Raw genomic sequence first — 72,089 nt, 5'->3', positions numbered from 1 at the left:
TCGTGACTTGGAGGAGACACTGAGTTCATACATGGGCAGCAGAATGAAAGTCCCTGCGCCTTTTTCACGCTCTGCCTAATTGATTCTTGCCCCGGTAATTAAGGAGCTTCTTTGACATCATGTTGGATTCACGAGAGAACAATTCAAAATCACTTAGTAAAAACAATAGCAAACACAGCAGTTTCCAAGACACACAAGGCTCTTTCTAGCATCGATATAGACATAGATGATATAGATTATAGATAGATAGAGATAGAGATACAGATATGGATAGAGAGATATGGGTAGAGATAGAGATAGAGATAGAGATGATAGAGATAGATAGAGGTAGAGATAGATAGATAGATAGATAGATAGATAGATAGATAGATAGATATAGAGGTAGATAGATAGATAGGTAGAGATAGAGATAGAGATGATAGAGATAGAGATAGAGATAGAGATAGAGATAGAGATATGGATAGAGAGAGATATGGGTAGAGATAGAGATATGGATAGAGATAGAGATAGAGGTACAGATAGAGATAGAGATAGAGATAAAGATATGGGTAGAAATAGAGATATGGAAAGAGATAGAGATAGAGAGCTAGAGATAGAGATAGAGAGGTAGAGATATGGATAGAGATAGAGATAGATAGAGGTAGAGATAGAGAGATGATAGAGATAGAGATAGATAGAGATAGAGATATGGATAGAGATAGAGATGATAGAGATAGATAGAGGTAGAGATAGATAGATAGAGATAGAGATAGATAGAGGTAGAGATAGATAGGTAGAGATAGAGATAGATAGAGGTAGAGATAGATAGGTAGAGATAGAGATAGATAGAGGTAGAGATAGATAGGTAGAGATAGAGATAGAGATATGGATAGAGAGAGATATGGATAGAGATAGATAGAGGTAGAGATAGAGATAGAGATAAAGATATGGATAGAAATAGAGATATGGATAGAGAGAGATAGAGAGCTAGAGATATAGAGAGATAGAGATAGAGATATGGATAGAGATAGAGATAGATAGAGGTAGAGATAGAGAGATGATAGAGATAGATAGAGATAGAGATAGAGATAGAGATATGGATAGAGATAGAGAGCTAGAGATAGAGATAGAGAGATAGAGGTAGAGATAGAGAGATAGAGAGATAGAGAGAGAGAGAGAGAGAGAGATGATAGAGTTATCCTCTGATTCTATGTATTTCATTCCAGGAACTAACAACACACGCACATCTTCTGACTGCTGGTTCTCTTAGGACGAGTCTTCTGGGAGCATTTGGACTCCTCCCCGAGGAAGGCTCCGCATGTTGGCCAGTCTCATCTCTAATGAAGAGTGTGACCGCCCTGGCATGCACCCCCTCGAGGCTCCCTCACCAAGATTGTTTGGCTTGGCTGATGTTCACCAGTGGCTTAGCAACTGCAAATCCCCCACCGTTCATGTCAGCACTGGGCTGGGCTAATTGTTTTACATGATGAGTCATCCGGAGCAGCCAACTGGTTGTCGGTCATCTCTCCTACCTTCCATGGGCATCTTGAGGCAGCGCTCCCACATCTGGTTCTTTTTTTCTTTTTTTAATAAATTTCTTTTTTATTGGTGTTCAACTTGCCAACATATAGAATAACACCCAGTGCTCATCCCATCAAGTGCCCCCCTCAGTGCCCGTCACCCAGTCACCCCCACCCCCCGCCCACCTCCCCTTCCACCACATCTGGTTCTTCTTCCTGGCTGACGCTAAGGGTGCTGTGTGATTTTCACCAACCTAGAACCTCCCTGAGCTTCTGCATTATCACCAATTAAAGGGTAATAATCATCCCCTTTTGCGAATATCAGGGTCTAACATTTACTTAGTGATAAGATTATAATTTGACTAAGGACTTTAGAATCAGTGACCAAGATCTCTATTACTAGGTAATCTTCCAACTGCCTAGCAGACTGTTCTCAGACGTGTTACCCACCTGGTCCACTGGCTTCAGGGTTCCTATCAGTTAGACGGTTCCTGTACCTTTCAAGCACCAGCCCTAAATCATGGGCATGACTGCGGTGTTGGGCTTTTGTGTTACAGTTCCCCGTGGATTTGTTGCCATCAGTTTTTTCCTTTTGCATATTTCTTTGCATGTGTCTTAGTTAAAAATGCCTTTTAATGGGGGCACCTGGGTAGCTCAGCCAGTTAAGCATCTGCCTTCGGCTCAGGTCATGTTCCCAGGGTCCTGGGATCAAGCCCTACATTGGGCTCCCTGCTTAGAGGAGAGTCTGTTTCTGCTCATGCTCACTCTCTCTCTCCCTCTATCTCTCAAATAAACAAAATATTTTCTTTTTTAAAAAAAAATGCCTTTTAATGCTTGTTTATACTATGTAAGAGGGTTAGAAATACGTCAGGTCAGTATTTCATTGTTTTGGGTCAAGTGACTGAAAAAGGTTCAGAACAAAGCCTGGGAAGAAAGCAATCACCAGAGAGGATCACAGAGTCAAGACAGAACCACTTTTGTGCACATATTTCTGAATTTGAAATCAAGCTCATCTTTATGCAAGTTTAACTTTTGGACTTAAAATCACTTGAACTAGACAATGTAAAAAGAGAGATACTAGTAGTCTCTTTGTCCAGTCTTTTCTGGAATGGTTCCTTCCATGAATTCCCAAGAACCTTGCTATGTGTTTTTACAAATGAAGAGCATGTACTCCGTTGAAGAAGAGTCCAATGGCATCTGCTTCCCATCAATACAACAGGAAGTAGATGGCCAGAGCTTTATTGGAGACAATTCTGTTGGGGGTCCAGTAACCCCCCAAATGACAGTGATTGTCTGGCCTGCCTCTTTCTCCAGCTTCATCTCACACCACTAGCCCACATATCCTTTTTGTTCCAGCCACACTGCACGGTTTCCAATTCCATTAATCTGCTGTTTTTTAATATCCCTGGACCCTTGTATCAGTACCACTGTCCAAATGCCTTCCCCATAGTCCCCTTCTCTGCCAGGTTAAGTCCCACTTGTCTTTCATCTGTAAAATGAAGATAGTCTTCACACATACTTCAGAGAATTGTGAGAACCAAAAAAGATCATCTATGCTACATTCTGAGAATGGTATCTGGCCTGTTCTACATACTCAGTACCCTTTAGCTGTTATCATTACTCTTGTTTCCAGACTCAATTCAAACATCATCACTTATAGGAAACCTTCCACAAAATCCTTTCCTGCCTATTAGGTACCTACCCTATATGCATTCCTTGCACACTGAACATGTCTCCATCACAATGAAACAATAACAAGGAGTGGTGGGATGACTGGGTGGTTCAGTGGTTGAATGTCTGCCTTCGGCTCAGGTCGTGATCCCAGGGACCTGGGATCAAGTCCCCCATCGAGCTCCCCCGCAGGGAGCCCACTTCTCCGTCTGCCTATGTCTCTGCCTCTATGTGTCTCTCATGAATAAATAAAGAAAATCTTAAAAAAAAAAAAAGGAGTGCTATGTGCAGACATTGCTCAAAGTTCTTACAATATGAATCCTCACAATAACACTATGAGGTAGACGTATTATTATTCTCATTTTAGAAAAGAGCAAACAGGTTAACCTATTTTTCCGACAACTGACAGCTAGAAAATGACCAAATCAAAATCTTGAATTCTGGGGTACCAGGGTGGCTATAATCAGTTGAGCATCTGACTCCTGGTTTTGGCTCAGGTCATGATCTCAGGGTGGTGACATCAAGCCCCACACTGGGCTCCACAATGGGCTCCACACTGGGCTCCGCACTCAGCGGGGAGTCTGCTTGAGATTCTCTCTCCCTCTCCCTCTGCCCTTCCTCTCCATTCTCTCTCTCTCTCTCTCTCTCTCCCTCTCTCTCCCTAAAAATAAATAAATAAATCTTTTTTATTTTAATTTTATTTATCTATTTGAGTGATTGATCAAGAGAGCACAAGCAGGGGAGAGGCAGAGGGAGAGAGAGAGAAGCAGGCTCCCCACTGAGCCGGAAGCCCGATGTGGGACTCGATCCCAGGACTCTGACATCATGACCCGAGACAATGGCAGACGCTTCACTGACGACCCACCCAGGTACCCCAATAAATAAATCTTAACAAAACAAAACAAAACCTTGAATTCTCTGCTTTGAGCATAAATTTCTTATGCTTTATCACATTGAATTTTATTTGCTATTTTTTGTTTTGTTGTTATTTCTCCCCATTAGACGGCAAGTTCTTCAAGGATAGAGATGTGTTTATTGTGACTATCATTGTTTTTGCCAGAACCCTGCTTTCTGCCTGGCACAAAGTGCTTGTTCAATAAATGTTTGACAAATTAACATATATTCCAATTCCCACCACATAAAGAGGAAATGAAGACTAGAGAGTCCTAGCAAAATAAGTCAATCCGGGAAAGGCAGGAACTTGTAGTTCCCATTTCCTGCCTCCATTTTATGGTTAAGATGAGGCTCTAAGTTCTGCCTGACTAGAATTCAGCTGCATCCACAGCCTTATATTCCCATAAACAAAGACACGGGGTGGTCCAGTGCTGCATAAATCCAACAGGGGAAAGTAGTTGGATGAGAGACAGCTCTTCCCTGTGAAAAATCTATTTAGCAAGGAAACCAACCAGAGCATGACACTTGCCTGGATTGCCTTACCTCTCCCTCCTGCCAATCCATCCACATGGCTCCCCTGAACTCCAAGCGGCCCTCCAGGTGCCCCCCACCTCCCCACACCCACAGGAGAACACAGTATGTGCTGTCTCTGTGTTCCCGCAATTCTTGGATAGAGTATTTGAACCACCTTAGTGGGTCTTCTTCATGTGTTAGTCACAATTTGTCCTCTCTGTGGCATGGTTGTGGTTTTTCTCCTGGATTAGATTTAAAGCAACAAAAACTCAGTTGCCTAGCCTGGCACATGAGAGACCCTCAGCAAATACTGGATGATTGGTGGACTGGGTGAGTGGATGACTGGATGAGAACCAAAGAATAGAACTAATTCAACCTTCTGTTTCCATCCTACCCAGATGCTGGCTCATCAAAACCCACTGACAAATACTGCGACCTACATCCATCCCTCCCCTGTAATTTTTCAGTATCTTATAATATAAATATAATTATGCCTCAGTCTTCTTTTTGTCTACCACAGCTAACATAGAGCTGGGTACATAACAGATTCTGAATGAAAGGGAAGTGAAATCATTCATTCATTCAACAAATATTTATTGTTCCAAGCTTTGTGCTAGTATATTGCAAGACCTACATTGACATTTTTGACATCTCTGAGCCTCTCACGGCTCCCAAAGTCTTAGCTATAAGTTCTCCTTCTCTCACCAAATATGACCCCCCAACATAGGAGGGAAGGCTCACCACCACCACCACCCCTCCAAGTCCTCTATCAGCCAGACCAGCTGCATTCCACCCAGCCCTCAACCCTAATGGATTCCCCTCTCTAGTAGCCCACAAAGTATTCAAGGGAGCCAATCTCATGCTACTGACGGAAACAAGAGTCATCTCACCTGCTTGTCTCTACAAAGCCTGCCTCCCATAGCCCCTGCTGGTTCCCTATTCCTGCGGCCAGCCCCCATGTGGCCCTGCATGGCAGGAGGTGTCTTGTGCCCCAGAATGTGAATATATGTAACTAATAAACTCCTGTCAATCTTACTTGTCCAGTGTCAAGAGTTGAGTGTATGACCATCTCATACTATTTTATAACAGGCAATCACTCCTTTACTAATTGAAGTGAATGAGATGTGATTAGAATAATTTCAGCCATGATCAAGATAAACAAGTCTCCTTGCTGAAAACTGGGATTCTTATTCCAACCAGATGCCAAATGTACTGGCTCCCTCCCCTGAGATGAAACCTGACTTCCTAAGAGAGAAGCTATTACCATGAGAGAGGAAGGTAATAAGCCTTTGAAGAAAGTTCCTGGGATTGGGCGAGTCCTGCTGGGGGAAGCTCTAGCCTGAGCAGGAGTTAGCCAGACAGAGTTCTAGTAACCAAGGATGGAGTTCCTGCTCTCAGGTGTCCTGTGTCCCAACAGGGGAAAACAAAGCACAAAAAACAAATGAACAAATAAGACAATGTTCAGCGACATGAAAAATGAAGGAGGGAGATACACTAGAACTTCAGTTAGTAAGTTACAGCCTTTGGGTCAAGGCCTACTTGGGTACAGCCTACAAACTAACTTTTTAAATGATTGCAAAAAAAATCAAAAGAAGATTAATAATTCATGACATGTAAAAACTGTACACAATTCAAATTTCGATGTCCATAAATAAAGCTTTATTGGAACAGAGCCACACACAATTCACGTACGAATTGTCTATGGCTGCTTCACCACAAGAGCAGACATTGCAGGGATTACAAAGCTGTAAATAGTTACTATCTGATACTGTGCAGAGGTCTGCCCACCTCCGAATTAGGGTCACAGGGGTGGAGACAGGGAGCAGAAGGCCGGCAGGAACAGGCTGCTCTGAGGAAGTGGGTTGAATTAAAACCTGAAGAATGACAAAGGGCTGCCAAGTGGCAGTCTGGAGGAAAAGCATTCCAAACAGAAGAGAAGCAAACATGGAGATTTTGACATGGTAACCAGGTTGATGAGCTCATGCATTGGACAAAGCATCTCTGAGACCAACTCTATGCCCAGCACTGTTCTAACTATTGAAGACAGAGACTAACAAGCAAATAATCCTTGCCCTTGTCGCTTAAATTCTGAAGGAATGAATCATAAAAGACTATGAAATAGAAATAAATGAATGTATAATTCATTTCACATAGTAAGATGAGCTCATAAGAAAAATAAGACAGCAGGTTACAAACTAGGGAGCCAGGTGGCTGTTTCCTGTTTATTGACAAAGGTCTGTTTAAAGCAGTGTCACTCGAGATGAGGTGGAAATGAGGAGGAAAGACATGTCCTGGGCCACCCAGGTGCTCCAGGCAGTGGAAACAACAAAGTGCAAGGGTCCAGAGACGGGGATGGGTTTGGCGAGCTCGAGGAACAGCGAGATCATGGGACCCACGTGACAACAGCAGTGGGGAAAGGGGCAAAAGCCAGACCTGGATGGTTTTGTACATCACTATCACGTAATCTGATTTACATGTTTGAAAGAACCCTAGACATTGGTAAGTGAGCCATGGGAGGATAAGAGTGGCAACAGGGAGATGAGAGAGAACACTGGCAAAGCTGTGAAGAAATGACACCATCAAGTAGATGAGATCATGGTGGCAGTGCTGAGCAGGGGCTGGATCCTGATGGTTTCAACGTAGAACCAACAGAATCTAATAAGAGACTGAGGTGCAGGAGCCACACAGGGAAGGACCAGGGTCAATCAGAAGACAGAAAAAGAAAGAAAAGGCAAGAGCTTTTTCTATGGCTTCTATGCAAAAGAATGGGCAAGGCAAGGTAAGTCAGTTTAGGATTGGCTAGTTTGAATAAACTCAGCAGGCTCTGAGGTATAGGCGCTGTCCCTAGTTGTCTGGTACATGGCCCTGGGGGATTATGTCAGAGGAATATTGCCCTGGAGTATAAGAGCTGTGTGAGTAAAGAAGGTGGTTGGGGATATGGGATTGAGATCAGGTGGTTTGCATTTGAAAGGCACACTCAGGGCTGAGTTGACTATTACCTAACCCTGGGAGGAAGAGTCCCTTCATTCTCAGCAAGACCCTGAAGGTCACAGCACCAATATGAAAAGACCTAGTTAATACAAAGGATCATCCAAGGAGATGAGAAGTCACCAATAATGTGGGAGAAAGAGGGGAAGTGTGTGGTGGTGCCCTCAGAGGACTAGAGAAAGTAGACAATCACACTATAAGCTAGTGATACACAAAGTGAAGTCAAAACAGAAAATCAACTACTAGATTTAGCCAGATGGAGTCACTTGTGACTTTGCCCAGTATCGTGCATGGTGGGAGATAGAGTCTATTTAGAATGGGTTGAGGGGCAAATAGGCAGATGACAAGTATAGACAGTGGTTTCAAGAGGTGCTCTTAAGAGCATCAGACATGAGGCAATAGTAAGTGGAGGGTGTTGGGAAATAGGAGGGCTTTTAAAAGATGGACCTTAGGGATCCCTGGGTGGCGCAGCGGTTTGGCGCCTGCCTTTGGCCCAGGGCGGGACCCTGGAGACCCAGGATCGAATCCCACGTCAGGCTCCCGGTGCATGGAGCCTGCTTCTCCCTCTGCCTATGTCTCTGCCTCTCTCTCTCTCTCTCTCTCTCTCTCTGTGACTATCATAAATAAATTAAAAAAAAAAAAAAAAGATGGACCTTATTAAGACCAGCTTATGTGCTGATTGGAATGACACAGGAGAAAGGGACAACTGGTGGTGGAGACAAGGAAGGGGTAAATGACGAGCCAAGTCCTTTAGAAGGCAAGAAGCAATGGGATCCAGAAGGGAAATGGAGGGAATATTACCTGTGGTAAGAGACCCATTGTCACACGATGGTCTGCATCACTGTATAGATATAGATGCAGGGGCACGGGTAGAATTGAAGAAATTCTCACCTGGCTCCCACTGTATTGTCTGTGAAGTGTAGGATGGGATAACTGCAGGATGAGAATGGGAAAGTGAAGTCTGGTAGGATGATCAAGCAGAGAGAAGGGCCCTTTGGAGATGTGTCATCATCATAGATACATAATTATCTCCAATAACATTCAGGGGCTCAGATGCAGGTGCGGCACCATCAGACAGTTGTGACTCTGAGCTCTAGATCCCACACTATAGGCTTGAAATCCAAAAGAAGCCAAAATGCTCATCCCTACCTTTGGGGAGCTTCGAAGGAGCTTGAGAAAGCAAAATTAACCAACACCTTGAAAACAAACACAGCAATGTATAAAACAGGAGGTGTTGTTCGGGTCCCTTCACTCATGATTGCCTTTATTAGTCATCAAATATGAAAAATGCACTGCAGACAAATAACAAAAAGGACAGAATCAACTAAATTATACTTGACTTTGTGCTTTATACTTGTATTCTTTTCACAGTAATTTCTGTTAATTGAAATTAGCTTGGAATCCAATCGAATGCCAATAAAGAGGTGAGGCTAGAGGTATGATTGGTAGAAAATTTAAAAGGAGTCTTAGCTTTTAACTTTTATAGCAAATAATCTTAACAATGAACAGACAACACATTCTTCTGGATTCTAAAGAATCCATGAACTTTTTCTGTAAAGGGCCAGATAGTAAATATTTTAGGCTTTGCAGGTCAGACAGTCTCTGTTGCAAGTGCTCATCTCTGCCATTGTGATGTGAAAGCAGGGTTGAGGGGTGCGTAAGAGAGTGAGCGTGACAATCTCCTGATAAAACTTTGTGTGTGCGCGCTGAAATTTCACCTTCATATAATTTTCACATGTCATGAAATGTTAGTCTTCTTTTGATTTTTATTCAACAATTTAGAAAATGTACAAAAACATTCTCAGCCTGCAGGCCATAGAAAAAGCTGGTGGTAAGCTGGATTTCGTCCATGGCCGGTAATTTGCCAACCCCTATTTTAGACCACAATTAGGCACTCAAAGCTGGAGGGGAACCATCTAGCTAAATGAAAGCAAGCATGTTCAGTTCACATCAGCTCAGCAATTATTGAGCACCTGATATGTACAGGCAGTATGCCCAAGGATTCTAAGTTATTTGGAGATCATGTGAACTTACTGAACAAAAGCTAAAAAGACAACTCAACTGGATTCCCATGTGACTTATAAAATGATCTCACATTTGCATCAGTTAAGTATACGCTATTAAATTCTCCCACCCATGAAAGTTACCGGCTTTACAATATAGAGCATGTTTCAAAGGCAAAGGAAAATAACACACAGTGTCTGCTCAGTGCAGTATTTTTAAACATCCATAACTTTGTTATTTCAAAACCAAATTTCTTCAAACAAGGCAAAGCACACATTCCTTACTCAGGGTTATGTACCAGGGATGCCAAGTTTGAAATTTCCAAACAAAGCTGCTTTTGAGTAATCCAAAGACAAAAAACTATTTGAAAAATCTCTGAACTGCTGAAAAAATAGCATTTTTTTTTCACCTTTAGATAACTCTGAAATGGGTAAATGGACTTTCATTTACCTTCCAAAGTAAATCCATTTGGGAATGAAACTGAGAAAGAGAAGCCAGAGAAATCTTCCATAGATTCCATTAATTGCTATTGATGCTCAGGGGCTTGGGCGGGGCGGGGGGGGGTGGGTGGGCGGGGGGAAGCACTAGGAATCAGAAGATTTAGATTTCTAACTACTTTTAGTTGTCTGCAATCCTCTCTCAATATCACATATTCCGTTTAAGAGTGGGCCCCAAACAGATTCCAGTAGGATATAGGAATATCACCATGCAAACTTCTTGAATAATGCACTGTCCCCGTTAACCCAGGGTGGGAAGTCAGGGCTTAAGTCAGAGTTTAAGCAGTGAGGAAGATGGCTTGGCATGGTGTGGAGGCCAACCAGAGTGAGGAGAGTACCCACACGGGAAGTGGGGGGACAGGATTGATGAACTAAGTAAATAAATATAGTAGGATGAGAGCCAATGCTCTCAATGTAGGAGAAAAGATAGAAAGAGAAAAGAGCATAATATACTCCATGGTGTTGAACTGGAATTGGAGAGATTAAAGTAAATTCGTGGTGTTCGGTGTACATGGTAGATACAGATACAAGTATAGATATGAGTGTGTGTACGCACATGTACGTGTGTGTCTGTATGTGTGTATACATGTGCCCTGTCGCTCTGTCCACTGAGGGGGCCTGGGAGCAGCAACACCCCCAAAGCAAACAGCACACCAAACGTTCTAATCTTCTGAATACTATTCTCCACTAAAAACAATCAAGGCTCCTTGGAGAAGTGACTGACTCCATGGCTAGAATAGGAGCGAGGAAAAGTAGAAGATGAGCCTGGAGCCAGAAGCAAGGAAATACTCAAAGAAGGCCAGGAACACGCTACACAGACATGGAAGCCAGATTGAAGGGGTTCCCACCGGCCAAATCTGGGATGATTTGAGTATGCAAATAAATATAGTAATGAATGATAACCCATTGAATAAATAGAAAACCATGTGAGTCCCTTCAGATCTTAATTAGCTAAAAGTTTACATAGCTTCAAAGCAACTCCCTACAATATATTTATTAATTACAAAAGGGAAAAAATGTTTACAGTGGAGAAGTCTGGCAGATACCAACTTCATCAAGTCATCAAGACAACGGGCATCAGTAAAGGACGAAATGGAATCGTGCCCCACATGACAGGACACAATAAAAAGAGGAAATAGTCTTTTTCCTCCCTTCCCAGCACATGGTACGATTGTCCTTCCTCTGTTTCTTGAAGCTAGGCATTAGGATGACTTGGCCAATGAAATGGGAGCACAAGTGACACAAATCATTTCCAGACAGAAGATTTAAGAGCCAGATTCATTATTTCTCTCTCTTTTTCTTTTTTTAACTCTGTCTTAGTGGGTAGAAGTATGTGTCGAGATGAAACCTCTGTTGGTCTCAGTCCACTGATTACAAGAAGAGCTCCATGCTTCCTCCAATCGGCCCCACCCTGTCTGCTTTGGACATGTAACATGACAGAAAAATAAATCTTTGCTGTATTAAAACATTATTGTGGTGGTTGTTAGCACCACATAATTCACTGACGCATACACTGGTTGATAAAGTGGTTTTATTTGCATGTTTGTCTCCTCCATCAAACATAAATTTCATCAAAGGCAGGAATGACACCAATTTAATTCCCCCCTGCCAAGAAAATCTGTTCTTTCTTGTGTCTTGTGCCCCCCCCCAATTTTTTTTTCTTTTTTTAAATTTTTTTATTGGAGTTCAATTTACCAGCATATAGCATAACACCCAGTGCTCATCCCATCAAGTGCCCGTCACCCAGTCACCCGCACCCCCCGCCCACCTCCCTTTCCACCACCCCTTGTTCGTTTCCCAGAGTTAGGAGTCTTTCATGTCCTGTCTCCCTTTCTGATATTTCCCACTCATTTTTTCTCCTTTCCCCTTTATTCCCTTTCACTATTTTTTATATTCCCCAAATGAATGAGACCTTTGTCCTTCTCCAATTGACTTATTTCACTCAGCATAATACCCTCCAGTTCCATCCACGTCGAAGCAAATGCTGGGTATTTGTCGTTTCTAATTTGCCCCCCAAAATTAATGCCAACAACATCCACCTAATTCTTGAAGCCAGAAAACTGACCACACGTCTGTGTCCTTCTAGATCTTTCACCTGTCCACCTGATCCTGTCCATCATACCTTCTTAATACCTCTGAAATCTCTCCTTTTTTCCCCCCAAGCTACTGCACTATCTAAAACAGAATAACACCTTCTTTTCTTGCACCCATCTCTCTAGTCTCCTGGCTTCTAGACTGCCCTGCCCCAACCATTCTCCACACTGCTCTCAGAGCTGGGATATCTAAAATGCAAATCCAACTATGTCACTCCCCAGCTTTGACCACTTCAAAGGCTCCCCACGGTCTTTACACTAAAGCCCAAACCCTTTATTATGACAAAGGAGGCATATTATGACCAGGTCCACTCTAAAGCATATGCTCCCTGGGGGCAGAGGCTTTTATCTGTCCTGTTCACTGCTGTATCCCTGGCATCGCTCAGAGTCTGGTCCATGGAAGGCTTGCATGAATTGTTGTTAAGCAAATGGTCTTTGCTTATGTCCAGCCTCACTCAAACTATTCCCTCTTTCCCTCTCTACCTCCCAGGCCCCAGTCACACAGTCTTCTCTAAGATGCATTCCAGTTCCCTCTTGCTGGGAGGTACTTCCTCTGGTAGCACCAAGGACTCGCAGGGCAAGTTTCAAGTCTTGGCTCAAATATCACTTCCTACGAAGGTAGGATAAGATCTATTCCTTATCCATCTTATCTCAAGTAGCCCCCACCCCACCAAGTTCCTCACTTATCAGGTCTTCCCTTTATATCCTTCTTAGCACATTTCATAATATATTATTACCTATTTATGTTTATTTTTATGTACCATTTCTCCTCCCCCCAGAAGGTAACCTCTTGAGGACTGTCTTGCTTTTGCCTGACATGTAAGAGGCACTCAGTAGACAAATAAATGAATGCCTATTTGGCCCCCATGCCCTCTTTTTTCCTATCTAATTTGGGGTTGCACTTCCTTTTCTACTAAGTGATCCATGTGCAACTTCAGATTTTAAGATTATTGTTGGCTTTTCTCCCCTTACTACCAATTACCAAGCAAATAGGTGTGAATGAGATTTCATTTATTAAATGTCACTTGCAGTTACCTAGAATTTTCTGACACTGATTTTTCCCTTTACCAAGCCCTTCTTCCGACACACAAAACAAAGCTTTTACTATAAACACCACATACTGTAATGGAATTCAAATGTCCCCAACATAAAAAAAAAGAAGCAGTATTTTTAATGAACCATAAAATTTTCTGACAAAATTTTGAACTGGATAGCCGTTGACAAATCCAAAAATCAACTTAGAAGTGTGCTAAGCAGCACAGGCTGCCCACGCCTAATGCCTGAGGCAGTCAGATGTCCCCCCCTTATTCCCTGAGGGCTCACCCCACCCTGCCATGTTTGCATTTGACTCTTGATCACAAGGAAAGAGATCTGCTCTAGTTGCCTTGGGACATGAAAGTTTATTGTAAGGATGTACACAGTAATAAAGAAAATGGGAATGTCAGCCAGACATTCTTTCTTCCAGAAAATGGAAGCTAGCCCTTCAGTACAATTCAGGAAAAGATGAACCACCAGGATCCTGGGGAAAAGTAGAAGTGGAGACACTAACTAAAGGATTGTTCTAGATACAAAGCAATTCTACAGATCTTGGCAGAACGATTTCTGGACGATCCCTCTGCCCTCAACCCCACTCAGCTCCTTGGCTTTTTCTGTTTCCTGTGCATTAGCCTGCCTCTCTCCCCATAACAAGTGATTTATTTATTCACTCTCTTCTCTCTCATAGCGGCTCTTCCTATTCATTGACTCAGCTTCCTCAGACCCTCATTTGCTCTGGACATCTCATGATGACATCAAGGTCCGCTTTTTGCTTTGCTTCACCTTCAGTTCCCAGCCATATCTGAAATCAGTCCTGCTTCCCAACTGTACGTTCCTAAAAATGATCCACTGACTGGGACAGTAGTTTTGGTCAAAGCATCTCAGTTGTTTGAGATGGAACAGCAGCCTCTAGATCAGTGCTTCTGTATCTTGACTCAGCTGTGCCTGGATGGACCAAGACATGTGGTTCAAAGCATGGCTGGCTTAAACCTCCCCCACACCCCCAAACAGCAGCTGAGAAATGACACAGGGTCCCTGAGGAGGAGCCGTGGATAGACATGGACCATGGTTACATGTTCAATACTTTGCACTGAGCATGGATGTATTTGTTTAATATTTTGATGACTGTACTGTATTATAACTGGTTTCCTTTGTATGTGCTCATTTTATACATCTAAAAATGTTACTCTAAGAAGGCTTCCATAGATTTCGCGAAACTGCCAAGGGAGTCCATGGCACAAAGGTTAAGATCCCCTGCCCTCAACCCAGATCACCCTGAGAGCCATGTCTCAAACTCTGCTGTGCCCTTAGGGTCCACTATAATGCCAGCATGGAATAGGCATTGAGACATGAAACAATGAATACTTACATCCCCACCACCCCCAGTATCAAAAACTATGCCCAGCCCATGGAAGACACTCAAAGGAAGTTTATAAATGAATAACTCAACATCTGAAGCCCCAACTTGTGAGCCCTTTGCCTCCCTGCTCCAGTCTCACCCAGCTGACTCTGCATTCTGGCATGCTGAAGCAAGGAATCATTTATCAAGTAGGCTGGTACACTATCAACAATCAATTTTTACAACAATGCAAAATCCTCAGTCACTCATAAATTACTTCAAGATAAACTCCAGGCCTTGAAGTTAAGTGCTGCCAGATTAATGAACAATTCCAGAATGTAATGAGAGGTTTCTAACGTCTGGAAGGCCTCTTCCAGGGAGAAGTCTCTAGATCTAAGGATAGGCCTGTTATTTAGCCACCCATGTTCCCGGGCCCCACAGAGCACAGTTTTTCAAGCCAGCTGGTGAGAGTCAGTAAGGCCATCCGAGGACTTGGACGGATTTCTTTGTCTGCAGAGTTAATTGGCTCATATGGAGACTGAACCCATGACCTTGATTTCCTTAGCCCCATAGCCTAACCAGCTGAGCTCATCATCTTGACCACCTGAATGGCTTCAGAGCCGTGCAGAGTAGGAGCATAGCACAGAAGAGATACACAGGAAGTCAGAGTGAAACAGAATTAAGCAGAGAGAGAATTCTTGAATAACATCCTTGATATTTCACTTCCTGCTCACAGTAATGGGCAAAGGGCTTCAAAGCTACTACCTCCTTCCTACACCACCCAAACCCTGACCCTTGAGTGCATGACCATAAAGGGCAATGAAGGTCATGTCCTCAAATATCTTGCATGATTGTTGGCAGTGATACCAAGAACTAATCCGGATTTTTTGCTACGATATATTTTGAGTTTTCTTTTGCCAACTTTTTATGAGCTTCGCTTTTGATCCACCCAGAAGAATATAGGAAGACCAGGGTTCACATCCTTCCCACCCCCTCCCCAGGAAAGCCCTTCCTGACTGTGTACAGGGACTTCCCAAGGCTATGATGTGCTCCATGGGATAAGAACTTATCAATGGCTTTGGATGTACCAGAAATAATACTGGGCATTTTATAGCCATTATTTAATTTAATTCAGAGGGATGGATGTTTAAAAACTATTTTAAACACCATCCTTCTAAACTGCCGTCAGAATTAGTCCTTAAAATAAGTTAAAGAATATATGAGTTGGATACATTCATTAAGTGAGGAGAATGAAAAAGTTAATAGAATAACTCATCTGCCAGGTAATTCTTACTAGGGATTGATTTATCCGATTACCCATTGTCATTCCTGCCATGCAGGAAAAACTGTCAATGGAATACTGGTATTTTAGGGTTTTCTTTATGGAGATATTTCTTCCAGGAATGTAGTTAATAGTATTAGAAGCATAATAAATTTTGAAGTTGACAGGAGTAGATGAGAGTTCTGGGAACCATGCCACCAGTGGGATGTCATCACGTGGGGTGATGAGAAGGCACATGATAGGATGACTGTACATCCCCAAACAACCCTGGTTTGTGCTAGCAATCCTAGCATCCTCTTTCACTCTCAGATGTATCCCAGTTTATATGATCATGGACCAGACTCAATATTGTTAAGATGTCAATTCTCCTGAAATTGATGTATAAGATCAACAAAATTTCAATCAAAATCTCAGCAGGATTTTTTGTAGAAACTGTCAGACCAACTGTAAAACTTATATAGCCATTCAAAAGACCTAGAAGAGCCAAAATGACTTGGAAAATGAAGAACAAAATTGGAAAACTAACAGTACCTTAGTTCAAGGCTTATAATCCAGAGCACTGTGTGGTATTGATGTAAATATAAACAAAACAACAACAAAACAATGAAAATAATGGAAAGTCCAGGAGACCCACACACGTGGACAACTGATTTTTCACAAAAGTGCAAAAGCAATCTAGCAGAGAAAAAAAAAGTCTTCAACAACAGGTGCTAGAACAGTCAGCTATGTATATGCTAAAGAACCGAACTTTGATTCACACCTCACATCCCTTCATATATAAAAATTCACTCAAAATGGATCATGGGCTTAAAGATAAACCTAAAACTATAGAACTTCTAGAAGAAAAAATAAGAGAAAAGCTGACTTTGGATTAAGTATAAAAGAACAAATTGATAAATTGGATTTCATCAAAATTAAAAACATTTGCTCTGGGAAAGATACTGCCAAAGAATGAAGAGGCAAGCCACAGAAATGGAGAAAATATTTACAACTTTGCATCTAATAAGGGAGTTGTTCTCTAGCACATATAAAGAACTCTCAAAACATAAGAAAAAAAAAACATTTCTTTTTACTGGGCAAAAGATTTTAATAGATACATGATGGCCAACATGCATATGAAAAGATGCTAATCATCGTTCATCATGAGGAAAAAAAACTAATCAAAACCACAATGAAATACTAGTATACACCTATTTAAAATAATGATCATACCAAAAATAAGATAATATAATGACCATACCAAGTGTTGAAGGGGATGTGGGAGGGAATTAAAATTCTTGTACTGTACACTAATAGTGGGAATGTAAATTTTACTTTAGAATTTAGAATGTAAAAATACGGGATCCCTGGGTGGCGCAGCGGTTTGGCGCCTGCCTTTGGCCCAGGGCGCGATCCCGGAGACCCGGGATCGAATCCCACGTCGGGCTCCCGGTGCATGGAGCCTGCTTCTCCCTCTGCCTATGTCTCTGCCTCTCTCTCTCTGTATGACTATCATAAATAAATTTAAAAAATAAATTAAAAAAATAAAAGATTTAAAAAAAAAAGAATGTAAAAATACTTCAGAAAATAATTTAACAGTTTCTTAAAGTATATCTATATATATATCATGTGAGCCTACCATTCTACTCCCAGATATTTACCCGAGAGAAAAGAAAATATATATCCATGCAAAGAATTCCGTATAGATGTTCATGGAGCTTCATTTCATTTGTAACATCCAAAAAAGTCCCAAACAACCTAAATGTCCAGCAACAGGTGAATGAATAAACAAGCTGCAATTTATCCATGCAGTAGAACGGTAGTCGGCAATAGCAAGGAATGAACTAATGATATGACACAGAATAAATTTCAAAATAAAGATGCAGGGTGAAAGAGGTCAAGCCAAAAAGAGCATCTATTGCATAAGGTCATTCATGTAAGTCTTTAGAAAATGCAAACTAACCTATAGCTACAGAGAGATCAGTGGTTGCTTGTGGCGTGAGGAGTGGGGCTGGGTGGGGAGAAGATCCTATCAGGAAAGGGACAGCAGAAACTTTGGTGGAAGGATGTAGAGGTACATTATCTTGTTTGTAGTCATAGTTTCATGGCTTCATGGGCATATTCACATATCAAAACCTAAAAATTGTACTTGCTAAGTAGGTATGGTTTATTATATGGCATTTGTACTATGATTATACTGTTAAGAAACCTGACGAGTAACTTGGCCCAGATCTCACGTTAGTAAGTGGCAGAGTTGCAATTTGAACCCGAGTTTACAGCTTCAGAGTCCATGCTGTTATGTCTCAGCCACTAAATATACAAAAGTGTAGTTGCTACTATTATCATTATTATTTACCCAATCCTAGGCCTGTCCTTTATGGAAACCAACACTAGCCCCAAAGAAACAATAAGACTTGCCAAATTTCCCCCTAGGAGTGAGCAACAAACCCAAGACTGTGCCTGTATGTCCTGACTCCCACCTCGGAGCCCAAGCCCTATTTCTCTGCCATGAAGCTCCTCACCGGTCACTATGGGACACCAGGTGATACATTAAGGAAGTACCCATCCCCTTACAACCTGACCCCACCACTGGCTGAGTGAGTATGGATTCTTCATGTGACATCTTAGTTTTCTATTGGTATATGAGATCATAAGACCAAAAATGCCCTGGTTTGGATGACAAATTATAGGGTCACTTTAGTATTATTTGATCCTGCGGCCCTAGGAGATCACTAAAAGGAGTAAAAAACATTAAAAGCAGAGGGGAACACCCAAAGACCAGTGTCACCACTTGAGGACTTCACCCAGCCTGGACTCTGAGAATGGTGTCACACATAGGAGGGGTCACAGCAGTGTGTTGGCCTATCCAAGGACACTTCTGGAATCCCTCCCAAGACATGCTGAGAAACCTAGCACTCCAGCCACCCCAGCTCTCGTGTTGATGGGCCAGGAAGTGCCCACCTTAGAAAGCCTTTGAGAAAGTTCTCCCCAGGACTTCAGGGAGCAGTACGGTAATAACAGGATCCAGGCTTTCTTGTTTTAACAACAGTTATAGGAGAAAGTCTCTCTGGCATCTTAGGTATTCTCCTTCCCCTCCTCTGTATTTCTTTCATTTTATTCCAACTACCTAAGTAGACCGTGAGGAGGCCTCCCTTAGGTCCTTCCCAAATCTATATGACATTGTCCCTCTCTCTCTCTCTTCCTCTCTCTCACACACCCATACACACACAGAATGCGAACTATTTAGGCAACTTTCTATTTTAGTTTGGAGCTCCTCCTTAAGAAGATCCTAAAACACAAAATCAAGTGTAAACAGTTTATTTGAGAGGAAATCTCGAGAAACACCATCAGGGGAGTTTTCAAGGAAGTGAGAGGGCAAAGGGAAGACAGCCAATGACAGGTTTGTTATCAAGCGAGTCATCGCTGCAGACAATTAGAGCTTAATCCTGCTGCCATCACTGGGAGCCAGTGTAGAAAATGCACCTCGGGCTCGTGCCACCTGAGCGGTGACGGAGCAGAGCTATTAATACACTCCTTCCCATCAGTTATCGATCAAGTCGATGCTGCCTTTAACAAGCTGAACCTAGGGAGGGAGACAGAAATTTCAACAGTATAAACTCCTCGATGGCTGCTATGTGTCTTATTCAACCTGAATCTCAGCCTGATGTAGAGCGGTTCCCTGACACTGGGAGCCTCCGATGCTAAAGGCAAAGCAGGAGGCCAAAGCAAGCTCCAGCTCCCCGAGACAGACTTCAGGCAAAGAAATGCAGCTGCTGGCATTGGGAAGGTGGCAGGCACACACTGGAGGGGCCACAGTGAGGGTGGGACACCAACACTTGCTTTCCTAGGGCATTACAGCATCCCTCTGCAAGCCTGACTAACATATTTAGCGCAGCATGCTCACCGGATACTCATGGGCTCACCCATATTTCCCAGCCCTGTAACCAAAAGGCTGTGAGCAGGAGGGCCATGCATCATTTCCAGGCAAAAGCATTTATGAGTCAGTACGCAACCCTTCCACCCTCCCTTCCTCTATAAGAGCAACCCAAAAGCTATATGTTCCAGGTCAGCTATAGGATACAGCCATCCCGGATCCCAGTGTTAACTGGAAAAGGAGCTGATCTGGAAGGCTGCAAGACCCACAGCCAACTTTGCGGAAAAGAAAAACAAACCTCTGTGCTCAGGCCCTGAGATTTCCAGATTTACTTGTTACTGCCGCATAGCTTCACCGAACCTGTCTAATATGTTAAGGTGTTTCGTCCTGCTTTCAATTTTTTGCATTTATTCAACAAATAATCATGAATAAATCAACATGTAATTACTATGTCCCAGACGGTATTGTTGGCGCTGGGGAGAAATAACAATGAACAAAAGGACAAAAACAGATCTGCCTTTACGGGGGCACCGTAAAGTGGGACTAGTGGGAAGTCACCCTTGCCATAAAGGGAAAAAGTTTGTTTCTCCGCACAGTCATTGTAAGAGGCGCGACAGGAAATATGCCTCTGGAGAGAGAGCTGTTCTGGTATTTTGATGGGATGAAGTCCATCGGCTGACATGTGTAAGGCAAGGATGTTAGAGAACAAGAAAGGAGGATATCGTGGCAAACTGCTCTTTGCACGTCATTGTTTCAACATGTGGACCAGGCTCTGTGCTAGATGGCAGAGATCAGAAGGTAACTAAGAATAAGGCCTTGCTTCACAAGCCAAATCTAGCGAAAGGAGAGAAATATACACCAAATATAAATTCTTTTTTTTTTTTTTTTCAAATATAAATTCTTTGATGGCTGCTCTGTGTATTATTAAACTTGGAATCTCAGCCTGACACACGGTAGATGCCCAACAAATGTTTATAAAACCTACTAATAATTACATGATATTGTTTCACTTGATCTGAAAAGAAAGACTGCATTAAAGCAACAAATCAACCCGTATCTCTGCAGATCCTCGCCCTCAGCTTTTGAGCATCGGTGCCTAAGGAGACCAAGGCTATGACTTCCTACATCACTCCAGGAGTGTGTGGCACATGGCTCTGCAACAGGCAGTCAACTGAAAGATTGGGCTCTGGGGATATGAGCATCAAAGACCTAACAGCTGTTCAGAGCTCAACTTGAACTTGAAAGCTGGATAGAGTAATCCGTAAGATGGAATGTTAGCCCTCGGGACTGACACTCAGTCAGCAACCTCCCATCTGAGGCATGTCCCGTCTACATACCTCAGTGCAAATCGCAGCAATCCATTGCAAGGACTTGCAAACATTTCAAGAAATGAATACCTCTAGCAATGCCCCAGGTTTAGAGAGAGGTAAAGGTACCATGTGCATCCAGAGAAGAATTCAAATTGGTGCATTTGTTACGTTTTGGGATCTCTTGTTGCCAGATTCTCACCTCCAGGGATGTTCTCTGCCATCCACATGCCTCCATCCTCCTGCGACTCTCTTGGTGTCGATTATAGGTAATATGGTACCTATAGCATAAGTACCACAATCAAAATAAATCCAAAAAAAACCCAAAAAAACAGAAAATAAATAAATAAATCAATCAAAGTTGTAGAAATGCATGAACATTTACCATTTAGCAACACAACTTACAGCGAGGTGTTCTTCCCCTGAAAACAGAGCCCCCTCAACCTCTTCTCTTTTCCAGGAAATATTAAAGGTTTGAGAAATCTCAAAAAAAAAAAAAAAAGAGAGAAATCTCTGTCCTAGGAGTCACCACACATCCAGGGGTCCTTAGAGAAGAGAGAGTACTAATTTCCCCTGTTGGACACCATCCCACTACCCAAATGGTCTCCAGTGTGTCGCCTTTGCCCATCTTTGTACTCACTGGGCCCTGTTTCTTAATGACTGTTCAATTGCTTGTGGATTAGCACTATTTAAAATATAGGATATCTGCAGTGACTGCCACAAGTTACCAGCCCCTTCTTCCTCCCCTTCCCCCCCCCACCCCCCCCCCCCCCGGGAAATTCCTCTTACTTGGCAACAGCTTTGTCGAGGCAGTAAAGAGCTCCGTGAAATCTGATCCAATGCACTGTGAAGTTTAGCAATCTCTTTCTGTTAGGTACACAGCCTACCCTGTATCTTACCCCAACAGTTGGAAATAATATTAACTGACCCCCTTATAAGCATCAGAAACCAGTTGCTTCTCACCACTAATCATCTATTTTTGGAAATAACTGCAAAACAAGCATATGGTCAGTCACGGCTCTAACTCTAAAACAACGCCTCTTGATCTTTCATCTCCCCCCCCCCCATTACTTGGTTCTCTTTTCTACCAACCCACCCCCTCCCATGACTTTAGCCCTAAGGATTGTTTTTCCTCTCTTCATTCCCTCCCCACCCCCAATCCTTACCCTTGTACCACAGCAAACCACATCTTACCTATGTGGAATGCAGAAGAAATGTTTTCCTTTTGATATTAAAAAGTCCTCCCACCAATTAAGTAAACATTGGCCACACCGCAGAGCTGGTATGTTATTGCAAAGCACAGGAGAGCACAAAGCCAGAGTTTTCGCAGAGCTGTGTCAAAAGGAACCTCAGGCTTTGGCCTCACCTCCAGGGAAGAGATGAAAACACGCTATGCACGTGTCAGAATGCCAAGTGCAACCATGTGCGTGCCTTGCTACAGTGTTAGAGGACGTGACTGAACAACAGGCCTGTGGGATTCCCTCTCCTCTTCCCAAACAGGATCCAGGCTGAGATCAAATGCCATGCTCTAGGAGGTTCCTCTCTGGCGACAACAGGCGACACTGGAACCGTGTGGTCCATGGGGCGCCTTCACGGTGCTCGAGGAATTGCAGCACAAAAGGCCGAGAGCCAGACTGTGCCACGGACATCAGCCAAGTACACATCTTTCCCAAATTTCTTAGGGTTGTGACGTTCCGAACCACAACCGTAAAACAGGAAGATGGGACCAGGAACCATTTAAAGGATTCTTTTCAGTGCACCTGCGTTTCGGTATGGGCAATTTGCAATTGTCTAAGATGAAGTTTCAACATTTAGTCGTGCATCATTGAGCTAAGGCCGTCCACTCTGAGGCTTCACAGAGGGAATATGGCATGCTGCTCCTGATCTGTGTTTGATGTGCCTAATGGTAACAGGAGGGCCGTTTCAACTCCCCTTCTCCATTTCCGCATCCCTTAAAAGAGATAATTCCAATTCTTCAGTAGAGCATCAAAGAGCACCAAGAAATCATAAGGCTTCCACGTGAAAAGTCTCCCACTGGGATGCCTGCATGGCTCAGTGGTTGACCATCTGTCTTTGGCTCAGGTCACGATCTGGGTTCCTGGGATTGAGTCCTGCATCAGGCTCCCCTCAGGGAGGGCTCTCCCTCGGCCTATGACTCTGCCCCTCCTGTGTGTCTCTCATGAATAAATAAATAAAATCTTTTAAAAAGATTTTAAAAAGTCCCCCATTGTACCCATAGGGATTCAGTCAGTTATTAATAAAAACACCCCACTGAAGGTTTCCATTTTTGCCTGGGATCTGAGTATGTGGTTACTTTTGTCCACGGCATCCAAGGGCGAGTTAATTTTATTAAGAACATTTTGAGCAAACTAGCATGTCAGAAGTTGACACTACTCTCTCTCCAGTCCCTCTATTCTTGGTAACATGGTTAAATATCGCCTGGCCCCAAAAGCCAGTTGCGCCTTTTTTCAATCTAACAGCCATTCTGTGGATAGCATTTGTTTTCCATTGCTGCCAAGGAGACAATCTGGCTCTCATTTCCTTTGAAGAAGAGCCCGTTCTGATGAGTCAGGTCTACATTGGGAATAATTAGGTCAAATAAATGAGCCCTTCCAGCTGCCTGTGGCATCACTCAACACCCCCATGTTGCAGATAAAGGAGACAGCACTGGAGCAAAAGCAGAGGTTATCTGTTGTGAGTTATACCTACCTCTTGCCCAAGGGATGTTATCAAAACGTACGCAAGGTAATTACGGCTCCTCTCTTTGCATCTGGAAAAGTGAAAACTGATCCATAAAATCGTATGGTGGTCCCACTGCCTTCCCAGCCTGCAGGAGAAGGCTCCTATCCCATGAGGAAATGCAAACCAGCTGGAAGGTCTCAAGACAGCCTTCTGCCTTGTGTCACATTTGCTCCCGTGGTCTCCCAGTCACCTTATCCTGAGCTGTCATGTCCACTGGCAGGAGAGAGAGGAAACTCGGTGAGGTTGGAGGCCTACGCCAGCTCTTGCTAATGTTCTGCTCAAGCTGATACGTGCAGCTCATCATTCAGGCAAGACTCTCAGGTTAATTTACCAGTTTGCTCAACAACGCGTATGCACGGCAGGAGATCCATCTGGGCTCGGATTAGAAATGCGGAGCTGCTACCCCATTTGGGAGCTCCCCCGTCCAGATCTGGGCAGCGGGAAGTGGAGAATGGAGAGAAAAACCTTTACAAGGTAGTCTTTCATCCAAGAGGCTCATTACTCAGGGAAGGTGGGGAGGACTCTTTGTTTCTCCCTCACCTCTCTCTTTTTTTTAACTTTATTAAACCATTTGGAGCTCTCAAAAGTTGCACCACCAAATCCCACCAACCTGGGATTTTGTACCTAACATTGACAAGGGTCATGGACTTCACACGAGGGTTAATGATGCATCTCACCCTACATCAGGCTGACCAGACCAGGTGCTCTTTCCCAGCAGCATGTTCTCACAATTATCCCACCACTACTTGTTAAATCAAAACCACCATCCGAAGCCTCTCGTGCAAGTGGATTATCTTGAGTTGTGGTTGCTTTGTTTCCCCACGGACTTCACTATTTGAGTTATGCCAGTTCTACAAAAAAAAATGCAAAACTTGCTCCCTTAAAAAATAAGAAGTGAGAGAAATTCAGCTTATGTTGAAGTAATAGGTAGGAACCAAAACACTGCTCCCCAGGCTTTCCTGCCTACAGTGATTGACACATCTCACGCCTACCAGGTGGTATGTGATGCCCGAGGAGAAGCCTGGGAAGGACAGAACGGGACAGCTCTGAGCTTCAAAAATGAGCCCATTTTCAACTGTTCTGGGGCAACAGACTGTCAAAGTCAGTGTATCATAAAATATCTTTCATTCAGTCACTCAATAATCAATCACTGAAGACTGGTGGGTACAAGGCACTTACTTTTGTGTCCCTGCGCCCCTACCCCAGGTGTAAACACCAGCCCTGCTGGCCCTCCATTGTACAGCAGACCCTAAATCCAGGCGGCCTCCCAGATGCCAGAGCGATTTGCAGTGATGGAAGGTGAGGAGGGCTTGTACCAGGACACTCAGTTGAAAGGCAGCAGGGCTGACTCATAATTCAGGTCCTCCGTAGAGTCCCATCATCCTAATTTCCTCCTATATGAAATCTCCAGGTTGAGGCCAGGAGCCCTAACCCCATGCTGCCTGTGGATTCACCCAGGAGAGAGGATCTCATATCCCTAAATGAGGAGGAATTACCTTTTTTTTTAATCTCCTTGTAGCCTTGAAACAATCTCACTCACTTGTCTTGCTCTAGTCTAACTTCCTCTCCTGGGATGTGTCTGCAAGGCTCATTACTAAGAAATGCTGGCATCAGCCACATCATAGGCTTGAGACTCCAGCACCTCTGCTTCCATGAGCAAACCTCAGCTGTTGCAGAGTGAAGCTGTATTTCACCTCCCCCAAGAGGCTCGATCTAAGCCATCCACAGACCCCAGAAGCACAGGCAAAGGTGGGGTAAGAAGGGAGGTTCCCTCGCTGGGGCAGGGGAGCGACCGCAGGTCCTTTGCCAACCCAAGGAACACACAGTCGGCTTTGTACTGCCATCCCGGGCCGCAGGTGCAGCACGGTTCATGCATGCACCAAGTGCAGGATGTGCTTTGGGTCAAGGGCGAGAGTGGTGTGCTCACACCTGCAGCCACTGAAGCCTGGGGCTGTGCTCAGTGAGGCGAGGCGAGGGAGTCGGAGTCTAGCAGGGTCCGTTAATCCATCCGAGTGTTGTCTGAGCTGGCTGGACTGGAAACGAATTCACAGCAGGGCGGCCTCATGGTCCCACTGCCTTAACTGGGGTGGAGACCACAAAGACTTTTAATTGCTGGTAATACAAATGGAACAAAACTTTAAAATGTAATTTCCTCCTGTTTCTCCCCTACCCTGTGTCATCTTTAATCTGTGTTGGGGACGATATTGGGTGTATCAAGAGTACAGAGGAGAAGGAAAATCCTGTGATGTGAAATATCCTTCAGCAAGAAAAGCAATCGGAGAAGTGACTGTAAATCCACTTCAGCTGTTTGCTCTCTTCTCTTTCTCTCAGATTCCCCCTAGTAAGTAGTAAAAAAGACGATGGCTTTGGAATGCATGTTTTACTGGAATTGGAAGGAGTTTTACCAAAAGAAGTCCAGAACACTCCTTTTGCACCTGAAGAAGGACAAGACCCCCGCCATTGCAGCACCAGATTGGGGGGCGTGGAGCCCTGCTGATGAGATCTTCGCTATTTCCCTATTTGCAGACTCTGAAGCGCCTTGACTTGAAAACTGATGAATAAGTTTTCTTTTGTGGCATAAGAATAGGTGACCTCTTCCCCCTGAATTCCCATCCTGGGGGCCAGGGAAGAGAGCCCGGGATCCCTTCTCTTGGCCTTCACACCGTGGGAAAGAGTATCTAGAGTTTAAAAGCCTGATAAATGCCCTCCAACAGCTTTGAAAATCACTCAGCGTGAGCACTTGCCCCCTGAACAAACATCCACGTTGTATCGCGACAGGCATGCCTGGGGTCTTTGACCCAGTCACAGGCGCAGAGCTGATTCCCTTTGTCAATAGATTCAAGCCACTTGTCTCGCTTCTGAAAACAGTTTCTAAAGAATGATCTGGGGACGTCAGTTTCCTAGGAGAATCCATCACATCTCCCGAACAGATATTTCCAACTCTTGCAAACCATTAGATAAACTTAAAGAACAAATTAGTCCTCACGGCCGGCCTCCTCAGCCTGCCCAGTTCACCACTTAAATCACGCTGCTTTCTCAGTGGATTTGAAGCAAGCTTTCAGATCAGAGCCCTCCAACCAAGAGCCCGAGTACATAACTCATAAGAACAATTGCCCAACAACTGTTTCTTCAATTTCTCACATCTGGTATCTGCTCCCTTGTGAATGGGACACCCACCAACCTGAAGGGTTAGGGTGGGGGTGAGTTAAGTCTCGAAAAGAAAGAGGTGATGGAAGAGCAGTGAGATCAGAACTGTCCCAGGAGGCAAATGTCAGTCAAGGGTTCTGAGACCCTGCACATAGCTATTTCGACTCTGTCTTGATCTTGTCCACATCTCCAGATATATATCCCTGCCACCATAGACACTATAAGCTATGCCGAGCCACGTACAATCAACTGCAAGTAACTTTACAAAAGAGTCTGTTCCTCGACAGAATCAGAACAAAACTTACTTGGATTCAGTTAATATCCCTAAACTGAATTAAGCATCATAACGGCCCAGTATGGTGTGGAAAGCAGACTTCGATGTTAGGTAGGATAGAGTTGCTGTACTTTGCCTCTGCTGCTCATCTGGTAGTGTGGTCAAGGCAGGCTACTCGCTGAGTCTCTGCTTTCTGCTCTGCAAAACTGAAATGATGACACTTAACCTTATATGAGGCAAACAAGAACAAAATGAGAAAAAAAAAGAAATGACAATAGGTCTTTCACACACTTGATACAGCATCATAAATAGCATCTAGTTCCCACTATCTTTTATGTACATACAACCATAACTGGGACCCCATTACTAAACTGGTTCTGACATTTTGACTTGTCTTGGTTTCCTTTATAAGAATTAATGAACAATGCCAGTATCCAGGCCGGTTACCATAATCGTTGTAATATTGATGCACCAAACTAATCACATGGTAAATTATAAGGGCAAGTTATTTCACACAAAAGGGAGAAAGGAATGGCTGGAAAGAGATGAGAAGTAAATTCACAACTTTAGCTACACATTCTCCCAAAGAAAGTTTTACTATATTTTTATGTCATTTTAATGTAGAGTATAATATTATAGAAGAACATTTTATTAAATTATAGAATTTCAGAGTCATTCAGCCCAAATCCTTCACTGATACCTGAATACCATGTGAAATACTTTTTATTTTTAACTTACTCTTCAGAGTACTTTTTTTTAAAGGCTATTAGAGGATTCCCTGAGTAAGCAAGATTGTGGCAACCTAAGAATAAGAGGTTCCAAGTCATGAGGGCAGGTAACTTTAGAGAATCCTCTCAGTTGACATGTTCTGAGCTGTAACTGGATATATGTCCTATAATTTCTCTTGGAAGAGATGAGAGAGAAGAAACTTAAAAATCTAAATGTCATGGCTGCTCCCACATGGGCACAGCCACTGCAGACTGACCATGCAGTCAAAGGCCAAGTCAAAGGCCCATAATCCAATGTGTCTAAGTCTCTTAGGGAAGATGGGCTATTGGTGGTAGATATTGAAAATTGGGCCCCAGGGGCACCTGGGTGGCTCAGTGGTTGAGTATTTGCCTTCCGCTCAGGTCATGATCCTGGAGTCCCGGGATCCCAGTCCCTGACTGTCTCTGCCTCTCTCTGTATGTCTCTTATGAATGAATACATAAATAAATAAATATTTTTTAAAAAGAAAGAACAAGAAAATGGGGCCCCAGCCCTAAACTCCTGAACAGAATCTTTGAAGATGATTCTGAAATTCACATTTTTCATAAATTCTAAATGTCTAACCCTTTGTAATGCAAAAAAAACTGATGAGACAAAGCATTATACTCATCACTGAAATCGGCAAAGTAGTTTATGTATTAATGGAGAGAAAGAGGAAAAACAGAAAGCCAGTCATCTTCTTAATGTGCAGATGTGTCATACTGTGTCATTTAAAAAGTGCCCATGTAACTCATCCCCCAATTAGAAATATTACCCTATGCTTCTAAAATGATCTCAAAGTTTAGTCACATTTAAAATAAAAGGGTAGAAGCAGAAAATATTTGCCTCAATATAGCACTCAACACTCAATACTACATTTTTTGTAAGGGTCCAAATATGACGTTTTTTGGAGAAAGAAAAGCCTACTGGGAAAATAATATGGTTTTGTTGGGTCTGAATGCATCTTTCCAGAAAACCAACTATGCTGCATTCAGCCACAGGAGTATAAATTCTTCAGAAAGTTTCTCAGGAGATAATAATGGTGAATAGACTAACTTAAAATCGCAAGCAGAAAAATTTTTTCAGTTTCCAAAAAGAAAAATCAGCACCCTCTTCTAGTTCACTGAGAGATGTAGAAAGTGTGTCATATTTACCAAAGGCTAAGTGATTCCTATTCGTTCTAATGAGAGCTCCTGAGAGCCTAATTTTTAACTTTATCACAAGTTAAAATAAAAAGAATAAAGATATGATAGAAATACAAATTCACACTACCCATGAAATGAAGTTTCCACCGTGGTCCACCATGCCCATTAGACTACATAACCTTATACCTATCAACAGTCCCTTCTACCTTCCTCATTCCTATGTCTTCATCACACCCTTAACAACATGCCATCTGCCTAAAACTGGACTGAGGGGATTGTCATCCTAAAATAATGAGACAAAAGTTAATATATACAAAGTACTACAGAATCTTTAGAAATTAGAGGTAATATCTACCTGGGACAATCAAAAAAGAGTTCATAAAAATAACATTTTTATCAACAGAGATGACCAAGAAAGGATGTTATGGAAAGAGAGAGAGTATGAGTCAAAACATGAAGATCAAAGATGAGGGACACAATTAAAGGGAGGCCTTGCCTCTCTTGCCACTTTCCCTCCACATATTTTATCAACCCTCATATCTTCTATTAGACTCCTTCAATATCTCTCCAATCTTTGCTTGACATTCAATTCTCTTTATCGTTATTCTAATTTATACACTCAGTATTTTTTCTCCACTTAGACTCCAACCATTTGTTCATCTTTAGATTAATCTATTTACTCCTTAGTTTAAAAGCAGGATTGGCTCCTTCAATGCCTATTGTATAGCCCCCTAAACCCTTACTCTAGCATTTAATGTCCCCAGTCTATCATTCTAGTTTTTGGTCTCAAAGTTTCCCTTAACACAGATACACAGAGGTCAGTGAACAAGTGAAGAAGTCAGGTGACAAGAGAACTGAATCTCAATTAAACAGCCACTTTAACCTTTGAGAGCCCAGTCTCAACAGAATGGTGGGCTATGGATATAGTGATGAGCCAGTGATGAGCCAGTGATGAGCCAGTGATGAGCCACAGTGGATATGGGGGAGGGGGGAAAGAGGCATAAAGGTGAGCGAAAGAGGTAAAAATAACTAGTATAGATAATTCTTTGGGAGCAGTTAGACAATAAAAGTAATATGAATAATAGGATGCTATGCTTGGAGAATCAGGAATGCCAAGGAATGGCTTCTTGGTGGAAGTGGGAGTGGTAGGTGATAATAGTAATAGTAGATGGAGGTGGTGGTGTTACTGTTTGTGGTGGCTGGGATCAGGAGAGAAGAGACTGCATCCCCAGGTTTCCTACCCAAAATCACAGCAAAAATGAGAGGTGCTCACCCGCAACCAGAGAAAAGTGAGGAACAAGTCAAAAGCCCTTACCAAGCCAACAATCTACAAAGAAATCTTAAAAACATTTGTAAGAACCACAGCTTTGAGTAGAAAAATTATTTCAGCATATTTTGGGAGAGGAGGAGGCAATATCAATTAAATATAAACTTATTTATGTATTTGTTTATTCCCCAAACTTGTTCCAGAAAGAATCTAAGGCAGCCGCAAAGTGCTAGGTGCTGGATAAAAGCCACCACATCCTGGAATATGAGCTAAACTCCCTTGGCCACCAGTGCTATAAGACCCGAGCAAATCGTAAACAAAGAGCTCAAAGCACCAAGCTCTTAAACAGAAGGAATAAAACTGAAGGACCATGATGAGAAGGGGCAGGTCCCCCAGGTGTACCTGAGTGCTGAACTGGTTCCCACCACATCAAAAGCAATGGCACAGCCCCTAATTCCAATTGCTGAAACATTTTAACAGCTGGGAATTAAAATAAGCTGTCAGCCAGCTCAAAAAGATTTTTTAATTCAAAATAAATCAGGCTAACAACCTGCAGATGTTTGGAAAGAAAATGTTTGGGTGACTCATTTTCAAAACCCAATTCCCTAACTTTGCCATTTCAGGGTTTCTGAATGACTGCTACCTGCCCTTCGTGTCTAATCATGAGACAAACTGTTATGCTGGCGTTGTCAGATTTAACATTGGTCTAACATGTTGACGATCGTGGATTCCATCTGGTAAACTAGGCTAAAATCAGAACTCAAGAGCAGAGTTGGTCAGATTACTGAACGTGTTACCAAGTCTCTGGATCTCCAGAAATCCTTCCATCTTTAACAGTAGATAGAGATACTCAAAAGTTCTACCCAAAAGTCTTTGTACTTAGGTTTATGCCACATTTGTGCATACATTTCTTACAATGTATTAATTTCTGGGAGGTATTTCTTTGTGCCACATTTCTTAGAAAAAATCGGGATCATCTCAGGATGGGTCGAACGACAGAATAGAAACAAGGAGGGAAAACAAGAAGAAGAGGCTGCAGGAGCAATCAAAAATATCACAGACTCAAGATCAATGGCCAAAGAGAAATCAGCACCTCAGAGTCCCATCTAAGGACAACATGAGAAGTGCACGTGTCAGTGAGCTGCCCATGGAGGAAGAAGAGGAGAGCATCAGCTTTTCCACCTGAGAACCATCTAGGTCAATTCCATTCGGCCTCTTTTAACTGGTAGATATAAAACAAACCACAATAATACAGTACTAAATCTGGTTCTAAAATCTGGGAGCTGTTGGTCATCAAAGCGATGAGATGAAGGTATTAGATTGCTGCCAGTGGGAGGGGAAACTCTTCACCCATTCATACTCAGCAGGTGATTTTGCCCCCCCTCCCAAGGCCTTCCCTTCTCCTTTACCTTCCCAGAAGTTCAGGCTGCTCTAATGTAATGCCATAGATTGGGTGGCTGATAAATAACAGAAATTTATTTCTTACAGTTCTGGAGGCAGGGAAGTCTAAGATCAGGGTGCTAGCATGATCAAGTTCTGGTGAGGATCCTCTTCTGGGTTGTAGATTGCCGACTTCCCAGGTATCCTCATGTGGGGGAAGGGGCAAGAGAGCCCTCTGGGGTCTCTTCTATAAGGGTACTAATCCCATTCACGGGGGCTCTGCCCTTATCATAACCTAGTCGCCTTACCAAAGTTCCCACTTCCTTATTCTATGACATTAGACATTAGGATTTCAACAAATGAACTCCGGGGACAAATTCAGTCTACAGTACTCTCCTGGCTTCAAGTCGCCAGTGATGGGAACTATCTCTGGCCTCAGTTTCCAACTCTTCTGTACACCCACAGGCATTTGCATGTTCCCCACTGAGGGTCTCACACCCAGCAAGGACAAAATGATCTGCCTCCAAGTCCATCTCCCACTTCATCCTTGAAAGCAAGAGCTATGTCTTGTCATCTTTGTATCCCCAGCACCCAACATGGGGCCTAGCATTTAGTAAGCAGTCAATAGCTATTTGCTGAATTAATCAAGTTCATTAAGGAGAAGATTATTACTTTTAAAGAGAATAAACTGAAAAGTCTCAAACAATGTCTAATAGGTACATTTTCCCAAACTGTTGATCAATCTGCCTTTTAAGACCAGAAGCTGAAAAAATAACAGAATGTCTTTAGAGGTTGTTTGATCAAACAAAAAATGAGAAGGAAGATTTCTTAGAAACACACACTTATTTCAACATTTGGAGCTTCCTCATATCTCACTGCCCGAGCCAATATCAGTCTCCCTGAATCCCTTTGAGCCAGAATTCAATACAAATAAAACGTAGAAGGTCCTAGATCCTTAGCTCTAAGAGAAGGAAAAGTGAACAGAAACGATGTTTCATTCCCATTTCATCCTATTTCCTTTTCTCATCACACCGATCTCATTGAGAAAGGGGTAGAGTCCCTACTCTGCCATCTTATGCATAGTTCAAGACCATCTCACCAAAGAGTCAACATCCTTGATAAATGAAAACCACATGACTATCAAGAGTGTATTCCTTTTCAGCAAGGATCTATGGCCAAAAAGACATAAACTGAGCTTGATTTGCTTCCACATTACAGAAATTAGACTTTCTCTAGCCATGATTATATCCAATCTAAATTGTCAAAATCAAGTACCTTTGTACTTGACTCCACTACTTACTAGTTATACCAACCTGGACAACTCAGTTCATTTAGTTAGCAAATGTCACTTAAATTCCTGCTATGTGCCAGGCGCCATGCCAGAGGCTAGCGATAGAATGGGTAGATGAATAGAAATGGTCTTTGACCTCCCAGAAATTAATCCGGTTCTCCCCACCTTAGCACCCCCTAATGGCAAACCTCTGTTCTTGATACAAAGGGTTCCAATTAGGAATAAATGAAGTAACCTATGTCAGGTGCCAGATGCAGCACCTGGTAAATAATATGGGCTCATCAAGCGCAAGAAACTCTTATTATGATTAACGAATAAGTTAATGTTGAAATTTCATAAGTTATAAAATATAATACAGTTGTTACTGTTATCATTTCTCTAATAGGGAATTTTTAGACCAAGTTGTTAAAATAAAGCCAGTATTATATTTCCATTGATCAAAGATGAAGCATTTTATATAAATTTAAACTTCAAATGTGGCTGTTCTGATAGCCTAGGCACACTCCAGACCTAGAAGATATTTTTAGGTAGCCCCATCTCCTACCATTCTCTGTAAACCTTCTATGCACCAGCTACACAAATGGCTTGCAATTACCCAATATAACAGGGACGTCCACCCTATACTCCAATGGGGCCCCATGCAGACTCCAGTTTTGTGCCCCTGTCACCGTCTGTCTCCTCACCCAGAGCTCAGGTATTTGAGGACATGGAATCATGTTTTATCTTAACTTTCTATCCCTCGTGGCTTCTTGTTCAGTTCTTGGCATGCAGTAAGGATTTGGTCCAAAAATGCTCATTATTTTAAAAGTAATGATTAAATGAGGGCTACCTGGGTGGCTCAGTCAGTCAGATCTGCCTCTGGCTCGGGTCATGATCCCGGAGTCCTACAATCGAGTCCCACATCGGGCTCTCTCCTCATCGGGGAGTCTGCTTCTCTCTCTCCCTCTGCTGCTCCCCCTGCTTGTGCTCTCTTGTTCTTTCTTTCTCTCAAATATTAATAAATAAATAAAATCTTTAAAAGTAATGATTAAATGAATCAACCAGAGGGAAAAAATAGAATATGTTATTTATGCCTTAATCATCTTCTTAAATGTAAAATAAATTACATTAAAAGTATATTTTCTATTCAGTTAGAATTCAAAAAGCATTTCATAAATGCACAATTAACTATTGTATGCCCAACCATGTGGGAGACCTTATGAGTGATGTAAAAATGCTATAAACACTGCACACACGGTATACAAATTTTCCAACTTTGGAGGCTACAAAAAACTTTGGAAGTCATACCATTCAAAACTGTCATTTTATGGGTCATGAAACTGAAGTTCACAGCGTTTGACTGGCCCAATATAAAAAACAAAAAAAAAAAAAAACAATGACAACTAACATACCCTGTACTCTTACCAGATGCCAAACACTTCACTGGTATTATTTCCTTTAATTCTCAAAACCACACAATGAAACAAGTACTATTATTAACCCCATTTCACTGATGAGGAAACTTAGCATTAAGGAGATTCAATGACTCGCCCAAGACGAAGCCAGGTCAGAGAAGAAGGCTGTGTGACCCACTGCCCACTTCTCGTGCCACCTGCCCATGATCCGAAGGCAATACGTGCACAGAACTCCAAGTAGGAGCGGGGCTAACCTGGCACCTCTCACCACTCTGGACAGTGACATCAGCAGTGACAGAGCCTGTGGCTTCTGCAGTCCTCCCAGGCCGGCGTGGGACTTCTCATCTGTCTTGTTATTTATTCAATGAGATTCTGGTTACTTTTGTAAAAGCAAAAAGGAAGGTGTTCTTTCTCTCTCCCTACCCCCACTTCTCTCTCTCTCTCTCTCTCTCTCCCCACCCCCTGCCTCTTCTTTCCTCCCCTTCTCTCTCTCTCTTTTCCTCCCCCCCCCCTTTCTTTCTCTCCCCTTCTCTCCCTCCCTCCACCCCCCATCTCTCTGTCTCTCTCTGGTACAAAAGTAGAGACAGAAAGAACATGTGTGGGGCCACAGACTTGGAATCAGACCCTCCCCCAAGCCACTCACTTCACCAGAGCAGGACCTGCCACAGTCCACTGTAAATAATTGCCTTACTGCCCTCCTTCCTTCTCCCCCAAAGGCGATCAAAGTTCTTGGTGAGGGAATTAAACTCCTCTATGAGCCACTCCTGCCACCTAGTGTGAAGAGATCTAGAGAAAAATAATTTGAGCTGATAGCAGAAAAAACACAATTTAACCTCCATATGGCAAAACATTTTCAAATAAACACCATCTACTTTCCCTGGACTCTTCTATGAGCTGCAAAACAAATGAGCGTCTATAGGTCAGATGCAGTAGATTGAGGCCATGATTTTATTTTTTTTATTTTTTTTTTTTGAGGCCATGATTTTAAACAAGCCAAAAGCTTCTTGACATTTTGCAAAAGAATGTCCCACGAGCACAAATTCCAAGACATGCCACAGTCACTTGGAGATCAAAATCACGTGTACAAACTATGAAAAATTTCAAATCAGCAGGGACCAATCCAATGAGATTGTTTATATATAAATATATATAAATATTGTTTATATATAAATATATTTATATATAAATATATATATATATATATTCTGCTATGAAATTGCTTTTCCTAAGATAGCTCAGGAGAAGCACATTTTCCCTAATGCTGAGACATGAGAGCATCTCTTTGCTTGTTTGTCCTGTTGTTGTTAACCTGATAAAAATGTCCCTGTGGCGTATAAGATAACGTTTTCAAAAACTTCCCTACAATAAATATCACACGTTTCACACAGCTTTCCCTATATCATTGGTTGGCATAGGCTGGAGACCACCGCAGGGTGAAATTCAGTGCAAGTATCGATTGCAAGACGCCAAGATATCTCCCCAGCACACAGCTTTCTGGTGCTGTGGTTTTACTCAAAGGTAAAGTAAGGTGTGGAAAGCCTGATTCTCTCTTTCAGAAAATCTTCGATAAAAACTTTCTCGGGGCACCTGGGTGGCTCAGTCCATCAAAAGTCCCACATTTTAAAAAAAAGAAAAGAAAAGAAAAGAAAAGAAAAGAAAAGAAAAGAAAAGAAAAGAAAAGAAAAGAAAAGAAGAAAAAAAAGAAAAGTCCCACACTTGCTTTCTGCTCAGGTCATAATCTCTCGGGGTCGTGAGATCGAGCCCCACAACCAGCTCTTGTGCTGAGCCTGGGGCCTGCTTGGGATTCTCTGCTCCCCCACCACTCGTGCATTCTCTAAAAAAAAAAAAAAAAAAAATTAAACAAATAATTTCTCACAACTGGCCGTGGTAAAAGATTGGACAGAGAGAGTTTAGGTTTTTATAACTTCTGGAAAACCCTTGGAGTACGGACAGTGATTCTGATTAATGAAATACTGATTTCCTTCAATAATCAACCAGGAAAAGCATCAGGCTACTGTTCTTAATGGAAACTAAAGAGCCAAATAAGCTCCTTGCCGATGTGGATAAACCACCCCCATCCGGAAAAGAGGGGGTTAGTACAGTCCCTATGAAATCAGAGTGAAAATCGGTTGAAATTCACAGCACTTGAACCCCTGCCTCAGCACCTGCCTCCTCAAACGCACAGGCACCCGCGTACAAGCAGAATGTACTGATCCCCAATCTCTCAGAGCATCTAGTGAAGGAAACAGAGACCCTGGGGAGAATTGCTGGAAACCAGAGGGGCAGTCAGATCGGGTTCCCCGGCTGCAAACCACCAGTGACTAGTGTGAGCACAAGGGAGTATGAGAAACAGCCTCTTCAGGCCTCGCACCGGGGATCCAGTTACATCACAGAGGGTGAAACCACTTCAAAGCCCAGATATTGGCAGCCTGAAGCCCACTAAGGATTGAAATGAAATACTACCTATTTCACCAGGCCTGGAGCGACGAATCAAACAACTTAATTCCTCCGCCGAGCCTTGGTTAATGATCAAGAGGCTCGTCTCCCCCTGGCTGGCTCGGCGTATTGAGTGTAGTTTGTCTTTATGTACGTGTTTCATTTTTTTGGAAAGCTATACGAGATGATGGAAAGGCATAAATTAAAGAAGTATTTTATGGGGGGTAAGGCATTTATTTATTTTTATTTTATTTTATTTTATTTTAGTACTGCCACCTGCAAAGTCCTTTTAGGGCCACAACCGATAGAAGCTAAAAGGCCAGGAGGGAGAGAAGCAAGAAGAGAGAGTCTGCACCGTAAAAATAGGAAAGGCTCTAGGAATGTGGCTCTAGGCCCAGGAATCCAAACTGGTTATCTCGGACTATAATTCTTTCAAATTATTTTTCCAAGAACAGAGGCTCGTATCCCTAGACTGAGATTGTGCCGGGGAGCTCCTAAACTCCATTCCAGCATCTCGCCTTAGAAAGGTCTACAAATATCAAGGAAAAATGAGTTCAAAAACACACAGAAGTCCTACTAGCCAGCTGCCCAGTGTTCCTTCTACTTTTTTGTTACTCGTCATGGGCCTCGGGGGCTGTTTCCACCTCTCTGGCACTCCCATGGCCAGTTCAGAGTGCTGGTCCTCTTCCTTGACAACTGCTGAAAGCCCAATTTTGTGCCCAACACCCATAAGAAAATTTCTCTGCAAATCCCATAGATTTATAAAGCCCTTTCCAAAAGCCCTACTGGGCTTCTAAGTCACCTATTACGTACCTCAGTTTCTTCATTGTTCATGTGTTTGTTCTATTTCCAAAGAGATGATTCATTCTTGAAAAGTCTTAGGGGTGGTTATACTTCAGGATTCCCCAAGCACCTTTGTAGCCTGACAACATAGTAGCTACTCAGTAAACAGTTGAGGATTGACTTTAAGGTCTAGATAATCTATTTAAAATTGTGTGCGAATTGGTCCTCGCAGCTCAAAGGTCTTGGGATGTGACCAGGGTGGGATGTGCATAGGAAAATGATTGTTTCATCTGACACAGAAATGGAGGTGCATGGTTTTTATAGTTTACTGTGGCCTAAGCTAGAGATTCTTCTTGTCTTGTGCTCAAAGACTACATGTGACATCTTTTACCTTTAGAAAGAAAAGAATAGCTGCTTAAGGAAAGGGCACAAGAAATAATAATAAAGGACTTCCCACTCCGTTTTCCCCAAGTCCTCAGAATTGGAACCATCGGCCAAGCACCACACAGTGTGTGTATGAGAAGGCCTGCAGAATTGAGATGGTTTTAAGAAATCTGTGCATACTTGATGGGATGAGCACTGGGTGTTATTCTATATGTTGGCAAATTGAACACCAATAAAAAATAAATTTATAAAAAAAAAAGAAAGAAAAAAAATCTGTGCATAAGGAGAGCGGGAAGGCTTTTCAAGGCACGAGTCTGTGTCCCAGAATGTCTTGGAATCTAAGATGCTGCTGCCACTTGCTATGGGACCAGGAACCTTGCCACAGAGGAGAATAAGCACAGCAGAAAAATTGACGTGACTGAGAAACCAGACTCAGACTGAGTCAGAGCCAGCGTGAGGCACAATTTGCAAGCAGGCGAAGTTGGCCGGGTGTGCTCTTGTGATCCCCCTTTCTGCACCTGTCTTTCCACTTCCCATCATCCATCCTCCAGGTGATCCTCAAACAAACTGCTGGATTGCAGGACCCTGAGCGCTGGGGCCTCTGCAGCACTGCTTTTCACAATGGTCCCTGACACTCTGAGACTCTTGTTCTATATATCAAGTACTTGGTTTGGAAAGCAATCAGATCAACTCATGGAACCGCAAAATTTCTAAGCAAAAGCTTACTTAGAATTATTTCATCTGACCCCCTTACACCAAACAGAGGCCACAGAGCTGAAGTGATTAACCCTATCCGGCACAGCTAACTAGTAGCAGGACCGGGACCACACCCCCCTCCCCCAGAGCTTCCTGATTGGCAGTCCTCTGTCCCTCCTGCCATACCACTCAGTAACTCAGCCAATAAATATTCACCGAACACCAACCATGTTCCAAACCCTGTGTTAAACTGCCAAATTGAGATCACCAAAAGGTTACAGACTAAAACTCAGTATTATTCTTTAAATCATTCATTCATTCAATAATAATTCATTGAAACTTCTAGAGGAAAAAATAGGCAGGAAGCTCCTTTATATCAGTCTTGGTGATGATTTTTTCGATTGGACAGCAAAAGTAAAGCCAACAAAAGAAAAAAAATAACCAAGTGGGACAACATCAAACTAAAAAGCTTCTGCACGGCAAAGGAAACCATCAACAAAACTAAAAGGCAACCTGTGAAATGAATGAAAGGTGATAGGAGGAAATACTTGCAAGTCACATATTTGACAAGACGCTAATATCCAAAATATATAAGGAACATAGAAAGAACTCATACAATTCAATAGCAAAAAGCAATCTGATCTTAAAGTAGGCAGAGGATCGAAACATTTTTTTCCAAAGAAGACATACAGAAGGCCAAGAGGTACATGAATAGATACTCAATATCAATTTATACACCTATCTATATATACCACCATATAGATATGTAGATATATCACTAGATAAATGAACATACACACAATGAAATATTATTCAGTCATAAAAAAGAATGAAATATTGCTATTTGTGACAACATGGATGGAACCCGAAGGCATTATACTAGGTGAAATAAGTCAGACAGAGAAAGAGAAATACTATACGGCCTCATTATATGTGGAATCCGGAGGGAAAAACAGCTAATAGAACAGATTAGTGGTTGCAAGAGGTGGGGGCATGGAGGATGGGCAAATTTGATGAAGGGGTTCAAAAGATACAAACCTCCAGTTATAAAATAAATAAGTCATAGGGATGTAATGTACAGCACAGTGACTATAATTAATAATACTGCATTGCATATTTAAAAGTTGCCAAGAGAGTAGATCTTAAAAGTTCTCACCATCAGAAAAAAGTCCTATAACTATGTATGGTGATGAAGGTTAGCTAGACCTGTGGTGACCATTTTATAATACATACAAATATCAAACCGTTATTTTGTAACACCTGAAATTAGTATGATGCTGTATGTCAATTAGACCTCAATTTAAAAAATGATTTAAAAATAATAAAAGGGGCGCCTGGGTGGCTCAGTCAGTTAAGCATCTGCCTTCAGCTCGTGCCACGATTCCAGGGTCTTGGGATGGAGCCTGATGTTGGGCTCCCTGCTTGGGGGAGCCTGCTTCTCTGTCTCCCTCTGCTGCATCCCCTGCTTGTGCTCTCTCTCACTCTCTCACTCTCTCTGTCAAATAAATAAAATCTTTAAAAATAATAATAATTTACTAAATATACACTATGTGGTACTTTCTGCTTATATGTTCATGCCAAGAGTATCTAAAACTTAATTATTATGATAGCTTTGCTGAATCAACTGAATCAACTTAGCTAGTCTGGAACTAAATTTCCCAGAACGTCCTCCTCTGTGTGGTGTGGGTTAGGGCTGACCTCTCAAGGGAAATTTGCCTGGAATTCAGAAGGCAGGAGTAAATCAGTGGCCAGGACATCCTGAAGGTCGGTGTGGGTGCCAGGCACTGCTGTAGCAGAGCTGCTGGCTCATCTTGCTGGCTGGGGGCAGCAGCCCCACCTGCAGTTGGTTCCGCTTCCAGCAGATCTGCAAGTCCTATATGCAGCTCGGGAGCAAAGAGTCCGGCTCATTCCATAGGTCACCCTTGCTTGTTCAATTTGGAAGTGGTAGGAGACAGCCCGGGGGGGTTCTGGACTTTCCTTGGATTCTCTGCATTTGCCCTTGTCCTACTGTGCTATCTCATACCCAGCTGTTTTCCCCAGCTCTGCAGAGCGACAGGCTGGCCATCAGGCCAGACACAGAGACAACAGCCTTCCACAGACTTCTTCAACCCCCTACCTGGTTGAAGATCAAATCCTTACTTAAAAAAAAAAAAAAAAAAAAAAACAACTCTCATTCCAACTGGCTCATGGTGGTTCCCCTTCACTAACTGAACCCTGATACAGAAAAGTATTCTTAAATCTCCTTTAATCCAGTATTTCTGACACAGAGTGACATATGAACTCTTAAGAACAAACTTGAAGGGCGGCTGGATGGCTCAGCGGTTTAGCGCCACCTTCAGCCCTGGGCTTGATCCTGGTAGACCCCGGATCGAGTCCCACGTCGGGCTCCTTGCATGGAGCCTGCTTCTCCCTCTGCCTGTGTCTCTGTCTCTCTCTTTGTGTGTCTCTCATGAATAAATAAATAAAATTTAGAAAAAAAACTTGCAGTTTCCTATGGTTGACAAATTATTTTTATCATGACCTAGATACATATAAATATTGATCAGATAGGTACAAATACTGATCTATAACTATAAACTAAAATAAGCCTTAAGTTTTACATATAAATAAAACTAAATCCCTAAAAAATATATAAATAAATAAATAAATAAATAAATAAATAAATAAATAAATAAAACTAAAAAGCAGTGAAATTGAAATCAGTTACATTAATTTAATGTGCCTAGCAACGTCATTTTGCTGAAATGAAGTCATGAATGAACCTTCAGTACAGGTTCTTTTAATATCTCAGGACTGTACCACCAGGTGCCCTGCGATGATTTAATACTTATGACCCTTTCTTCTACTCAGATTATTACAAAGCCTTCTTTTATAGTTTTCTGAGATGCCATATGCCTGTCACTTAGTGCAAACACGTCATTTGGTGATAAATTTCAATGATAATAAGAAGTTAACTCTGCCACTGTCCGGGTTTCCCTCCTCCCTCCTTCCCTCTCCATCCCCACCCCCTACCCCGTTCCTCCCTGGGGACACCATCCTGTCTGGGCTTAGCCAGATTCCTCATTCTGGCAGCTAAATCAGTCTTCCCCAAGAGAACAAGGCTTTCCAGCCTCCTACATACAAGACCTTCTGGCCAAGGGAAAGCTGGTGTTCCTTATTGAAGATAAGAACAACACACCCAACTCTGCTATATGTTGGAAAATCTCAGTGAAAGGGGCAAAGATGCTGTCTCTGCTTCCTCAGAATAACCCAGAATAATTCATACTATTGCCACTGCACCATAGCTTTCATCTGGAAATTTCATCCTGGAAGACCTAACCCTGGCATAGTCCACAACCACACTAAGAAGCCTGCAACGCGAACGAACACGTTAGCATCTCTCCCTGAAGTTGCTTAACTCGAGCCTCGGGCACCACCAAATTCATGTAATTCCAGCAGACGCTCTTGCAAAGACTCAGACACCCAGTACATTCGTGTAATGGTTATTTCTCAAGGCTGGCTTATTTGCGACATTTCCATATGTGAAGGGTGATTAAAATCTGTGCTTTAACCTAAAAATCATTCCTTCCTTTGTGTTCCCCTGGGCCAACTGATCATCAGTGGAACCAGTAAAAGAGCTTATGGGACTCAGCCACCTCCCAAGATAAAATTTTAAATAAGAGCTAATCTTCTCAGATAACATAATGGACGGCAGACCCATAATGAGGTTTTAACAAAAATAAGAATGTGAGGAGGGCGGCACCCAACCTCGGTGGCAACCGGGCCACTCCCTACCCGCACACCTACCTTCTAGTCTCACTCTCAGACACAGGAAGGCACTGGGGTGAGGACTCCCAGAGCTGCATTGATAGGTGCTCAAGACAAACAAGCACGGCTGTTTCCCTGGAAAATCCACTTACAGGGATGTCCAGGCACCTCTTCCAAGACTTGTTCTCAGCGTGGGAAGTTATTGAACTTGAACGATGAAACACAAAAGAGGAGGGTGATTGCTATCATCGTGACAACTGCCCTTCCCTTCTCCTGGGCCAGATAGGGACGCAGCCGCTTCCTGTTTAATATTCACAGGAACCCTTTATTTTTCAAATAGGAAGCTAAAGCCTAGAAAGGTGAAGAATGTCGCCTGCCCCCTACATAGGCGAATGAAGAAGCTGGCCCTGCCCGACCCCAAAGCCCAGCCCTTGACCACTACTGCACCATCCTGCACTCAGCATGACTTCACTCAGCACAATGCCACTCTTCTCTGGCCCTCTTTCTGAATTTTACTATAACTTTGAAACCTCTATCACCTGCCCATTCCCAGTTACATGATTAACAAACCTCCTTGCATGTATTTTCTGTATTTCTTCTTAAATGTCTTCTTAATGTCTATAGCCAAGAATTGTTGGAATCCCAACATGTGCCAGACGAGGCACATCTCCCCTTGTCTTTTAGCACCCTGCTGACATTTGCCTAGTTTGGTAGGTGCGCTGGTTAATCGTGTGACTGTCAGGCATACCCTTTCATTGCTAGTAATTTTCACCCGGGCCTTATTATTTTGTAAACCGTGTCAGCAGGGACTATATGCTCCCTAATGCCTAGCTTGGTGCTTGGCTCAAGAAACTCATAAATGAATAAAGAAAGGCAGAGAGGAGGAGAAGAGAAAGAGAGATGCTTAAATCCCTCCATTCCTTGAGTGCCAGCTGGAGAAATATGTGGCAGCTGCCCTAAAAGAGCTCTAGTCCAATGAGGAAAATGGACTTGGAAGCAAATAATTAGAATACAACGTGAGGGACGCCTGGGTGGCTCAGCGGTTGAGCATCTGCCTTTGGCTCAGGTTGTGATCCTGGGGTCCTGGGATCGAGTCCCACATCAGGCTCCCAGTAAGGAGCCTGCTTCTCCCTCTGCCTGTGTCTCTGCCTCTCTCTGTGTCTCTCATGAGTAAATCAATAAAATCTTTTTTTAAAAAAAAAGCACAATGTGAGAAGGACTATCAGAAAGACACAAAGTACTATGAGATCAGGATCAGGGAATCTGGAAGGCTTCTCAGAGGAATGAAATCTGGCATCGAAAAACATCGAGGACCAGCTGCTGAGGAAGGCTGGAAGAAAGCCAGGCCAGGTGCTCTTCCGTGCTCTTTGGTTTAAGTCCTGCAGTAACCATAGGTGAGGGGCAACATCAGGACCATTTTTACAGAGAAAACTGAGGCCCTCTAGGAGGGTTAGCTGATTTGCCAAAGACCACAGCTTAAAGTCAGGAGCCCAGAAGTCCTCCGCTTTATTGTGGATGGTCAAGCCAGCAAGCTGGCCGCTTAAGGCCTAACACTCCTCTGTCGTTCTTAAAAGTTTCAGGTTTTGCGGATCATTTGATGATTTGGCCTCTCTGTGAACAAAAGGGAGTTTGTTTTCAGGTGCGTTTTCCTTTCATTCTTTAGACTCTCCTGCCCTCCCGTGGTTAGATAGAGTTATAGCCACCTGGGCTTGCTTTGTGCATCACGGTGCACACTGACCCAATAAGGAGGGGTAAGAGGGGAGAAAGGGAAGAAGCAGGGGTATATTCAATTATATTTATTTGCAAAGAGGTAGTGCACCCATGATTGGAAAGCCCAGCTCAAGGGGGGGCTGCATGTCAGGTAGATCATGGAAACCCAGGAACAAAAAACAGTGGGAAAAGGATTGCTCTAGACAAAGCTGCTATGTCAGGTTCTGGATCCCACAGACTTGCCTCCCTCTCTACATGTCAGGTTCTGGACCCCACAGACTTGCCCCCCTCGCTACAGTTTTGCCATGTGAAACTATGTCTTCAGTCAGTGATGAAACAGAAACAGCCTGTCCCTGCAGAGAGGACATCTGTGCGAACCCCACGTGTCAGAACCAGATCTCATCCTTGGTCTCAAATGAGTATTTGAGAAATACCTACAAACAGCAGAAACTACTAGCTTTGCCTTTTATTCTTCAGAATTCTTGCTACTTTCAGATAAGAGCCAGGGTGAAATGGGCATGGCCCATCCGAGCAGAGGAGAACACGACACACAGCTAACAGAGGGCATTCCATTATTCAAGACAAAAGGCCTTTTATTGCCAGGAAAAATGGCCAACCCTCACCGCTCTCAGTAAAGATGGGAAGAAACTGGAAATAGAGCACAAAGTGAAAAATATTTTATTTTATTTATTTTATTTTTTTTAATTTTTTATTTATTTATGATAGTCACAGAGAGAGAGAGAGAGAGGGGCAGAGACACAGGCAGAGGGAGAAGCAGGCTCCATGCACCGGGAGCCCGACGTGGGATTCGATCCTGGGTCTCCAGGATCGCGCCCTGGGCCAAAGGCAGGCGCCAAACCGCTGCGCCACCCAGGGATCCCTATTTTATTTATTTTCAAAGTGAAAGATTTAAATCAGATGCAAGGAAGAAATTTCCAAAGGGAATGTGAATGGCAGTGTAGTATGTTGCAAAGAAAACTGAACTCAAAATCTAGAGGGCTGGATGTTAGTTCCCACGCTGGCACAACCCAACAGGGTGACCTCGGGAGAGTCGTGTCACTGTTCCCAGTCCCCTCCTCTGCAAAGACAGTGTCACACTCAGCAGTCTCTCTCTGTCCATTCAATACCAAATGTTCATAAGCCTAAGATTCTGTGATGCTTCCCTTTGGAGACTGTCAAAGGGAGGCAGGCGGGGCGGGGGGGCGGGGGGGAAATATTTTAAACCGTTTCCATTGGTTTGGACACAGATGTACTCGCCACCAGGGAAATGCTACAATGGCCTTTTGGGATGACCTTCTATTCCAAAATCGAGGGAATCTGAGGATGCTTCCCAAATAGAAGCATTTCACCTGATGGATAAAATCCTAGCATCTCAAGATTTTAAATGTTAATGGTCCTCTAATGCAACCCCCTGGCTGATGTTTCAATCCTACCACTAGTATTCGGGCTCCTCCTTAAATACTTCCAATGCCAAGGAACTGCTCCTTTTCAAGGCAGTTCAAGCAGTCTTTGAAAAGCTGGTCTTTAGAAGGGATTTCTGCATCCTTAGCTAAAGTCCGCCTCTCTATAGCTGCTAATCACTGGTCTGAGCTTTGTCTTTGGAGTCAGAGAGAAAGAAACCTAATTCTTCTTTCTCCTAATAGTTATTCAAAGATTAAAGGGTATTTACCAGGTTCCTGTGACTCTTCTCATCCAGCATGCACAGTACCTTCAACTACCCTCCCGTCCAGCTTGGTTTGAAGTCCTTTCACTGTTTGGAGTGTTCTCTTTCAAGTGTCTGATAAAATAGTTGAAGCGTTCATGCAGGATAGTGGTCAAGAGCATTGATTCTGGAGCCATACTACTTGGGTTCAGTTAGAATTTGCTGGATCTCAGACAAGTTACCATCTGTGTAACCATGGGTAAGAACTTACCTGGAGGGTATGATGCTGAGTGAAATAAGTCAGTCGGAAAAGGACAAACATTATCTGGTCTCATTCATTTGGGGAATATAAAAATTAGTGAAAGGGAATAAAGGGGAAAGGAGAGAAAAAGAGTGAAAATATCATGAGGGTGACAAAACATGAGACACCTAACTCTGGGAAATGAACAAGGGGTGGTGGAAAGGGAGGTGGGCGGGGGGTTGGGGTGACTGGGTGATGGGCACTGAGGGGGGCACTTGGCGGGATGAGCACTGGGTGTTATGCTGTATGTTGGCAAATTGAACTCCAATTAAAAAATTAAAGATTTGGGATCCCTGGGTGGCGCAGCGGTTTGGCACCTGCCTTTGGCCCAGGGCGTGATCCTGGAGACCCGGGATCGAGTCCCACATCGGGCTCCCGGTGCATGGAGCCTGCTTCTCCCTCTGCCTATGTCTTTGCCTCTCTCTCTCTCTGTGTGACTATCATAAATAAATAAATAAAAATTTTTTAAAAATTAAAGATTTTTTTAAAAAAGAACTTATATTTTGCTATGTCTTCTTTTTCTCATCATAAGGTGTGGGTTAAATGAGTTAATATGTGTGAAGCACTTAAAATGGTGCCAAGCACAATGAAAGTGCTTGACAAATTGTAGCTAGTATTATTATTACTGAATTATTACTGAATATTATTACTGAAATATGGCTTCACAAAGGAGAATAAGTAAATCACCTCCTTCACTGCAAACATTATGCCTTTATTAATAAACCCTTAAGAATTCATTAGGTTTCTTCGGGGTCCACCAGTACACTAAGGGAAGTACAATGAACTTCCTACCAATTAAATCAACTATCACTTAAAACCTCTAAACCGGTTTTATAGACTCTACTTCTACACTTTTTCCATATCATACTTGGTCAGAAGGGGCTCTACAAAGGATGTTTTCAACAAGGCAAAGATGAAAGTATACCTAATGTGTTTCAACATCCTGAGTGGTTTTGACAACTGGGGTAAGTGTTTGGGGTTGCATTGGTGATATGTAAATAGAAATCTAAGCAAACCAAAAAGGAAAAAAAAAAAAAACAATTTCATTAAATCTAGGAAAAACAAAACATTGTGCAAGAAAGGAAAAATACTCGTTTTCGCCACCATTAGAAGACCAGCCGCTCTGTTTTGTATTTGTTTTGTAACCAGCGGATTGAGGAATTGGAATTTCAAATCAGTGGGAAACAAAAAATATTTTTAATCACTGTTTTTATTCACGCTCTGTCAAATCTTTCTCCCCTGCTTGATAATAAATCCTTTAACACCTCGGGCAGGTCCCACAACTTCCCGTTCCTTGCAGTCATTAAGACCCAGGCCCATCCTGTAACAAGTCTGGGCTCACGTCTGACTTCCTCCTGCCTCAGTGCACGTCAGATCCACGGCCCGAGGGGCTGGAGACCAGCCTGCCCTGCAGCACCTCCTCCCTGCTCAGACTCCAGACCCTCTGGAGAAGGGGTGGGGGGGGACCCCTGAAAGGCAAAGCATCTCCCTACTTAGCTCGAGTCACCCTCGCTCTGGCCAGTGAGACCAGGCCTGTGGGGCCCAGGCCCCAAACTGACTCTTCCATGGGGTTCATGAGTATCCTGGCTAGAGGATTCGAGAAGCTCCTCCTCACTCTATGGGCTGCACTGCATGGATCCCCTGATGTGGGGGTGCTGCTCTAGCTCCATCTCTCCTATCTTCCCAGATCCCAGCCTTAGAGGCCCCCGCATTGTGGGGTAGCCTACTTACACGGAGTCTCAACAAAAGGGCTCAAAGCCAACCCCCTCCCTCAGAACAGCCAACCCCCTAGAGATCAAGGCCCCTCCGGAGCCAGGATGAGTCTGGCAGGCCGCGGCCCTGCTGCCCCCGCTTCTCAGCCCTGCGGGCTCCCCTGCCTCTTCCCCCTTTCTCAGGGGCCCATCAGCAAGTCTGATGCCCAGGGCACGAGATGCCCATCTCCCTGCCCCACAGCCGCACACCCCAGCTTCCCAAATGACCGTCTGAGGGGTCCCTTCATTTGATGTGAGGGAAGGAAAAGCACCCCTGTGCTCCCTCTGGGGGGGCAGCCAGCCCCTCTTACCATGAACACCGCAGCCCCCACAAGGCTAATCATAAAAACTCCCCTGTCTCTGGGCACCTTATATAAAATGACAGATCAGATCCCCCCCTTCCTACCCTTTCATCCTGTGGTGGCTGCAAATTTCTATCAGCACCTACTAGGTCGTGGAGGGAGGTATCTGTCTGCTTCCCTCCGCCTCTTCTTAAAAAGCAGGAGTCTTGGGGGCACCTGGTGGCTCCGTGGTTGAGCGTCTGCCTTCGGCTCAGGTCGTGATCCCAGGGTCCTGGGATCGAGTCCCACATCAGGCTCCCTGTGCCTCTGCCTCTGCCTGTGCCTGTGTGTGTGTGTGTGTGTGTGTGTGTGTGTGTCCTTCATGAATAAATAAATAAAATCTTAAAAAACAAAAAGGGTAGGAGTCTCTGAGCTTCTTTCTATCAGACTGGGGTTTTAGTCACAGTTCTGGGACAGCATCTGTTTCTGCATCTGTCTCCCTGACTGAACTGTGTGCTCGGTAAAGACAGAGGCCATGTCTCACTCGTTGGTGTATCCCAGCCCCTAGCACAGCACCAGGCAGGGAACGGGCAGGCCCTCCATAAGCGTAGACTGAATGAAGTGGGATCGAAAGAATAATTAATGGATGGATGGATAAATAGGCAAATGATTTATAGATAACAGATGGATAGATAGGTGGGTAGATAGATGGGTAGGTGATTGATAGATGATGATGATGATGATAGATAGATAGATAGATAATAGGACCCCTTTCCAACTCCCACTGATGGTGACAAAAATAAACCACCGCTGGTCTTGTGTGTTCTCTCAGCCTGAGATGTCACAGGCAGGACAGTGAGAAGTTTATTGAAGAATCCCCTGGAAGGGACGCCTGGGTGGCTCAGTGGTTGAGCATCTGCCTTCAGCCCAGGGCGTGATTCTGGGGTCCTGGGATCGAGTCCCACATCGGGCTCCCTGCATGGAGCCTGCTTCTCCCTCTGCCTGTGTCTCTGCCTCTCTCTTTCTCTCTGTGTCTCTCATGAATCTAAAAAAAAAAAAAAAAAAAAAAAATCTCCTGGAATTGATTGTTTCAGGTTCTCTTTTCATCCTCTTACATCCTATTCTTCCTCCTTCTCTCAGGTTTCATTAAGCTCAGATACAAGGATATTTACACTATACTAGGAAGAAAAAACAAAATACTCTCTTCTTTTCGTCTAAAACATCTGAATGAGAGAAGTGTGTTAAATATCCCTGGTATTTATAAGAAGTGAGATTTGTCCAAAAAGTCTCAAAAATGTCCACCACTCTGGAATGGTATAAAATAACAAATAACTGTCTCACTTAGAAACACTTTCTAAAAGTCAGGTATTGGGGTGGGGTGGGGGGGACAAAAAGCCTGGCCTGCCCATGGCTAGTGCTTCTCCTTTGTTTCTTCCTAAAGGCCCACCATCCCAAGGACATAATCCGTCCCGAGCCATGAAGAAGAACCAGAAATCAAGAAACACGAGATGCAGCCTTGACCCTCCCACCAACCTCCATTTGGTTTCCTCATCTGTGAAATGGGGACTTTGAACTTTAGGAATCTTAAGAAGCTGTCTACCTCTAAAATTCTATAATTTTAATTTAAACTCTACGTACTTGAAACCCATGAACAATCTGACAACAATGAAAGCTCTTCTTGAAAGAGAAGGTAATTTCCAAATCAACTGTGGTAGGCTGAATGATACCAACCCCCAAAGTTGCCCGTACCCCACTCCCTGGATCCTGTGAATATGTTACATTACGCAATACAGCAGACATTGCAGAGATAATTAAGTTTACAGACCTTAAGAGAGAGAAGTTATTCTGAATTATCCAGGTGGGCCCAATCTAATTGCATGAGCCCTTAAAAGCAAAGGGATGTCCTTGGCCAAGAGGCAGCAGTAGGAGAAGTCAGGGAGATTTTAAAAGGTGAGGAGGACTCCACCCACCCCCGAGCCATATGAAAAGCATGAGGAGGCATGCCAGCAGCCTCTAAGAGCACAGTGAACCACCAGAAATTGGGATGGGGGGACCTCAGTCCTATGGCCACAAAGAAAGAAATTGGGCAGCAACCTGAATGAACTTGGAAGCAGATTCATTCTAAAAGTCTCCAGAGGAGGAGGGGCACCTGGGTGGCTCAGCAGTTGAGCATCTGCCTTTGGCTCAGGGCGTGATCCTGAAGTCCCGGGATCAAGTCCTACATCAGGCTTCCTGCATGGAGCCTGCTTCTCCCTCTGCCTGTGTCTCTCATGAATAAATAATTTTTTTAAAAAAATCCAGATCTGCTGATTCAAGTCCACACTCTTATCCATACGCTGTCTCTCTTTAACAGAACTAAGAAAACAAGAAGTCTTGTTCAAAGCTATGTTCACACCTATTGACAAATGGCCTAATACATAGGGACTATACATAAATATCCTAGACTAAACTCCCACTTGCATACATCAGCCCTGCTTTCCACTCTTGCAACCATTCTGCATAAATCATATTTGGGATAAAGATGGGTTTGTAATATCTACAGAAATTGGATGTGCAGAAATGACAGCAAAGCCAATGAATTAGCAACAATATTTTTCCCATTGTTGCATCTAGCCCTTCACGTGGAATCAGCGTCTCTCTCAAAGGATATTCGGACTCCTTATTCACTATTCATGTCATCATTCCATGCCCCACAGTGATTCTCCCAAACCACATTGCACCCCCCCAACTCCCTCCTCCGACCCAGCTGGGCAGGCAGCTGGCATGCTGAGCCATGCAGTCTTGCAAGTGGCCGGCCACCCTGCCGTGTTCAAGCTGTGCACTCACAACCACCCCCGAACTCACCCACACGTGCAGCAGTGGAAATGGAGACACGCACTCCAAAAGACTTCAGGTGTCTTTTGTAAATTGTACACAATCTTAGAAATAGCATAGAATTCTCTAACATCCCTTTTCTGCTCTACACTTCCTTGTCTGTCTCCCCAGTTTGCTTCTCTCAGTTGACTTCAGGAGAACGTGGTGGAGCAAATCCAACACACATAGCCATCAAGCCATGCTTGGATTTCTTCCTCATGATTTCTAGCATTGGCATTAGAAATAGAGGTGGAAGGACGCCTGGGTGGCTCAGCAGTTAAGCATCTGCCTTTGGCTCAGGGCGTGATCCCAGAGTCCCAGGATCGAGTCCCATGTTGGGCTCCCTGCATGGAGTCTGCTTCTCCCTCTGCCTGTGTCTCTGCCTCTCTCTCTGTGTCTCTCATGAATAAATAAATAAAAATCTTTAAAAAAAAAAAAGAAAGAAAGAAATAGAGGTAGAAAACTGTTTTTTTTTTTTTTTAGAAAACTGTTTTAAAGAAATGTGAAGAAATGTGATTTCTTTTTCATGATATTATCTTCTAAACTTTCCTCTTTTTTTTTTTTTTTTTTTTTTTTTTTGTGGAGAGAAACATCCTACGGAGGGACATACTACAAAGAAACTTCTGGACATCCTCTGAAATTATCGAGTCTCAACTGGCAAATGATGCGGATTGCCATAGAAGTAAAACTGATTCTTTTCCCTGTGCTGTATGGCAGGTCGAATGGCTTGTTGGCTTTTGCAGATCTGACCCCGGTAGATAAAAATGAACTGTAAGTATGATTCCCTTTACACTCCAACATGACTTCTGCCACTTTGGAAGGATTAGAGAAAAAAAATGACAAACTTGCTGTGCAACCGGGGCTTGGATCAAGGTGACCAGCCAAAGGACCTCACCCCTACAATAACAAGTGAAAACAGGAGTAAAAACAGAGCAACTCAAAGCATGGCATTTGGCACTTGAGTTCTCTGGATGTAAACGAAGCAGTGTGTTCTTTTAAATTACATTATGTTAAATGAGCCCCTGATTCCTCCCAATCTTCCCACAGAGGGTTGTAGGGGACAAGGGAGCCCCTTTTACATAAACTGAGGAAGTCTTCATTCACAGCCAGAGACAGGTGCAGCCCCACTGCAGAGCCAAAGAGCCTCACTGCTACAGGGCTGCCCATCTGGGATGCGGAATTCACCACCTCCCCTGTCCCCAAGAGCCTTAGTACTGCAGTTAGTGAGGTCGCCATAAAAAAACATCCAAAAATCATTACAAGTCCTCATGGGTTTCTCCCCTGAGTAAAGTGAATCTGTGAGTCCTCGTGCAGAATGCCCCACGAATGCTAGGTTGAGAGAATAGGATCCTTTCTGGGCTTCAGAGCTTTCAATCACCATCCCTGAGTGGCCTGGTAACGATCTGGATGCAGTTACCGTCCAGCAACTGGTTCCACCATTTTGACCGACGCAAGTTAGATTATTTGGCCAAGTACAAATCAATCAAATCTGATGTTCAAAATTGATCAATCAGCTCAACCAACTCAGCACGGGCCAGTTGAGAGCCAAGACACATCCTGGGTGGAATTCAGGAGGATAACAAATTTCTCCAATATGGGACAAAAAAAACAGATTCTGATACAAAACCAGTGGAACATTTCTGGTAGCCAGATGGCCCGTAACCATCGGCCTCAAGACCAGCGATCCATTCCGTTGCTGCTGCCTGGGGATTCCTCGGGCTATGCATTTTAGGGAGTCACCACCCTTGAAGTAACTGGCCTTACTCTGACCTCATCCTCAGGCTGCCTGGACCACTTCATTTGTTAAAAATACCCCCAGAACCGTCCCGATTTCAGAAAAAGCAGTGCAGTTGTGGCCAATGCTGATGTTGCTGAAGAAGCCAGCAAATCAGGCCACTCGGATTCAGGTCCAGCTACTCCACTAACTGGGAGAGCCTTCTGCTCCTTTCTGGGCTTCTAGTCCTAAGGGATCTGGGAACACACCTCGGGGTCTTTGGGGGGGGCCATCCAACCCTGTTATAGCAATGAATCTCAAAAAAAGGAGAAATAGAATGTAGGTACATGGTTCATCCCACTGACTCTCTGCCTGCTTTTCTCTCCTACCACACGCAGATGAAAACCAGAAGCATAGGCTTTCTTAAAGAAAGGAACTAAAGCTCCAGTCGTACCCATCAGCTCTCATCTTAGCACTACTCTAATTCTTCCAGAAATGAAGCATGACAGTTGAGCCTGCCAGCAACTTTGCCCCCCCGACCTTGGCAGCATGGAAAGAGTACTACTTTCCCACTGATCCGAGAGTCACTATTTGAATAATTACTCGAGATAATCACTACAAATAAACTTTCTCTCTATAATAGTAGCTATTCCACTTCTGGCTTTAATGTTACTCACCTTCTTCCAAACAAACATCATTTCCCAATGCCTGGAAAGTTCCAATCTGGTTCCAAATTTACATATTACTTTTCCATTATCTCAGGGCAGCAATAATAATAATACTAACAGTTACAACATCTTCCTTCTCCAGGAAGAATCCTGGCCACTTCTTGCACTTTTCTGGTCTGGAATTCTCTTATGGGCTTATTTTTTTTTTTCTTTCTCCTCCTCCTCCTTAGTGGAAAATGTTACTTCTAGCTGCTGGATTTAATTTAATTTAATTTAATTACAGCATTTTCCACACATGCCCACGGGCTCTTGGTAATAGTTGCATTTTTAATAAATCTAATATATAATAATGACTTTGTTTTTAATTTTCCACTGAGAGTTGGATCCTAGGTTGAATACAGAACTCCAGACAGGGGCGTCTGGTTCACTCCATGTGATTGGGTTTCAGGGAACCGACGGGCTCCTAATTGGAAAGTGACTGAGCCTTCACCTTCTATCCCTGCACACCTGTGTTTAATGTCCTCAGCAAAGGATGTGAAATGACCAGTCATTTCAGTCAAAATGATCAAATAGGTTGTTCAGGCATCCCCCAGGCTGGACGATGAAAGGCCAAGCGAGGTGTGTAGGCAGTCCCTGGCCAAGACCATTATGCACAATGATTTTGATGAAGGACCTCCTGCTCTCCACCTGTGGCCACGTCACCGGGCCAATTCAGAGACGTAATTAAATATAATCCAACCAAAAGATGACTCCTGTGACCACCGATCTCTCCTTTACAAAGACAATTCCATAACCATTGTCAATGTTCATTGACTGGCAGCTCTATGACTATTGGTCCAAACTCAGTTAATTCAACTCTGTGGTAAATTAACAAAGCTTAGGGTTTTTCTTCCCTTGTCTTCCTCCCCTACCCCGAGTGCTCAGTAGAGAACACAATACTATAATATGTTCTCGAAAATATCTAGGGTTACTTTGATTGGGTACTACCATGGGTCAGACACCATTCTAAGTGTGTTACTCATATGACTTCGTACAAGCTTCTCATGCTATTGTCCCCATTCAATAGCTGAGGAAATGGAGACCTACAGGGTCCAGACAGCTTGCTCAAGTTCATCCTGCTGGTAAGTGTCAGAGTCTTCCAAATGCAGAGTCTAAGCTGTCCACCACCAGGTGTGTTTACCAAGTAAAGCCCAGTACAGCAAAATCTGAAGCCAATCAGTGGGAAAATCCTCTACTTTCTTTTTTTTTTTTTTTAAGATTTTATTTATTTATTCATGAGAGACACAGGCAGAGAGAGAGGCAGGCTCTATGCAGGGAGCCGGATGTGGGACTCCATCCCAGGACTCCAGGACCATGCCTTGGGCTGAAGGCAGGCACTAAACTGCTGAGCCATCCAGGGATCACCAATCCTCTACTTTCTTAATCAACTGGGCACCCTCTTGAGGTCAAGCATCACAGACCTCTGGTCTCCCAGCCAGTAACTGAGATCTGTCCATAGAAAACTTCACTACGGATTCCAAGCAGCTCTGAGAAAACTGGACCAGCAGGACAAGCCACAGCTTCAGAATGAAACCAAAAAGGCTGCTACACTCTTTCTCACTTGCCCGTCGCAGGGGGCATTTCTCAAAAAGATGGTGTAGGGGAGCAGTTTCACCACGGCGCCCTGGCAACCTTCCACATATCCCCTAGGCCGTGCAGGCAAAAGCTTGAAGCACAGATCATCTGAGGCATCCCAAAATGGCTCATGCTTTTCCCAGAACACAAGAGCATGGGAGGCCCATGGGGAGCTGCTGGGAGGCCATAGCCTGCTCACCTCCCTGCCTCCCCTGAGAGGCTGTCATGAGACAGCTCATCACCGCCTCCCAGGTTCTGATGCGATATGGAGTCTTTGGCATGCCTCCCTCACAGCAGAAATGCAGAATATAAATCTATGTAGCTGCAGTTTAGGATTGGCTCTTCGGTAGTGGGGAATCCATAAGTCAGGTTGCAAAGATCCAGCCCCTTTGTCTGGGTCGTACTTTCCGGTGTGAAAGATAAGGATCACAGGGAGCTGCATACCTATTGTTTCTTCTGTTGTATACGTAATAAATGGTCTGAATCTGAAGGTGGTTTGTTTTATCTCTACCAGCCCAATCAGTCAGGCCTTGGCCTTACATTGTGTCTTGTGTGTGTGTGACGAACTGCCCCATCAAATTGGTCACCTACTCAGACAATGTAATGAAAATGAACCAGAAAGAGTATGTTTAAATAGGAGCTCTCATTTCAACGGACAGGGTAAGCTGATACCACCACCCCCAAATTTATATATATTTATCAAACACACACACATTTCTATTAAAAATATCCCTGAGAGAAATTTTTTAAAAAGTTGCTAATCTAGGAGCATTTGCTTCTATTTGCCTTTTGTTGAGCAAGCTAATGGATTTGGGAAAAATAAATGCAAATGCATACAGTTTAACAAAATTAATATTTATTTTCCATAAACAAGCTCAGGAGAATTCTCAGTGGGCACATATTTCCACATCAGACTTTAAAATTAATTATCAATTCTGAATTTCAGAATCTGTGTGAATCCAAATGCTAAGATGTGTCTGAGGATAGATCTCATTTACTCATCAGGTCTCATATGGGCCATAACAATAAAAAGAACGCGGGGAACTCCCTGTTACATGGCAGGATTTGAAAATGAACTGTTCTGGTTAATAAATACAGAGATGGCCAATTTTCAAGTAGTTATGTTCAAAGAATTATGTGGAAAAAGGATTAACATTAAAAGTGCCACGAACTTATTTTAATCGATTTGTGATGATTCAAGAGTCACTTGCAAGACAAAGAAAATGAATAATTATTAAGTGATTTAATTACCAAAGAATACGGGAAACACACAAAAAAAAGTAAAGGAGATAATTCTCATCCTAAAGACCCAAACAGTCTGTTGGAGACAAGCTGTTGATTAATCGCACTAGAAAACGAGGCAACAGCATCAAACACCTCAGACTTCCCTCTGGGAAAACCAGTTCTCATACACCAGGAAGGCAAAGGGCAGTTGGAGATCACCTGATGAGGGAATGACAACCATATTCTTCTTTTTAATTTTTTCAAGTGCCTTCCTGTTTCACTAAACTAATCAGTTGTTATAAATCCCAGGTATAATTGGCTTCATGGACAGCATAGACAAAGGAAAATTAAATCACTCCCTTCTGCAAAATATAAATGTGTCTGACACACCTAATCTCACTGGTACACTCACACAAAAAAAGTTACTACAAAGTCATCAACCTTTCCAGTTGGACTCCTTAACTCTGTTTTATTAAGAATGATGTCATGCACTACTCCTTAGTTTCTTTAAAAAAAAAAAAAATTCTCCATTTCTTTCCCCATAGAAGCATCTAACCATAAAGATAGTCTTCAGACTGTAGCCATTTGAAACTTATCCAGTTGGTTTCAAACCAACCAACCACAGGAGGGAGAAGGCCAGAGAGGGGAGGAGGGGAGGTTGACACGGATGCTAATAACAGTACTCCTGGGTAGGAAGGCCGCCAGTCTGAAGGCACTCTGGCAAACACGTAACCAACGTTGCATTTCATTTTACAACAAGTTCAAGGCACAGAGTTACTTATCTCCAAGCAGTGATTGGGAAGATAGGCTCGACGGTGGGGTAACTGACCCAGGATCACCATGTTTCGCATGTCTTGCCAGAAGTCCAGCCACTGGGCACCAGTACCCAGAGCCCAGTGAGCGTCTGCAGGCTGCAGACCGTGCCAGGGTCTTCGGGCAGGTGATCAACACCTCTGAGCTCCTAAGTCTCACGGCAGGACAAGGGGGCCTGAAGTGGGGGAGAAACCAGCCAGCCACGGGGAGACCTGGAAGAGGCAGGCGGCCACAGTGGACTGGCCTGTTTTTCCCTCCCACTAAACCATTAGCACTTTAAGGACAGATGTCCTGTCTACTTAGTTATCATCCCCTAAGTTCCAGGGATGCTGCTCCGGGCACAGGGGGCTTGAAAAACACTTTGTCACACTGACCGCTCATATGACAGGTTTATCGAATAAGTTGGCACACAATGGGGCGTCACCAAAGCAGGGCTTTATCTGCTCCCCTATTGCTTCCACAAACCAGCCCCATAACCAAGTCCTCTCTCTCACCCCAGATGACACCCTGGGGAGATCCCACAGCTTTCCCAAGCACTCTTAGGGAATATAACATGCAACTGATAAGCACCCAACACCAGTCCAGATGAATATTACATCCAAATTCCTGTACAGTGGGAAATTTGTCCTCCTCCCTCATGACCCCCCAGCTCGGGCCCAATCCCAGAGGCCATTGGGGAGGAGGAGACACTTCCCATTGTTAATCTACCTCCTCCGCCATCTGGTACCTGCTGTTCCTCTAGTATCAGGCCTAGGAAGAAGCGATAAGAGGAAGAGTACAAAAAAGTCACATTTGACAGGCACAGTTATATATTTGGCACCCAGCATACTCTCTTTTTCATAGATTTTTGTATGTTCTTTTTTTTTTTTTAAGATTTTATTTATTTAATTGAGAGAGACAGAGTACAAGCAAGCACATGGGCGGGGGGGGGGGGGGGAGAGAGACTCCTGGGCACATTCCACCCTGAGCACAGAGCCCAACAGGGAGGTGGGAGGGGGGAGAGCTAGATCTCATGACCCTGAGATCATGACCTGAGCCAAAACCAAGAGTCAGACCCTCAACAGACTCCACTACCCAGGCTCCCTTTATGGGGTCTTTAAAGGCCTCTCCTTAGCAAGGGCCATGCTTTTCCTCCTGCTGTCCCCCTAGGACACTTTCACGGGCATGGGGGGCCTGGGGTTGCTAACTACCAACCCCTCTGTGCAGTTCCTGTGCCTCTGCAGGAGGCTCTCCCGGGAAGGATACCTGTAAAAAAAGTTGCTTGCATTGATTGGCTCCACACTGGGCCCCAGGAAACCTGCCCATTTTCCCAGCGTTTGAGTAAACAAGCTATTCCCAGCATATCTGTCTCCCTCCACACAGGTACGGATTCAGCCTGCACCTGGTGACTTCAGACTTCCCCAGCAGGGTTAGTAACCATCCCTTTCATTTTCTGCTGTCTGATGCTGGGACATCGAGGACTTCCTGACCCTGAGAGACTGGGCCTCCAAGGGGTAGCCAGTTCCTAGAGACCATAAACAATTTACCCGCGAGGGCACCTGTCACATATAAAACCAACCAATCTAGAGCCCACATCCCCACACACCTCCTCTATCAGGCTCTTACCCTCCACACCACTATTTACCTGCACCAATCACCCCAGAACCAGGTACCAATCAAGTAGGGAGAGCCCCTATGACCAGAGCCCACGACGTTTATTCACCCTGGCTAATTCTATGTCTGCTTACTGTGTCACCATTCCTTCCTACATAAACCATAATAAAGCCTCTTATTCACAGTTTGTCCCTCCACCTGCTGACTGTCCTGGTGCTTCCCAGTGGACACCCACCCCCAAGGGGTGCCATGCCCCATTCTCAGGAACTATAACAACCTATCTTTTCTTTTTTTGTTTTTAATTTTATTTTATGATTTTATTTATTTATTCATGAGAGGCACAGAGAGAGAGAGAGAGAGAGAGAGGCAGAGACATAGGCAGAGGGAGAAGCAGGCTCCATGCAGGGAGCCCGATGTGGGACTCGATCCCGTAACCCCAGGATCACGGCCTGAGCCAAAGGCAGACACTTAACCGCTGAGCTACTCAGGTGTCCCAACAACCTATCTTTTCAATGATAGGAGTCTCCTGATCTGTTGGCCTTACTATACCTCACATTTTCTATTAATACACTATATTTTACATAGGAGGGCATCAAACACCAGACCCTACATTTTTCCAAGCTCCTGGGCACATTGACTCAACCTTTTGAGGCCCTGTGCATGGCTTAAGTTGTGGGGACTCTCTACTCATGCCCCTGAGAAGGAGTAAGGACAGGCTACAACCCTCACCAGAGGAATCCGTGCCCTCCAGTCTCTCTATGAATAACCTCCAACATCTTTTATAACCTTGAGGTGGGTGATGAGTGAAAGGTAATGGAATCATGTTGAAAGTCTGTCACACATACCCTGAAGGTGCTGTACCACCTGTGAAACCATTCTCAGCTCTGGGCATCGGTTAAACTAGACACACAAAGAGTCCTATTTTAATATTCCCTCACACAGGCCTCCTGGATCCACGGGTCTCCTCATTTTCCAGCCGTTGGAGAGTCACAAAGTTGTCAAAGTTGTGTCTAGAAGGAGCTTCAGTCATCAGCTACAAACTCACTCTTATTTTATAACTGACAAGGCTGAAGCCATCAATAAGTGAAGCTTTTTATTTCAAAGCTTTATAGGAAATTAGAGAGAAGAAAGCATAAAGAAAGGAAAAGACAGGGGCACCTGGATGGCTCAGTTGGTTGAGTGTCTGACTCTTGTTTCTGCTCAGGTCATTGTCTCAGTGATAAGATCAAGCCCTGCATTGGGCTCCATGCTCAGCACAGAGTCTGCTTACAACTCCCTCTCCAACTTCCCTCTCCCCTTTCTCTCTCTTGAATAAACAATTCTTAAAAAAAAAAGGGGGGGGGGAGAAAGATAAATAAAACCAAAGCAAAACAAAATAATCCAATGATAGCAATAATAAAAATCTCACCTAAAATCTGGCCATATATCAATGTATCAAGGTAGACATCAGCTTCACTGAGGAGGGCGCAGTTTCTATGTTCCAACACACCCCCATGCACATGTCACCATGATCCTGTATTGTCACTGTTGTCCTGCTCCTTGTCTCCTCCCTAGACCAGGAGCCACTCGAGGACAAGATCCAACTTGGCTTCAAAAATCCATCAAAAATTACTTCCATAGTCAAGACCCTGGAATAAAAAATATGAATAAGGTGCAGTTCCTGCCCTCAAAGAGCTTACAATCTAACTTCAGCAGGTGAAGGATGAGGGGGATGAAAATAAACAGATAATTTCATTTAAATTTAATAATTTAAAACAGTAAAAATAATCACTGCAGGATGTCTAAGATCATACGAGAGTGTAAGAGGCTAGCCAAACAGGCAGGGAACGTCTTCCTGCAGAATGACAGCTTTGTCTTGAAGGATGGAGGGAAATTAACCTGTCACACTTGGAAGGAAGGGATGACAGAAGGGCGCTTGCAGCAGGAGGCAGGGCCTGAGCCTAATGTCAGGCTGTGTGCCCAGAACCACCAGTCATTTGGTCTCCCGGAGAGTCCAGTTTAAGACCAGAAGCAATGGGAACCAGCGAGGAGGCAGCCTGGGTAGAGGAAGGGGGTGGTGAACCACATGAGAGGGAGCTTCAATTTACTTAAACCGAAGTTCATGGGGAGTTGCTGCAAGATCAGGACGTGCTGGGGAGACCTGCAGGTGCTCAGAGAGAGAGCAGCAGGAATAGGGATTTGAAGAGGGTGCTACAGATTGGAACACGCCTGCACAAGCATGGAGTCCCAACAAGCTATGCTTTTCCAAATCTATCAGGTCAAATTCCCATTCTTTGTCCCACTTCACTTAGCTCCATGGCTTCTAGAACCTGCAAAACGGATTTGATCTGCCAGGCTTAAAATTAAGACAATCTCTGACGAATCAGGCCAACCGGTCACTCTACCAATGTTGCTCATGTTGAGAATATTCCAACCAAGTGTTGTACGTGAGCCTCCTGGAGGCACCAGAACATAACCAGGAAGGAGAACTCTTTACTGAGCTAAGATCTTGGCAAATCCTTTCTGTGCTGTTTTCTATGTGGTGAAAAATAAAATGTTTTTAATTACTTGCTAACTATGCTAACTATAGCATCTCCTCCTCTAAAATATTATGAAGATTTGATCGAGGAAGTTCAATCTGGCCTATATTTATTTTATTACATTTCATAGGAATGGATTCAGGGAATAATTGTACTCGGTGGTGGAAATGAAAAAAGGATGCAGGCCCGAAACTTCAAACCCCCTAGGCCAGCAGGCAATTGCTTTACAGCATGCAAATGTCTTAGTGGGCATCCCCATGGATGTCATTTTCTCTTCTCCACTTTGCATTAGTCCTTTGGAGCTTTAAAACTTCAAATCAGAAGTTCCCTTTCACCAAGGGTCAGCCCTGCAAAATTGCTCCCTATCACCACAAACCATACTCCCTTTTGGGATTTCCAAGCTGAAATCGATTTCCTGAATTTACCAAATGCTTATTCTCATTACTGTTTTATATCCTCTAATTGAGGAAATTCTCTCTTTCCAAAGGCGTAACTATTTCCAACAAGATCCCACTGTTTCTCTGCAAGAAGCATGCCAGGAGAATTGCTGCTATACATTTCAATACTTTCTTATTTCTGCCAGCCAAAGGAAGGAACTTCACCAACATCATCCCCTCCCGCAATCAAGATTTATTTATTTCCACATCATCACAGGAAGCAACAGAGGTAACCTGCTGATTCCCTTGGAGCAAGAGGCTTGCAGGCCAAAGTTTTAAATTACTGTTATTTATTTATTCTTCCCTCTATTAGAAGACCTCTCTGCAATGGTCGGTATCTATCTCCTCACCCACCCAAGTAAAAACACTCACTTAGGGCCAAGTGTTGGGGGTGGAGGGGTGGGAGGGGGGAGCCATTGTAAAGGAATGCCAAATAACCAGAGCAGTGTATCTAAAGTGAGTGGATGCTCTGGACTGGTGTCATAATTACAACTATTATTATCTTATTAGATCTGTATAGGAAACACCGTGCTTAGACAAAAGAAAAGCTCAGCGGTAAGCTGACTTCCCCATGGTTATATAGCTAGAAAGCAGCAAATTATGGAGCTGCAGACTCGCAACCTTGAAGCTGCCAGACTCCACACCCAGTATTTTTTTTTTTTTTTTTTTTTTTTAGAGAGAGGGAGAGTACAAGCAGGGTGGGGAGCAGCAGAAAGAGAGGGAGAAGCAGACTTCCCACAGAGCAGGGAGCCCGATGCAGGTCTCGATCCCAGGACCCAGGATCATGACCCAAGCCAAAGGCAGACCTTTAACGGATTGAGCCACCCAGAAGCCCCACACCCAGTGCTCTTTCCTGTGTGTCTGCCATACTGGAGAGGAAGTGAACATTTTCCGTGCTAAGATCTGATTGGACCTATGGCTGCATTACAACAACATATGGCCTTCAAGAGATAACAAGTGCTGGCGTAGATGCAGAGAAAAGGGAACCCTTGTGCACTAGACAACTGTTGTGCAATCCAACTTGTTGGATTGTAAATTTCCACGATGGAGGATCTTCAAAAAATTAAAAGCAGAACTACCCTATGATCCAGCAATCCCCTTCTGGAAATAAATCCAAAGGAAATTAAAACACTAACTCAAAAAGTTATCTGCATCTCCATGTTCATAGCAGCATTATTTACAGCAGTTAAGACATAGGAACAAACTAAGTGCCCAAGTGCCCATCGGTAGATGAATGGATAAAGAAGGTGTGGAGTATATATACTAGGGAATATGATTCGGCTATAAAAAATGAGGAAAACCTACCATTTGCAGCATGGATTCCCATTCCCAACGTGGATGGACCTTGAAGTCATTTTGCGAAGTGAAATAAGTCAGAGAAAGACAAATACTATATGACCTCGCTTGCATGTGGAATCTAAAAAAATAAGACAAAACTCCTAGAAAAAGAAATCAGCCTTGTGCTTCCCAGAAGGGGCAGGTGGAGGGAGAATTGGAGGAAGGTGATCAAAAGGAACAAACTTCCATTTATAAGATAAATAAGTACTAGGTGTGTAAAGTACAACATGGTGACTGCAACTAACGCTGCTTCCTGGTACATGGGAAGCTGTTAAGAGAGTAAATCCTAAGAGTTCTCATCACAAGGAGAATAAATTTTTTTTAATTTTCTTCTCTCTTTCTTTGTATTGTACCTAAATGAGCTGATGGATGTTAACTAAACCTGTTGCGATAATCATTTCCCAAGATATGTAAATCAAACCATCAGGCTGGATGCCTTAAACTTATACAGTGATGTACGTCAATGATTTCACAATAAAATTGAAAAAAAAAGATATAGTCCTTAATAATCAGTGCTTTTAAAATTATATAAAACTTCAGATTTGTAAAAACCATCCCAGCCATAGTGTCTTATGATACTACTTTATACCTTGTCAAATAAATCCTTCCTAAATTGAAATGCAACCCTTCCATAGCACTATTTCTCTATTCAAATAATTCCATTGACATCCCATGATAAAGTGTAAATTCCTTGGTGGGTTTCAGAGCCCTTTGTTTTGAAACAGGGACTTTGGGCACTGAATCTCTATGGCTTCTTCTGGTTCACTAAGCTGGAACAGATTGTGGTGGACCAGAGGGCAGATCTAAGCCATCTGCTCTATCATAATTAAAGCTGAATGATAGGTACCCTCTGGGTACTTCCGGTATGCTTGAAATTTTGCCATAGTAAAAACTTCTTTTTTTTTTAATTACACACTCACAGTACAGTGTTTCCCAAACTTCAGGTTCCATGGAACACCTTCATAGTTTTGGCCATCTCTTAATTGTATTATTATATAATAGCATGTATAATATTTGTCTTTATATTGACTTCAAGCTGATCCACTGTTTTAACAAAACTTGTGCTAATAATAATATTAATGAAATCCTAGGTTTAATGATATCATTTTCTACTATACATTATAATTGATTTGTAACTATCAGAATGAAAATATTCCTATATATGCCATGAATATCACTCATACCAACAATGGTACACAAATCTTACTTTGGGAAATACCAATAGGAGAAAAGCATTGAGCCTTGGCCCTTCCTTATCAAGAACATCAGGTACTTGGGGCATCTGGCTGGCTCAGTTGGTAGAGCATGTGACTCTGGATCTCAGGGTTGTAAGTTCAAGCCCCACATTGGGCGTAGAGATGACTTTAAAATACTTTTAAAAAAGAGGGCAGCCAGGTGGCTCAGCGGTTTAGCACCGCCTTCAGCTCAGGGCGTCATCCTAGGGTCGCAGGATCAAGTCCCACATCGGGCTCCCTGCATGGAGCCTGCTTCTCCCTCTGCCTGTGTCTCTGCCTCTCACTCTCTCTGTGTCTCATGAATAAATAAATAAAATCTTTAAAAAAAAAAAAGAACATCAAGAAGTTCTACTACATTGAAACAAAAAAGATGTTGAGGACAAGAATAAGTACTGCCTGTGTAAAGTCTGAATTTGGCCAAGCTGAGAAAGATCTTGAATGCCACTCCACTCTGGGCATTTCTGTTATTCCATGTTTTTCATGACCTCAACAGTTTTGAGGAGCACTGGTCAGGCAACTTTTAGAATATACTTCAGTCTAGGATCATTGAATGTTTTAATCCTAGTTAGACATGGGTTATGGGGTTTGGGGAATTCACAGAAACAAAGTCCCTATGTCATTACTCAGGGGGTATATGACGGCAACATGACATCACCAGGGGTGTTCACCTTGATAATTTTGGTTAAGGTTTCTCTACAGTAAAATTACTGTTTTTCCTTTTCTATATTTTATGCATTGTAAATGAGTCACTAAGTCCAGCCCACACTTGGTTGGGGTGCAAGGGTGCAGGAGGATTAAGCTCCATTTCCCAGGGGGATAGGACACCTACATATATTCTTTGGAATTCTTCTGAAAGGAAGATTTCTCTCTCCTCCATTTATTTATTTATTTATTTATTTATTTATTTATTTATTTTTATAAATTTACTTTTTATTGGTGTTCAATTTGCCAACATATAGAATAACACCCAGTGCTCATCCCATCAAGTGCCCTCCTCAGTGCCCGTCACCCAGCATTTATTTATGTATTTATCTCATTATCTCTAGCTGTATGGGCTCATGTATATTTATCTCATACTCTGGGTTACAATTCAATACTATACGTATTTTTTAATTATTCAACTTGTCCCAGCTTTGGCCATCAGGAGCTCTTTCGGGTTGGTGTTTATGTCCCTTTGACAAGCCTCTATCCTTTAGTGTTTTGAGCACTTCTTTATTTCCTGCCACAACAAGATTCTCCAGGTAAGTCTTGTATTTTCCAGGCTCTAATCCTAGAACCAGCTATTTCTCCAAGGAAGCCTTGTTCATTTTATTGGAGAACAGTATTTAGAAAACAAGATCTGGGCACTGGGTGTGCTTATGTTCTGGAGTGTCACTGCTTCTAAACCAGGAGGCTTTCTTTTAAAACATAAATAAGAGAGAGGAATGGGGGCAAAAGGGATGCAACAGTCACCAGGTTTTTGTTGTGCTGATCCCAGTAATGGGCAGAGCAGTGATTTACATTCTGGCTCCTCTTGGAAAACAAAAGAAATCCCACAGATTAGTTAGTTGGGAGGGACAGTGAAGGTAGATGGCTCAGAGGATGCCAGAATTTGAGAGAAATAGAAGATGGAGCAGTGGGAAGAGCCATGGATGACAATTCATCCCCATTTGCTGAGTACAGGCCTGCTATAAGCCTATTACTCCAGTGTAAGTATTAATAGCACCTCTTTCACTTTTAAAAATGTCCCAATTTGGACAATAACTAATCTGGTCACCCTAGAAACTGCCTTGAGGATAAGGTTGTGGTGGATAAATCACCAATGAAAAATTGAGGGTGTTTCGCTATGTCAAACAATGTAACCATTCCTTTTGCACTCTTACAGAAATTTCCGTGAAGATTTAAACCATTTCCCAGGGCACCTGGGTTTCTCAGTCAGTTAAGTGTCTGCCTTCAGCTCGGGTCATGATCTCAGGGTCCTGGGATCAAGCCCTGCATTGGGCTCCCTGCTCAGTGGGGAGCCTGCTTCTGTCTCTACCCTCACCCCACCCCCTGCTCATGCATGCACTTACTCTCTCTCATGCCCTCTCTCCCTCTCTGTCAAATAAATAAATAAAAATCTCAAAAAAAGGGATCCCTGGGTGGCGCAGCGGTTTGGCGCCTGCCTTTGGCCCAGGGCACGATCCTGGAGACCCAGGATCGAATCCCACATCAGGCTCCCGGTGCATGGAGCCTGCTTCTCCCTCTGCCTGTGTCTCTGCCTCTCTCTCTCTCTGTGTGTGACTATCATAAATAAAATAAAATTTAAAAATATCAAAAAAAAAATTTAAACCATTTCCAACATTCCTTGGATTTCAAACAATGTTTCTGTTAAACTTTCTGGCACCCACTTGGCCTCCCTGGGCAATGACCTCCAAAGAGGTCAAGAGTGTCCATCCAAAGAGCCCATGGTCTTCTAAATCTATTAATCCAGCAACTTTGCTGGCTTATCTCTGAGCTCCCCTTTGGTGCCTTAAGGGCAAATACTACAAATGGAAAGGAAAAAGTTTACCTTCTAATCATCTTTTCTTACCCTCGCAATCGTCCTTGAGCCTGCCTTATAGATTACGTGTTCACCTTCTGGCCACACCTTCCTCCACAGCATGTCCTTGCCATCCCTCGAGCCGTCATCTTGAAGGACACAGTGGAGTACAAGCCGAACTCCATCCTCTAGGATTCAGATTTTGAAATTTGGAACTGACATTTGTACAGCAAAAATGTTTCCCCTTACATAAGAAAGGCAGAGAAAATCATACAATGTAATTTGAAAACTCCAGTTGTCCACCCAACGAGTAAAACTTCCAGTATTTCCTGGCAACAGCAGAATGCAGGGAAAATGCGAAGTGCTAAATTTGGAATCTAGATGAACACTCACTCTTAAATAGGTTTTATAAAGCAAGACTAGCTCCAGGAATTGTGGTCCTAGAAAATTTAATCAACTGCAAAAGAGCCATAATAGTTTGTGCAAGTTTGAGAATTAAACGGTTTGAAATATTTGGACTAGAAGGGTCTCCTGGTTTCTTTCAAACTAAGTTGCTCCAGCAAGAGTTACCTAAGTGCAAGCAAGCCCAGGTGACATTTTTATATTTCCAGGAAGGTCTTGTGCCAAGATTCAGCCCACAGAGAATGATCAGGTCTTCATTAAAACTCCCAGAAGTAGGAATTGAGAGCAGGAAATAAGACATGCTCCCTGCACCAGCATGTCGAGCACCAGGACTCAAATTGTAAGAGCTGCTCAGGAAACAGATCCCAGTCCTGGCAGAGGATGTGTTACAAAGCCCTTGGCTCCCACGGCCGCTTCCCTACTTCCTGCAGTAAGGAGAGAGGGTCGGCCCAGAGGTCAGAAGGCAGGTGTGAAACAGCCTTGCTGGAGTGGCTCCCTCGGCCTGGCGTCCCGGGAGTGAGAATGTGGGCCAGAGCCAAACCCAAGAGTATGTAGGGGGTTGGCCTGAGGTTTCTGGGTGGTGCCCCTCCCTCCCCACCTCTTTCTTGGCCTCAAGGTCAGGCCCTGCCATGGGCTGATCTCACGCCTGGTGGGTATTGGAATCACCTGCAAAGGCTTTCAGACTTCACATGCCTGCTTTCACAACTCAGAGCAGTAATTCCAACAGAGTTTCATCAGCTATGTTCATCACTGATGCCCTGGTTGTTGGGGTTTGGGCAAAATGAGAGAGGAACTAGGGTGGGTGCCGGTGCTGGGCTGTAGGTCAAGGGGCTTGCACTGTTTTTCTGATACCGCTCTTGACATACCACGTGATTTGAGATACATTGCTTGGCCTCGTTGGGATCCAGTTTTCTCAAGTGCAAAATGAGAGTTAGGAGTAGGTAAGTATAGTATAATGGGACGTACTCAGAACCAGGAGTGTCACAAGTCCTGATTTTAAAGCCAAAGCGCATGATTTAACCTCCCTGCACCTCAGTCTTCTTGCCTTGGAAATGCAGGTGAGAGATGCCAACGCCTTTACTACAAGGCTATCTTGAGGGTCAAATAAGATGATGTGGAAGGTCTTGAAGAACTAGGAAATGATGCATAAACATACAGCTGGACTCCATTGTCGCTGCTCTTATCATCTAAGCTCTCTGCATTCTAGAGTCATGATTTCAAAGGTTTTCAAAATGAAACCATAGTTAACTATCCATGACACCTCCATGGCTCGTCCACAGTCTTATTTCTATTCTTCTTTGAAATGGGATCTTAGGGCAGCCCGGGTGGCTCAGCAGTTGAGCGACGCCTTTGACCCAGAGCATGATCCTGGAGACCCAGGATCGAGTCCCACGTCGGGCTCCCTGCATGAAGCCTGCTTCTCCCTCTGCCTCTCATGAATAAATAAAATCTTTTTTAAAAAAAAATGGGATCTTAGAATAAATGAATGAACCAAAAGCTAGCACCAATAGCCACCTTGGGTTTTAAAAAAAAAGCACTGATGGGTCAGGTGAATCAGAGTGAGGGACAGCCTCTTAAGCCCCAACTGTTCACCAGCAGCTGGGTGGTTTTTTTTTAAAAGATTTTATTTATTTATTCATGAGAGAGAGGCAGAGACACAGGCAGAGGAAGAAGCAGGCTCCATGCAGGGAGCCCTGATGTGGGACTTGATCCCGAGACCCTGGGATCATGACCTGAGCCAAAGACAGACACTCAACCACTGAGCCACGCAGGTGTCCCACAGCTGGGTGTTTAAAAGCAACTTTTCTCGTGTTAAACCCCATGGAATGCGGAGTGCGCACTGAAAATACTTATGCACTCAACTCAACAAGTGTGAGAAGTAGAATTTGGATTTGGGGATATTCTGCATGTGTTCTTAGAAGCACAGAAATGGGTCAAATGTCTCCATCACTGTAGAGCTAGAGGCCCCAAGTTGGTGTTCCTGCTTTTAAACTTTTGGGGGTGGGAGATAGTTGGTGTGGGGATGGTGTCACAGGTGTGGGCCTTTGATCTGATAGGTCAAAACCTAACAGATTGTGCGTTTCAAATATGTGCTGTTTATTCTAGGCCAATGACATCTCGGTAAAAGTATTTTTGAAAGAGGGTGGGTGGTGTTCGACACAGAAAAAAACATCTTAAAAGATAGATGCATTCCAACTGTTAACAGTGGCTTTGGGAATAGAGAGTTTGGTGGGCATGAAGGGAGTAAAAAGAAAGCTTTGCTTTTCACTTTCATACACTTCCGTATTGATTTATTTTGTTATCACGATCGTGTATTTCAAATTCTATAAATTAATTTCAAACTATGTCACTTAAAATTGAGATTTTTTTTTCAAACTGCTTATTTTAACATATTGCTTTCCAACTGTATAGACTTCTGGAAGGGAAGGAGACATAGAGAAAGCCATTTTGCTTAAGAGTGGGGAGGGAAGGGGAAACTGTACCACAAGGTACTGCACGGGGAGGGGCAGGCCCAGGTGGGAGGCTCCAGAAGGAGGCTGGGATCATCCAGGAATAACCCGAAGAATTGCTTCAGAACAGCTTTAGGAAGAATCTTCTACACAGATTCCACCACTAAGTGCTGATTTGATTCCCAGGTGGGCCTCGGGTAGGGCCCAGGAATCTGCATCATGGCTCTCAAAGTGATTCTGACCTGTGGCATCTAATGATACTAAAAGTTCTAAAAGTCTGGACTGGTTGATGCTCAGTTTTACTTAGAATAAAAACTGTCCAGTAGATGGTGCTGCTGTCTCTGAAACTAAACTGAGAAACCATCCAATATAAAATGCAGGCCTGGGGTATCTGGGGAGGCCAGGCTGTGGAGAGCCTAGACTGGCAACCAAAGAAGTGTGAGTTTATTGTCTATTCACTCCAAGGTCAGTCCATGGGGTGAGCAAGAGAAAGGAATGATGAAAGGCATTTCTCAGAAAAGTTAATAGGAAACCAAAGGATGAGTTGTAGAGACAGTGGTTTTTTTCAAGGGTGAAAAAACAGAAGGACCTTGAGCTTCTAGAGTCTACAGACAAGTCATAAAATTAACAGTTATGATGATAAGTAATTATTATTGTATACTGTATATAAATTATTCATATAATGTGGTATTATTTGTTTATTATTACTATTGCTACAAGCACTCGGTGCCAGGACTCTTAAGCACACCACATAATATTAACTGTTGAGTCCGCACAACAGAGCTATGAAGTAGGAATTCTTAGTGTCCCGTTTTTACAGACAAATAAACTGAGGTTGAATAACTTGGCCAGAGTCACCCAGTTGATATAGGTGGCGGGGCTGCAGCTCAACCTCCAGTGGTCTGGGTCCACAGCGTGCTCTGATCGTCTCCACCGCGTGGTATCAGGTTTTCCAGCCTCAGCGGCAAATAACAACCATGCCAACAATAATAATACCATGGCACAAAGAGGGTGATCATGAAAGCTGTGATGGGAGAAGAAGGTGACATAATGAGCCTGGCCTTCCTCTCATTGGATTGAAGGTGAGCCCAGGGCACCTGGCATTCAAACTACTGAGGTCATTTGGGCATTGAAAAGTGTGCAAGTCACTTCTTCCTAAAGGCTAGACTCTCTAGTTGGCCATAAATTGGCAAAGCGCAGAGGTGCAGTGAATGGCAGAAACTTGGCAGGAAGAGAAAAGAGAGAGGAACCACGCGTGGACTGTGACAAAGCTGCCCGAATAACAAGATAGGAACAGGAAGTCTATGGAACTTCCCAATCCCAAGAGCTGCTCCTTCCGTACCATCAGACAACAAGCAAATTCATGGTGAGCTCCTGAATGAAGATCCAAGGAATCACTAGACATCCCAATCTATTTTTTTATTTTTTTATAAATTTATTTTTTATTGGTGTTCAATTTGCCAACATATAGAATAACACCCAGTGCTCATCCCATCAAGTGTCCCCCTCAGTGCCCGTCACCCACTCACCCCAACCCCCCGCCCACCTCTCTTTCTACCACTCTAGTTCGTTTCCCAGAGTTAGGAGTCTCTCATGTTCTGTCTCCCTTTCTGATATGTCCCACTCATTTTTTCTCCTTTCCCCTTCATTCCCTTTCACTATTTTTTATATTCCCCAAATGAATGAGATTTAACTTGAGGATTTTCTGTTGAAATACTACCACACACAAACACACACAGATCATCTTGGACAAGATGCTTAAAGTTCCTTTGCCTTGGTTTCCTTGTCTATAAAAGATTACTTCCCACCTTGTAGGAGAGTTGACAACAACCAACGCACGAACACATGCGAAGTGGTTAGAACGAGGCCTGATACATAATCAGCGCTCCATACATTTTAGCTCTTACGTTCACGTTACCTATTATCTCATTTGAGTCATAACATCCTTATGAGATGAGATGGGTACACAGCATTATTTAAATCACTTACAACTGGGTTTCACAAAGGCTTTTATGAGGCTTCCCCAGTCACACAGCCAGGCAGTCCCTGAGAGAGAAGGAAAGCCATCGACATCCGGTAGATGGCAACCAATGTTTGCACTTGCTGTCACTGTCATTGAACAGTGCTCACTTCAGTCAGAGTTTCTGACTCCAATCCCAAATTGTATTTTCTTTCTTTTTTCCTTTGTTGTTGTTTTTTTTTCCCCTGTACTCAAGTTCCTATGGTGAATAGCAACATAATTTAAATCTGGAGTCCTAGCCAGATTCTGTATGTGACTCCTTCATTTGTAAAGGACTTCAAATGCCCAGATTATCCAAGTCTTAATAAAGCAAAGTAAACATAATGCCTTCAATTAAACCGAAGGCTTAAATATTCAGCTTACATGGAGTTCATCTTCATACCTTTGATCAACTTCATTTTTTACATTTTTTATTTAGAGGCAATGCTTTTTTTTTTTTCTAACTTTCAGAGGCAGACCCAAAATGTTCATACTGATAAATAATGCAATGTTAATTTTTAAATTATATTCTTTTAGGGTGTTGGTGGGGTGGGAAGCAATGAATATTAAGGGATGAGGAGAATGTGGAAGAAAGGAGCAATGGGAATAAAGTTAAATAAATGGAAGTTGGGTTCAA

The 72,089-nt window shown here is 43.4% G+C and overlaps 1 long non-coding RNA gene across 3 annotated transcripts; it reads right to left on the bottom strand.

Annotated features, from left to right (window-relative positions):
• Positions 1–19,113: 19,113 nt before the first annotated feature.
• On the bottom strand, positions 19,114–66,917 carry LOC140626730 (uncharacterized). Of its 3 annotated transcripts, XR_012025779.1 has the most exons (9): positions 66,632–66,917; positions 59,981–60,200; positions 27,170–27,344; positions 25,645–25,798; positions 22,170–24,568; positions 21,765–21,819; positions 21,381–21,458; positions 21,178–21,256; positions 19,114–19,377 (listed from the first exon to the last, which is right to left on the bottom strand). It is a non-coding gene; the product is annotated as an uncharacterized lncRNA (long non-coding RNA). The 3 variants fall into 3 exon arrangements; XR_012025778.1 differs by having other exon boundaries at positions 22,170–25,798; XR_012025780.1 differs by having other exon boundaries at positions 22,170–25,798; positions 66,653–66,917.
• Positions 66,918–72,089: the final 5,172 nt, after the last annotated feature.

This window comes from Canis lupus, chromosome 38, assembly GCF_048164855.1.
Source record: "Canis lupus baileyi chromosome 38, mCanLup2.hap1, whole genome shotgun sequence".
Taxonomy (NCBI): Eukaryota; Metazoa; Chordata; class Mammalia; order Carnivora; family Canidae; genus Canis; species Canis lupus.
Note: the sequence above shows the minus strand (reverse complement) of the source record. Positions and strands in the feature narration are given on the sequence as shown.